The 72,089-nt window shown below is 42.2% G+C and overlaps 1 long non-coding RNA gene across 1 annotated transcript; it reads right to left on the bottom strand.

Annotated features, from left to right (window-relative positions):
- Positions 1 to 11,976: 11,976 nt before the first annotated feature.
- On the bottom strand, positions 11,977 to 46,932 carry LOC307175782. Its single transcript, XR_013824482.1, has 3 exons — positions 46,752 to 46,932; positions 25,484 to 25,557; positions 11,977 to 12,006 (listed from the first exon to the last, which is right to left on the bottom strand). It is a non-coding gene; the product is annotated as an uncharacterized lncRNA (long non-coding RNA).
- Between the last annotated feature and the right edge of the window lie 25,157 nt (positions 46,933 to 72,089).

The following is a 72,089-nucleotide window of genomic DNA, read 5'->3' as shown; positions in this document are numbered from 1 at the left end:
ACAGTTGCCTCCTCCTGTGGTAAGGTTGGTCCTCCTCTGCTCTTATCTCACTACCATCATAAATCAAGAAGAAATGTTTATCATCCATCTCAGAAACCCCTCGGGAGGCACTAGAAGGCATTCAGAACTGAGCTTCATCATTTCTTCCTAAAACTCTCAATAGCTTTCGGTGTCCTGTGAGATGAAATCCAAACGTGTTAGGCTGGTATGACATAGTCTGGGTTTTTTTCCCCAATATCCATCTTCTTACTTTTTTAATACAACCCTCACCCACAACACACACCTGAGTTTTAACTGGGCATAAGACTGCTCAGCTAAGGACAACATTTCCCAGCTTTCCATGTAGCTAGTTTCTAGTTAATGGGACATAAGAAAAAGTAATGCAGGCAATATCGGGATCATCTCCTTAAAAAAAAAAAGCTGACCTAAGTGTCCATCAACAGATGAATGGATAAAGATGTGTGTGTGTGCGCGTGTGTGTGTGCGTGTGTGTGTGCATGTGTGTGTAAAACGTGGATAGACATCCAACACGGATGGACTTAGAAGGCATTATGCTAAGTGAAATAAGTCAGACAGAGAAAAACAAATACTGTATGAGATCACTTACATGTGGAATCTTAAAAATACAACAAACTAGTAAATATAACAAAAAAGAAACAGACTCACAGATATAGAGAACAAACTAGTGGTTACCACTGGGGAGAGGGAAGGGGGGAGGGGCAATATGGGGTAGGGGATTAAGAGGTATAAATAATTATGTATAAAATAAGCGACAAGGATATATTGTACAACATAGGGAATGTAGCCTATATATATATATATATTTATATATATGTAATTTTTTAATATTTTTTATATTTTTAATTTTAATTATAATTTATTATAATTTGAATATTTTGATATTATTTTAATATAATTAAATTTAATATTTATTAATTTTAATTATAATTTATTGATTTTTATATTTTATTTATTAATTTACTTATTTTTGGCTGTGTTGGGTCTTCGTTTCTATGCAAGGGCTTTCTCTAGTTGCAGCAAGCAGGGGCCACTCTTCATTGCGGTGCGTGGGCCTCTCACTGTTGCGGCCTCTCTTGTTGCGGAGCACAGGCTCAGTAGTTATGGCTCACAGGCCCAGTTGCTCCGCGGCATGTGGGATCTTCCCAGACCAGGGCTCAAATCCGTGTCCCCTGCATTGGCAGGCAGATTCTCAACCACTGCGCCACCAGGGAAGCCCCTTGACTTGTATTTTAAAAGATCATGGTGGCCTTCCAGTATCTAGAAAAAGTAAGCTATGTTACACAGATCAAACGTCCAGCTTAAATCAAAGAAAAATGATGGATAAGACTGTAAAAAATAAAAACAACTGAAAAACATCGACTATCTGAAAAGACTTGAGGAACTTGCAGGCTAATTTTTGGATGAAACTCTGTAACCAGAAAGGTAAGCCAAAAATGAGACCTACAAAACTGCTTATGATCTGAGGGCATTTGCCAATGACACAAATGACTCCAGTTGCCAGCAGCAGACCTAGAGAGACAGGAGTTGGGCTCAAGCCCACCGAGAGTGAGGAGTCTGGGGAGACCCTTCCCACACTGGTCTGAGACCCAAAAGGACTATAATCTCAAGTCAAGTGCAACCAGATCTCATCCTGCCTCTGCCCCCTCAAACCTCTGGAAACTTCACAAAGGGTTGTTTTGGTGGTAAAAAGGGAGAGGGAAAAGGAAAAGAAAAAGAAAAACAGCTATTCTTGAGTATTTGTGGCCAGGGCCAGCCCTCTTACAAATTTGTACCGCATTCTATACGGCCTGGAGTATGAGCCACTGGGTCTCAAACCCTGAGGTGTTCTGATTGATAGCTCATCTCAGAAGAAAACATATCGAACCTAGGCTTCAGAGGACCCACACAAACAATTTTTCAACAGAAATGACCAGAAAGCAGTCAAAGATTAGCAGGCATACCAAAAAAACAGGCCAACCTGAACATAAACAAGAACCATCCAAAAAAATCACAGACCACAGGAACAGATCCACAAAGATTTCAGATGGTGGAATTATGAGACCCATATTTATTAAAAAAAAGAAAGAAAGAAAAAAACTTTGATGGCATGTTTAAAGAAATAAATGACAAACATGAATATATATGCATGGAATAGGAAACTCTACAAAGTGATACAGCATATCTGAAAAAGAAACGAATTTCCAAAATGGAAAAACACAAGAACCAAAAACGACAGTAATAATGGTTGTATTTGGCTTCAAGTTGAACACATCAGAAGATAAAAGTAGTGAACTGGAAGAAATTGTGGACATCCTCTGGGTCAAGTAGAATCTCATTTTCTAGGACTTTAGGGCAGAATTGTTCTCAATTCTTTCAGTTGCATTATGGTAAGTTTCCACAGGCTGAGCTGCTCTTTTGTAGAGCACATATGGATAATTATTATCTCTCCTTCCTCATAGGAGCTGCGATTCTCAAAATATTTAACGTGGTGGTTGATTGCACCCATATTTTTGGTCAGTAGCCCAAAGAAGCCACAATTAATTCTCCTGCTAAGTAGACCTCCAGTCTCAGCACTGAACCCAGAACTCTGAAAGAGTGGAAATTTGCCATCGCTGGCAGGTGGAATTATCAGTAGGTGCTTGATGAATGCCTAGTAGGTCAATTTGATAATATTTCCCCTTTTGATTAAAAACCAACATTCCCAGCTCCATATGGCACCTGAAGGGCTGGGGAAATTTATCTGAAGTTTCCATAAGCAAAATTACAGTAAGGACCTCTTTGCCCTTGGTTAATTGAAAATAAGCTACTCTCTTTTGGAGAGGGACTCGACCCTCTGAGGGCTGCCATGGAAACTCACTCACTAGAAGATTCAGCAACTGCTCACACATTTTCATTTCACCCACAGCAAGATGTAATCCAAGCAAAGAAACACTCAAAACATAAAAATATTTATTAGCGGGGGACTGCAATGTGTGTCTTGCTAGTTACAGGCCCCACCCTCTTTCTTTTGGAGGATGCCCAGCTGGAGTGTCCAGGGGGAAAGTTATCCTAGGACCATCATCATAAGCCAGCTCTGAAGACTGACCAAGAAGAGTATAGGACATGCCCTTCAGGAAGAGGAAGAGAAAGAGTAAATTGTTTGAGAAGTCACTGGCTTCTGCATCTCAAAGAAATGAGGAGGTTCAGGTCAGGACAGGGTGACCAGAAGCCTCCAGGGAAAAACTCATCTCTGATTAACCTTCTGCTCTGCTTGCAAAACCTTCCATCAATGGCTGAGATTTTGGAGCCATTTGCCTAAAACAAAAGAAACCATAATATCGCCAACTCAGAGGGAGAACAAAGCACTGGATTAATAAAAAGTAAAGGAGGTGGGGAAATATCTTTGGAGGAGAAGGCAGAGCTTGACCATCTTTTATATTCTCCCAGTTTCCAGATTCCAAACCTCTTGGCTGTATTATCATAGCATTCAGAGCTGGAAGGAAAATGAGTTTTAGTCCAATATTTTTACATTCCAGGGGAGGAACCAAGATCCAGCCATGTGGATGAATGATGCATCCAAAGTAGTTAGTGACAAAACCAGACGCAGGACCCAGGCTCCCTGAATTACCACCTGCACTGACCCTTCCTTGCCCCAACTTCCCAGAGCCCATCAATCAGCAAGTTCTACTGGGTCTAATTTTCCCATCCTCTCTCTTGCCAGTGCTACCACAGTGGCACAAGCCCTTACCACCCAAGACAGAAGAAGAAGGTCAGTTTTGTGCTAAGCCCTTGGCAAACATGCATTTAACCTTTACAACAAACTGCGAGATGAGTAATAATTCTTGTCATATATGAAGGAACAGAGGCTAGGAGACTGAGAGAAGTCACACAGCTGGCAAGTGACAGAATTAAGTCTCAAACCCTTCATTCACCTGATTCCAGGTCCACGCTCATCACCTCATCATCTACTGCCTCCCAAGACTATTTCAAGGGCATCCTATTTGGACCCCTGTGCTTATCCTCTTCCCATTTCAAACCATCCTGTACTCTGAAGCCAGACTAATCTTCCTAAAACTTGCTTTTAATCATGTCACTCCCAACCTCTTATCTTGTCCACCATCTGGTCCAACTAACATCCAGCCTGCCTCCCAAGGCTGGTACTTGCTGCTCTGTAGATGTGTTTCTTCGTTCCTCATTTCCCTCCCCTACACTGCCTTCCCCCTGACTTTTCTTCTCCTCAAAACACCAGCATTGGTTCCTTTATATCCTCAATACTAACTGAATGCCTACTAATTCCTCTACAAGATTTATTGCCAAGAGACAGTATAATTTAGTGGGTAAAACAGACTGGACAAGTTGCCTGATTTGAATCCTGACTCCACTAAATATTAGCTACATGACCTTGGGCAAGTTTCTCAACCTCTCTGTGCTTCAATTCCCAAATTGTAGAATGGAATCATTATGGCTCCTACTGAGAGGATTAAATTAGTTAATACACATAAAACACTTGGAACAGTCCATGGAACAGAGTAATAATAAACAGGAGCTAGTCCTAGCAGTAGTACTAGGTACTGTCACCGAGTCTAAGCTCGTACTGCTCACCGCACGACAGGCCAATAATTGAGAGACAAGCTGTTGGGGCAAGGAATAATGACTTTATTCAGAAAGCCAGCTAATGGAGAAGATGGTGGACTCATGCCCCAAAGAACCATCTTGCCTGAGTTAGAATTCAGGCTTCTTTTATACTAAAAAGGGAGGGAGTAAAGTCAAACACTTTCTGGTTCCCATCGGCCTCCAAGGGGTGTGTTAATTTCTTCCTGCCTGCAGTCATTCACAGGTGGACCTGGTCAGGATGTTTCCTGTGAGCTAAACAAAGGTATTTTAGCTTTATGGTCATTACCTGGGAAGCAGGGTTCCCAGAGATGTGCCATTACGTATAATTTAAGCTTATAGGCAACATCCCTTTAGTGATTAACTTGTGATAGAATACAAAGGCTCTTCCCTATTACAGTACCAAGCACCGGGCTAGTTACTGGGATACGGAAATGAATAAATCACAGTCAGCCCCTTTCCTCGCAGTCCAGTGAACAAGGTGGGCATGTCAACCAAGAATCACAGCCCAGTGCTCTATGTGCTGTAACAGAGGCAGGTACAGAGGGCTGGGGGGAAGATGTTAAGTATCTGAGGTAGGGTATGGTTTCAGGAAAGAAATTATGCTTTATCTCAAAATTAAAGAAGCATAGGAGTTCTTCTGAATACACAGAGTGATGGCATAGGAGTGACATCTGAATAAACATGGCACAATCATCCAGGGAGGATCCAGAGGCTGGAACAGGATGGGGCCTGATCCCATGAAGACCTTATGCCATTCTGAGAAGCTTATCCTCGAGACTGTAACCAGAGGAATGCCCACCCCAGACCATAATGGTCTCAGCCACTTCTGACCTGGTCAAGAACACTCATTGTATATTTTACTAATATGATACTTATTTGCTGTCCTATCCTATTTCTGAGTACTAAGCAGCCCACACAAGCATTTCTGAGAAGCTTTGCTATGCTGACCCACCAATGGCCCCTCTCTGATGCTTCTTATCCTAGGTTGATATGTTTTCCACCAGGGAACTCTGCTACCTTGGCCACAGCTGACTGGACCAAGGACTAGCACCTGACCTGCAGGCAACTACCTCTTGGTTGGCCAGTGCCCAGGGAGGGGGGCCCAGAACCAAAGCCAGGCTCAGTGGTATCTTTTCATCCTGTATGTGGACTGCCTAGAGTCCCTCTCTTAAGGAAATCTGAATGTGAAACACACACAGAGAGGAAAACAGACATAGAGGCAATGAAAGTGGGAAAACTCACTTTGAAAAAAGCAGTAAGCAGAAGCCACGAATCAACCAAACCTACAAGGTAGAGAGCAGTACCGGCAGACAGGCAAAGCTCAGAAATAGATGAGGCAGCATCACAAACACGGAGCACTAGGTAGGGAGCCGGTAATGAGAGAAGCCATACTATATCCTGAACCATATAGGATACGGTTGCCAAACACTCCTGGTTTTTGTGAGTGCAGCAGGGCAGTGGTTAAGACAATTTTCTGTTTTCCCTATTTCCCTAAGCATCTTCAAATTAAACCCCAAAACACTGTGGACAAGTCTCTTTTCCTTGGAACCTGAATGAGTCTAATGTAACAGGGACAAGTCCTTTCTGCCCAGCTAGATGGCATGGCCTGCGAGGGCTTTCTCGTGGAACAGCCTGTGCATTGGCAGAAAAGCAAGAAGGAGAACAACTTATTCAGAAAGATTCCCAGGGTTTTCATAAGAGGAAATGTAGGCAGCCTGTGGAGGGAAGGGTGACACAAGAGACAGGAGAAGCAGGGAGGGGCCAGATCCTAAGGGGGCAACCATAGCAAGGAATCTGGGTTTCATCCTGAGATTATGGGGCTCTGTTTAGAGCCCCATAGCTTAGGAAGGAAGAATGATATGGTCAGGTTTGAGATTGTTGGATAAAGTCACATTATACACTGTCATCTCCAATGGAGGTAGATATAAAACATTTACAACCCAGAGGAACCCTCTTCAGTAAAAATGACTTTCCCCTACGTGACCCGGAAGGAAATCCAACTTTCCAGGTGTATTCACCCAGCCAAAAATGGAAAACAAAGAAATTTAGGCAAATTACAAACTCCAGTGCCCAGACAAAGGAAGCCCCCGCAAAGAACAACTCCTCCAACCATTATTTCCTTGAGACAGAACATAACACACACGAAGGAGACCCAGAGCTGGTGAGAGCTTTTCTGAATGTTTTGTGAAATGTGACACTCATTTCTCTGGGGAAAACAATCTCTAAAGAGAGATTTCATGGAAAGTCACCCTGTATCTTATCTACTTTACCCTGGTCTAAGTCTCACAGTCACCTGTTTCTACCCCACACAGTCGGGCACTGGAAGCTTCCAGAAGGACTCTGGCTACAGAGCAGTATTAAGAACTCGGGATGAAGTGACCTCCCGGGCTCACTCTGGCTTCTGGAACTCAGCCTCCACCTGCCAGCGCGCTGTCTCCCCTGCTTCGTGCTTACCTTGTCTTTCCCTCTCACTGATGCCTTCAAATAGCCCTGTGTTCCCAGGAACAGTGGTTATGCTATCAATTCAAAGAACCACCACTTCAGAGGAAAGGGATCGCGAACCCACCCCGCTCCCGGGTCCCCGCTGGCTATTTGCAGAAGTTCTCCACAAGCCAAGAAAAGTCCTCCGCGTGCGATACCCGCTCCATCACAGTGGGTTAATCAAGGCTCTCTGCAGCTTCCTCCACGATCTGCTCGCACTGCCTTCTCTCTGAGACTTGGCAGGGAAACGCACGCTGGTTTTCATCCTAACTCAGGGACAGCGAGGTTTTTCATACCTGCGCAGCGGCCTGTGCCAGTTTGGATTCAAAGGGGCATCACGGGATGAAACAGAAAGAAAAGCAGCGGAGGCGCCAAGCTGCAAATCATAACCAGCTTCCCTGATGCTGTGCCACAGTCAACGTTAGACTGGAGAGCCCATTTCCTGTTTTCTTTACAGGTTAAACCCTGTCAAATTTGATCCAACTCCAACCCAAACTTGTCTCTAACAAAATGATTGTTTTCCAAGCTCCAGCTGCTGGCAGATTCATTTCGAGACATATTCAATACAAGTGAACCACTGTATAAGGTAAGATGCTTAAGCGGGGTGCCTTAGTCTGAATTTTCCTCTTGTTCTCTGTTCCCTTCTTTCCCTCCTCAGCTCTTTCTTTCCAGTTTTTGGCCTTTGTTAAGTTCACTCCTGGGGCCTCATTTCTGCTTCATTTTCTAGACGTCTTTTCATTTTTCCAGCTACCCTCCTCCTCACTTATTTACCCTTCACTCTATTTTCGTCTTGTTTCTTCCTTCTCCTCTCCTCTCTTTTCCCTTTCTTCTGGCTTCTTGCCTCTTCTCAGTCTTAATGTTGAGAGGATCTACAATCCTAAACTCACAGTGGTATTCCAAACGTTGGCAGCAGGTACCACAGGGGCGCTGACTCCTCAGGACAGACGCTAGCAGTGGAGCGGGGAGATCCAGAAGGTTCCCTACTTTGCTACTAACTAGTGGGTTGTGAGAGGTGAAAGAGGACAGTGGGGCAGGGACAGGAGAGCACCCTCAGAAGGCTTATGGAAGTGGCTAATTACATTAGCAATTCAGAACAATTTCGATCTTTTAATGATCAAAAGTGTACCAGACTGAGAACAAGAAAACAGCCACTGACATGTGGGAACGGTCCTGGTTCTGTCAGCCAGGCCTTGGTGTTGCTAGGAGCTGGCACTGACATGTACAGCCAGACCTTGTTGAATATGAGCGATTTCACAGAACACCAATGACTGTGATGGATCCAAGGAAAAACAAGACCACTCACACAAAAATATGAACATCATCCAGAGTGCAAAAATGGGGCTTCCCTGGTGGCACAGTGGTTGAGAGTCCGCCTGCCAATGCAGGGGACGCAGGTTCGTGCCCCGGTCCGGGAAGATCCTACATGCCGCGGAGCGGCTGGGCCCGGGAGCCATGGCCGCTGAGCCTGCGCGTCCGGAGCCTGTGCTCCGCAACGGGAGAGGCCACGGCAGGGAGAGGCCCGCGTACCGCATAAACAAACAAACAAAGTGCAAAAATGACCACACGTCCTCCTATCCTGCTAATGAGTGACCCCTCTTCTTTACCAATTACAGTTCCAGCCTTGATTCACTCATCCTGCCTTCTACGGTCGGGTTAAGATACCCAATGATAGAATTACCCCCACTCTTGGAACGCATCCTATTCTAATTTCTTCACCCCTCCCTCAAATCATCAAGCACAAGCCCAAATCCTATAGTAGGTTCTTTCCAACACCCTTTAACTGAGTCTCCCCAAGTTCCCCATGGTGTGTGTCTCCCCCGTTACAACAAGCAACAAACCCAACTTGTTCAACCACAGGTGTGTTCCTGGTGGGCTTTGGCTGAAGGTCACTGACGAGGTGCATTTTTGTCCTGCCAAAGCCTTGAGACCACTTTTTTTTTTTTAAAGAAGATGTTGGGGGTAGGAGTTTATTAATTTATTTTATTTATTTTTGCTGTGTTGGGTCTTCGTTTCTGTGCGAGGGCTTTCTCTAGTTGTGGCAAGTGGAGGCCACTCTTCATCGCAGCGCGCGGGCCTCTCACTGTCGCGGCCTCTCTTGTTGCGGAGCACAGGCTCCAGATGCGCAGGCTCAGTAGTTGTGGCTCACGAGCCCAGTTGCTCCGCGGCATGTGGGATCCTCCCAGGCCAGGGCTCGAAGCCGTGTCCCCTGCATTAGCAGGCAGATTCTCAACCACTGCGCCACCAGGGAAGACCCTTGAGACCACTTTGAGGAGAGGATTCTGACAAGGAGGACCTGAGCCCTCACCTCAGTGAAGGGCACCAGTTAAGTTCCCTGTGAGGCACAGACAGGGGACCTGCTCTTCACCCTGTCCCCCTTCCCACTGGTAATTCTGGAAAGCTCCCAAGAGAAGAGCATGACAGAGAGGGAAGTCTTCCAGATCTAGCAGGGGAGATCCTCACCTCTTGGCTGGGGAGTCCTGCTGTAAGGCGAGGGGGAGGAAAGGGCAGAGTTTGGGACAGATGAATCCTTTTGCCTCCTCGAGGGTGGAGGCAGCTCTCTACATTCTCAGAATAATTCCCGAGCATCTATAATACTGTTGTTTATTCCCCCACCACAAACCACTTCCGCTCCAGAGCCGACCCTACTTCCTCCCCATGACTAGGGTTTCTAGTTTGGTCCAGGAGCTCCAGCAGGCATTATTTTCCCTTTCATCATGGCTTTCAACTAACACACAGGAAGGAGCTTAGAGCCAACAGAAAACTTAACGCATCAATGCCGATGTCAGGAGATAGGACCAAGCCTGCCTCTTAGAACGCAACTTAAGCTGAAGGTAAGCACTAGATTCCAGGAACCTGAGTGGCCACACAGTTTGCCCAAGTTCATGTAAAAATGCGTCTTGTTATAAAGCAGTTCCTTCCTGCCTTCAGACACTTGAGTGAAATATGCTTCAGAAGGACTCATAATCGCTAGACACCAAATGAGCCACCAACCCAGGATTGCCCCTAAATTATTCAAGATGTTGGAAAAATACATACACAAAACAGATCAATCAAAGAAATCAAATACATGCCCTGCGGTTCTGAGACGATTAGGTGGGAACATTCTGCAATTACACACAAACAATTATTTCCCCCACTGAGTGGTATCAGAAAACTTGGAAAAATTAAATGCGGTATCATATCACCAGCCCACAGAATAGAAGGCGTCATCCTGAGCACTGGATATCAGTAAACAGAATTACAAAGCCTAATAGGATCACAGAACAAAACCTGAGGGAATCACCGCCTTTCAAACAAGACCATGATTATCTCCCTGTGTGAGCTTATGGGGGGCGGGGGAGGCAGGGGCGCTGTTCCTGATTCAAAGTTCTCAAGGTCACAGGAGGAGCACCTGGGGATGCCAGAGCTGATGGGCCGCTCTGCATCCCACCAGCACCCAGCACCCCAGCTGCCCACTTTGGGACAGTTTAATCTGACAGAACAAAGCAGCTGGAAGATGTTGGAGCAGAGAAAATCATGGCATGCCGAGGAGGCATTCTCCCTGAGCTCATTAAAAAGATATATTAATTGGGATAACTAAGCTGCTATAACAAATAAATCCCAAATTTCCAGGGACTTCACAGAATAAAAATTTCTTTCTCTCTTAAGTACCATTCCAATGTGGGCGTCCTGGCCAGCGGACAGCTTTCTTCCTTACGCCGATCAGGGCCCACCAGCCCTCCAGAGCAGCAGCTCTCTGCCTTGGTCATCTTCTAGAACATCTGGGGAGCTTAAAACTCTTGCTGCCCCCCAGAGTTGTGTGTGGGGTTTTGGTTTCCCCAAAACACAGTCTCAGTGATCAAATCACATTCTGTGAACGGGTATGCAATGGAAAGCACAAACCCTGGAGGCAGCCTCATCTCCCCAACTCATCTGAGGGCCCTGAAGAATCAAGGCCATAGTATATGACTATCTGTGACCATTTCCTCTCCCCACCCAGTAACCAGCATTGTCTGGGGGGTGGGAGTAGCAGGTACTTCGAGTCCACTAGCACAGCCCACACTGAGAGTGAAGGTATGAAAAGGTAACCAATCAAATGGAGAACTTTAGCAGCCAAGGAGAGTGCTTGGTGGAGCCCCATTGGCTGGGAACCAGAGTGGCCTCTGTATTTAAAGCAAAAGAGGAGCCCATTTTCTGCTTGGCTCCAATCTGGAAGTTACTCTTTTTACCAAATTAAGCCACAGGGGAAGCCCCTTCGCCGTGTCACAGTGTAGAGGCAGTGGGGCAAGCCCAGCTCCTCAGGGGCAAGTCCCAGTGCTTTGGGAAAAGACAGCCTGTGACACCTGGGGTCAGCAGGAAGTCAGTGTTTTTGCTGAGCTTGGTGAGGGACGTTAGCCTCCTTTAAACACCATCAATGGAGACTCAGGCTGAAAATACACTGGGAGCAATGGCAGAGCAAGACTGAGAATTCTCTCATAAGGGCCAGAAACAAGCAATCAATAGTCCCACAGACTGGTCTGGGACAAGAGCAGCGAGGCCACATGACAAAGGGTCAACAGGGTCAGGGTGTGTAAGAAAGAGGCCTGCATGAGACCAGGGCTGAGCTGGTCCCTTGGCCACACTTGGTTGAGGATCTTACCAGGAGGTTGGGAAATGGAAATGAATCCCTCAACACCACTGGATGGTATTCATGATTGTTGCAAATGGCCAGCTTGGGTCACCCCTAAAGTAATCTACACGTGCTCTGATTCCACAGTGAGAGTTCTGTCATTCCCAGCATATCCCATTTGTCATCTTTTATAGTACAGCATAATACCCCTCCCAGCGTTAACTGTAAATAGATTCCCAGCCTGGATGTGCCCCGCCAGACTCACACAGTCAAGATCCCAGTGTCCAGAGTGAGGTAACCAGGCAAGCAGTTTACTCCACAGGGAACACAGCTGTCAGCAGCATCTGAAAAGAAGAAAAAGAGAAAAGAAAAGAAATACAATGGAATACTACTCGGCCATGAAAAAGAATGAAATAATGCCATTTGCAGCAATGTGGTTGGACCTAGAGATTATCATACTAAGTGAAGTAAATCAGAGACAAATATCATATGATATCTCTTATATATGGAATCTAAGAAAATGATACAAGTGAACTTATTTACAAAACAGAAATAGACTCGCAGGCATAGAAAACAAACTTATGGTTACCAAAGGGGAAAGTGGCTGGGGAAAAGGATAAGTTCGGAATTTGGGATTAACTGATACATACCACTATGTATAAAAGAGGTAAACAACAAAGACCTACTGTATAGCACAGGAAGCTATATTCAATATCTTGTACTAACCTATAATTGAAAAGAACCTGAAAAAGTATATATTTGAATCACTTTGCTGTACATCTGGAACTAGCACAACATTGTAAATCAACTATACTTCAATTTAAAAAATTAAAATTAAAAAAAAAGGAAAAAAGGAAAGGAAGGAGAGGATGGGAGGAAAGGAAGGAAAAAAACTCTCAGTTCTGGGAGGGCATACAGCGTACCCTAAATAATAGAAACTCAGGCATGAAGAAAATATAGAATCTAGTACGGGCTCTGGCAAAAACTAATTTCTGTGACCTTGGACATGTCCCTTACCATCTCTGGGCTTCAGTGTCCTGTAAAGAGAGACAGTTGGACTAGAAGTTGTAAGGCCTCTTCCAGCGCTGTGATACTTCCATTCAATGGTGAAGATGATTATGGAAAATTGAATTTACCTAAAGTCAAGTCTTATACAAGAGAACTTTATGTACATCTCTAGTCATTTCTAAATGACATGTGAAAGAACTCAGTTTAGAAATGATGCAGGCCTCTGCTTTCTCTCCTCCCTTTCAGCTCCTGTTACCCTTGGTCATTACTGCTGCTCATGAAGGTTGCCATTAGATGAAAAGCAGGTGAAAAGAAAATGAACTACAATTCCATCATTTAGTTTTCCTTACTTAGTAAAGAGCAAATCGCAAGAAACAACATGCAGATAAGTACAGGTGGGAACTCTGTACATCAAAGAGGAAAAGCAGAAGGAGGAAGGAAATGTAAGTGTTGCTTTATACAGCCACGATGGGCTTCTCTGTCCCAGGCATGCAAGGAGAGCCAACACATAACGGCCATCTTTCCTCACCCTCTGCTGAGGAGACCCAAAAAGCATGTGTGAGCATTAAATTGGATGATTTGTCATGATAGCTCAGATCTGGAGTGTGTTTTCCCATTAAAGCCCTGGTCTTCTCCTTCTTACAAATGTGTGCTTTCATGCTATTTGGGCTGTTTCACATTGCATATAAAAAGGCAGCAGTAATTGTATGAATCTGCCCATCTCACATGTACCATGCTCAGTTGGTCAGCGTAGCCTTGGTGATGAGGTCATCTTCCAGGACTTTTATATTCAGGAGGTGTTGGGGCAGCCGTTCTTCCCTAGATATATTTATGCTCAGCACTGTAAACTGAAATATGGCCACAGCTACAAAAGAAGAGTATGAAACAGAGATCTATTGTGTCTCAAAAGTCAAGCCGCTACTTGGTCATTGGATAAATGAGGATAAGATAAGTTACCCTTACAAATAACTGCAAAGATTTAGGAGCCTGAAGATCAAGAAGTGAATTTCTTTCTCCTGTAAGAGTCCAGGTGCCCAGGCTGACAAATGCTCTGCCATCTTCAGAAGGCAGCTGCTGAGGTCTCCCTGGGAACTGCCCTCCCAGTTCACCAGGAGGGGAAAGGAGCATGAAGGACCCACAAGGGCTGGGCCTGACAGCTGTATCCACTACTTCCACTCACACCCCACTGGAGAGGACTTGGGCACATTGTCACACCTAAATGCACAGAAGGCAGGGAAATGTAGTCTCACTGTGTGGCCAGAAATGGGGTGATGAATTTGCATAAACAGCTAGTGGTCTCTTCCACTTTTTACTTGCAGGTTGCAATTCATTCGTGCATCATAAAAATCAATTTAGAAAGTGCAAATTAGCATTTTTTTTAAATGGGATGGAAGAGAGGAGAAGGGAAAGAAAGCATAGGGAAGGGAAGGGGAGGGGAGGAGGGGAGAGGAGAGGTCAGAGACTAGTGCATGTAGGAAGGTTAAGTAGTGTTTAATGAAATTTGTATCAGTTGTATGTGTGTTAATAAGATATGTCACATGAATTTCTTACTGTGGGTCACAGTCAGAAAGATTTGAAAGCCCCTGGCTTAGCCACACCTTCTTTTTTTTTTTTTCTGCGGTACGTGGGCCTCTCACTGTTGTGCTCCGGACGCACAGGCTCAGAGGCCATGGCTCATGGGCCCAGCCGTTCCACAGCATGTGGGATCTTCCCGGACCGGGGCATGAACCCGTGTCCCCTGCATCAGCAGGCAGACTCTCAACCACTGCGCCACCAGGGAAGCCCAAGTTTTTTTGTTTTTTTTTTTTAGCCACACCTTCTTAAGTTTGTTGTTTAAAAATCTAGGAAGATGAGTTTTTTTCAACCCACAGATATCTCTTATTGTAACATCACACTAACACCATTAGTTATTCACTGTAGAGTAGAAACTGGTCTTGGACACCACAGAATGGTGGGAATGTGTCCATTTATTCATAACAACACAGAACTAGATTTCCAGTTAGAAAGCCTGAATTCAGATCCCCACTGCTAGTCCCCATTGTTCATTCATTCATTCACACCACAAACATATACTGAGCACCCATTATGTGCCAGTCACAGCGCTAGTGCGGAAGATAAAGCATTAAGCAAATAATCACGGCCCCTGCCCACACTTTGAGTTAGAGACAAATAATAAACAAGAAAACAAAACTGATAGCTACAGAATGTGAGTGGCATGTTCTGTTAACCTCTTAGTGCTTCCATTTCCTGATTTATAAATAAGTATCATATATCAATACCTCAAAGGTACATGATGGTACTTTGTAAGTGTGTATACTTAGGTAAGGAATTACTTTATTCAGTGATGATTTGCTGAATGCTGATCCCATACTCAAGAGTGTAATAGGACCATGGAGTTTAGCTATTAGCAAATCAAACAACCTCTTTATAAAGTGGCCTCATCTAGTGTTACAGGTTGAATCATGTCTCCTAAAAAAAAGATATTTTGGAGTCTTAACCCCCAGGACCTCAAAATGTGACCTTATTTAGAAATAGAGTCTTTGCAGATGTAGTCAAGTTAAAATAAGGTCATTAGGGTAGGCCCCGGTCCCACATGACTTGTGTTCTTATAAAAAAGGAAAGACTGGACACACACACACAGGGAGAACGCCATGTGAAAATGAAGGCAGAGGTCAGGAGGATGCATCTACAAACCAAGGAACACCAAAGACTGGCAGCAAGTCGCCAGACACTGGGAGAGGCATAGAGCAGACTCTCCCTCACCGTCCTCAGAAGGAACCAACCCTGCCCACACCCTGCTCTAGGACTCCTGGCCTCCAGAACTGTCAGAGAACCAATGTCTGTTGGTTAAGGCACCCAGTTTGTGGTACTTTGTCAGAGCGGCCCTAGGAAACAAACACACCTGGAAACCGAGACCCAGGGCAGCAACTCCAAGAGTCCAGACAGTTCTGTACCTGGACTTCAGGTCACTTCCTGATGGACGATTCTAGGGCTCAAGGCTACCTGCTGAGTGGAAAAAGCAAAAATTAGGGCCATTTGCCTAATTTTCTTTTTCCCTTTAGCACTTTCTGGAATAGAGTTGTCATAAAATGGATATAATGCCATTATTAACATCATTAGCAACAATTCACGTATACAAATCTTAGTGAGAATTAGATTTTAATGTTTCCTTACACCAAATGCTAGAGCCACCTGCACCCAGCTAACTCGTGGGAACAAAACTGGTTAAGCCGATGCATGATTTATTTTTACTCCTCTAGAAAGTTGACACTTTATTCATTAAACTACCCCCTTTAACACATTTCTAAATCATTGCTTTCCACTCTGATTGTCTAGTTCTCATTTCTGAATTTCAGCTGGAGTGGCTTTGATGATGAATTCTGTTTTTTACCTGACAAGGGAAGTTAAAACCGCCCCCTCCTGAACATTTAAAAGGGAAATTCAGGCCCTTTTTTGTCAGGCTGTTTATCATACCTTGCAAATACTCAAATCCATTTCCTCTGGAAAAGGTTTGTCTTTCTATGACAGGCATATAAAAAGGTTTTATTACAGTACTCTATTCATTGGCGCTGCTCTGCCTGAAGATAAAAAGGAATTCATTTTCTGGATTTTCCTTGAATGTCAGCTCTACAGTTTCCTTCTATTATCAGAGTTCTTAACCCAAGAAGAATGGAGGGGGAGGAGAATTCAAGTTAACATACAATATCAAGCTCCATTATTGACTAACATGAATATCAAAAATCCCCAAATAAAATATGAATTTAAATGAAAGCAGTAAAGACCAAAAAAAAAAATCTCTATAGGGATTTAATGGCAAGCAATCATTGGATTTACTTGAAACACGCTACGCTGCATGCCTCCCCAAATCTGGAAAATCGCTTCAGCATCAGCTCTTAGGTACAGCCTGATCTGTCAGTTATGGTATAGAGCAGTGCCGCTCAGGCTTTAATGTGTTTGTAAACCACCACGGGGTCTGGTTAAAATGCAGATTTAGGGCTTCCCTGGTGGCGCAGTGGTTGAGAGTCCGCCTGCTGATGCAGGGCACACAGGTTCGTGCCCCAGTCCGGAAAGATGCCGCGGAGCGGCTGGGCCCGTGAGCCATGGCCGCTGAGCCTGCGCGTCCGGAGCCTGTGCTCCGCAACGGGAGGGGCCGCAGCAGTGAGAGGCCCGCGTACCGCAAAAAAAAAAAAAAAAAAAAAAATGCAGATTTATATTCAGTAGGTCTAGCCTGGGGCCTGAGACTCTACATTTCTAACCAGCTCTGGGGTGATGCAGGACGTTGGCTTCACTCATCCTTGAGCTGAACCTGTCAGAATAACATAATTATGTCTCAAAATTACATAACAGGCTGGGGTCCCAATCTCATACTAATCTGCACCCACTCCTAGGATGCAGTGCTGTCTGGGCATGTCCAATGGGCTGGTGGAGAGTCCATGTCTGGTGCTGACACCAGCCAGCCCCAAGGACTCATGTCTGATGGCGTTGGAGAAAGCTGCAGACGGAAGCTGTGTGCAGGAGAGACCCGCGAGGCTTGGAGACGCCGCAGGGGAGAAGGGAAACATGCCACGGCGTAGAGCATAGCTTCACCTCTGCGTGGGGCTGCACTGGCTTCTGGGCAGGAAGACTGCGGGGGGGTCGGGCACCACACGCATCCTTAGGGTTTGCAGATTGGGAGGCATCAAGAGACTGCACCGTCGTGGCAATCATAAGAGAGTCCAAAATGGAAACGCTGCTCAGGAGCAGGTAACTTGGTGGCCGTTTGAATGGGGCTGGAGCTCATTCATTACACAGTGGGGGGCAGGAACAGGGGCACTTGAGTCCCCGAAATCCATGTAAACACAGGAGGCTTGAGGAGATTCGGGTTACACTTGCTTCTAGTGGTTGGGGGCTCGGGGCAATGAAGTATGGATGAATCACTGTCAGTCTATCGCTGTGCCCAGGAAAGCAACTCAAGCACAAACTGTAAGTCTTCAAATGATGAGACGTGTTTATACCTTTCAGCCACAGACATCTCTCATTTCATAAGCCAAGGAGATGGCCAAACCCCATGTCATATAAATTAAGTACTGTGTAGGGATGAAAGAGATCGGGGAGAAGGGGAAGGAACCACCAGTTTAATTTCTATAACATCAAATCTGGGAGCACTGTAAGTTCAAGTGAAGTCCAATAAAGGATAAATGATCAAAATCAGCCTTCAGCCGACCTTGCTAAGCCCAGACACATTCAGTAACTTCTGTCCCTGAGCCTGGCCACGTGGACTGTGAGCATCTTTGTCATCTTGAAATTCTGTTTTCAGTGACTTTTACATGCCACTGGTGGCTGGTTCTCTCTTCTGGCCTAAAGAAATGGATAATAATTTTGGTAACAGGAACCAAGTGATATAGAAGAACCTGAAATTCCTTCTTTCCATTTCTTGTTTATTTATTACGACAGTCTGACGAACAAACCAAAGACACTGTCTGTCCTTCCGCCTTTCCCCACCAGCAGCACCAGAGGGCTTTCCACTCCACTCCGAGCAGTGAGATGCTCAGAGCAGTGAGAGGCAGGGTGGTGCTGGAATGCACTGCAGTGGGAAGAAGACCAGCAACCTCAGTGCCACCTCTGGGTAGCACCAGTCAGTGAGAGAAACCCCACAGTTTTGCACGGTCTGAGCATACTCATAACCAGTCATGTGAGGCTCCTAGGATAACCTTGATGCAAACTGGTATATGTCCCTTGCTAGTGCTCTTAGTCACTCTGATGGTCAGTTGCAGCAGCTCAAGCCCAGCTGATGCTCTATCCCCTCCCCCACCCCCCAGTTCCATTATACTAATTATGTGACCTATGCCTCAGTTTCCTTTTCTGTGAAATAGGAATCCAACAGGACAAACCTCGGAGTATTGTTAAGAAAATAAGTGAATAATGCATGGAGAGACTTAGTGCACTGTCTGGCAAACAGCAAGTGCTCCATAAATGCTGCTGCAGCTTTTGCCCCGCCTTCTACTGCCAGGAAACAGGGGAGCATAGTGGTTAGAAGCATAGGCTGAGGAGTAAGACTGCCTGGGTGTGCAATCCCATCTGCACTGCTAACCACTGGCAAGTCAACTATTCTCTGCCTCAGTTTCCTCTCTTAAAACATGAGGATGCTTATAACAGTGACTACCTCACAGCGCTGTGGGATAATCCGTGGAAAACACTTAGCACACAGAACCTGACATACAGTAAGTACTTCAGTACACTTATGTGCACTTCTATTGCTCCGTTATTACTCTGACCTGACACCGTTAAAGAGAAAGCAGCTTCCACTTGAGCTCTGTGCAGAATGTCACAAACCAACACCCTGGTACAGGTCACTCACATGCTGGCATCATTTCCCTATTCACACTGTTCTGAATGATGCTACTTATTCGTCCCAATCTCAGCAGAGAAAAAACGGAAAGTCGCTTTCTCCAGTTACACTTTAGCTCATGCTCTTCCCCAGACAGAGAGCTGAGTCAAGGGAGGAGAAGTAATTTTCTGAAGCCTTGACGAAATCTTTATTTAAACCTTATAAACACTGCAAAACATTGTTGAGGATTTGGATTTTCCCCACCTGCCAGCTCCTCACAGCTTGTCCAAGGAAGAAAGACATAAACTTAGGTAAATAAAGGAATTTTAATAAAAAGACTCTGCCTCTTTTGCTTTTTGGCATCAATAAAATTATTTTCCAGAATCCTCTAACAGATTGTAAATAAGTCTTTTTTGAGAATCCCTTTCATTTGGACCTGCCTTCTCCCTGAAGCCTAATGGAAGTTGGGTGGGGCCGGGGGAGGGGGTCCCTAAAGCTAGAAATCCTTCAAGAAAAGATTCATGGCTTCACAGGCCATTAACACAAAGCCTCAGATCTCATCCCAGAAGCCTGCTCCATGACAAGTTTCCAGCAATTACAAAAACCAGTAAATTTTAGAAATGGTAGAAAAAGACCAAATGTATAGCTGGCAGTCAAGGCGGGCTCTAGGCATGCTTGTCTCTGAGACCCTGAGTCATGTACCACAATGCTCATTGCAGCTCTATTTACAAAAGCCAGGACATGGAAGCAATCTAAGTGTCCATCGACAGATGAATGGATAAAGAAGATGTGGCACATATATGCAATGGGATGTTACTCATCCATAAAAAGGAATGAAGTTGAGTTATTTGTAGTGAAGTGGATGGACCCAGAGTCTGTCATACAGAGTGAAGTAAGTCAGAAAGAGAAAAACAAATACCGTATGCTAACGCACATATATGGAATCTAAAAAAAAACGGTATTGATGAACCTAATGGCAGGGCAGGAATAAAGACGCATCCATAGAGAATGGACCTGAGGACAGCGGAGGGAAGGGTAAGCTGGGACGAAGTGAGAGAGTAGCATTGACATATATACACTACCAAATGTGGCTAGTGGGAAGCTGCTGCATAGCACAGGGAGATCAGCTCGGTGCTCTGTGACCACCTAGAGGGGTGGGATAGGGAGGGTGGGAGGGAGGCTTAAGAGGGAGCGGATATGGGGATATACGTATACATATAGCTGATTCACTTTGTGGTACAGCAGAAACTAACACAACATTGTAAAGCAATTATACTCCAATAAAGAAAAAAAACACTGAATTGTACACATTCAAATAGTGAACTGTATATTTATACAAATTTTATCTCAATAAAAAAATTGCAAACAAAAAAACTTACACATGCCAAGTCCTACGTCATCAGGTCTCTTCTATGGAAAATGACTCAGAACCTATCTTACACCAAGGCAGTAGAGGCGTTTGCTTATGTGATATGATTTAAAGCACACTGCCCCCACTATAAAATTTTCCCCCATACATCTCCCACAGTACCTGAAATACTGTCATTGGGGATTTTGCTGCTTTGGATTCAATCTTTACGGATTCCATAAGTCCTCTGTTGAACTGCAATAGCACCTTGCTTAGAATAACATATAAAGTTGTAACCAGGAATAGCAGGCTCAAAAAGAACAGACTAACAGACAAGGGAGTTGTAACAGAAAACTAAGAAGGGGGAAAATGGGTCTAGGGAATAAGGGATTATTTTCTTCAAAAAGAGCAGAGATAGTCCTTGGGTCAACAAGGGACGACATAGCGGCCCTGGGTTACAGGGAAAGGGCCAAAAAAGAAAGGAACATGAGAAGGGATCAGGAAGAAATCTCCCTCATTTCACAGTCCTGTTCAGCACCAATTTGGTGATGGATCACAAGTGAAAAACTGTTGGATAAACTACTCCTCAGTTTAGTGTGGTACCTGGCTACTGTGTCACCTCCCACTGTCTTGCCCCCATCTGCTTCCCCTTCTCTTGCTCCACCCAGTGACCTTCTCCCTAAAACCAACTGAAACGTGCACCTTCCTTTAAAAATGACATCAATATGGGAATCAGGTACTGCAGCAAGGGAGCAAGGGATACATTCTGGTAGGGAGATGGGGCCCTTTCAACGGGCCTCTCAAATCACTACATTGTTGTGACAGCTTGTTTCATTCTACACAAGACCAGGTTGGTTGGTTTTACTCTATGTGTGTCCTAGAGAGCCAAAGTAGAGTCCCTTCATTCATTTATCAAGTATGTATTGAGTACCACCATATACCAGGCACTGGAAGTCTTAGGAGTTCCCAAAAGAAAGCCATACTGCTGACTTCAAGGACCTCATGTGCTGGTAAACCAACTCTCCAAAATGTCATAGCCTTGATTTGGTAGCAGTTGCCAAAAGTCATGATGTAAATATTCCCACTGTGGCCAATATCAAGGCACCCACAGTTTAGCAGCAGGCTCACAACACTCCTGAACGTGTAACAGTCAGTTCCCCGCCTCCCCTCCCCGACCAGTTGATAGCTCAGGTACAACCACGGGCCCTCAGAGTTGAGTGAGGGAGACAAGAATATCAGGATACAGGGACAGGCACAGAGTGCCGTGGAACCACACAGGTAAGAGACAAGTTCTACCTGCAGAGGGTCAAAGAAAACACAGAAAAATCATAGTCTCCAGTAATTGAAGGAGAGAGTTTAATATTTCAATGCCCCACTAGACTGTAAGCTCGCTGAGACCAGAGCCTGTGCTTTCTTTCCTACCGTATCTGTCTTTTAATGTCTTTCAGTAGACTTTTCCATATATGGCATAGATCCATGTTATAGCTATTAAACTGAGATTTTGAAGGAGATGGAATTAATGTAAGTAGCTTGCCCCTTTTTCCCCGATGGCTGTACAAGTGGTTTTCAGGTTTTACAAAAGGAAACCTTACCATTGCTAAGTGTACCCTGAAAACTCACTTTATTATTTTGACTTCAGTTTTAATTAACTGTGCATATGGCTGCCCACTCATTAGGGTCAGATGGCCCAGCTGGGGATGGATCTTCTTGGCATCTGGGCTGAGTTAGCATGTGCCTTTGAGATTTGAGTGTGTGACAAGAGGCCGTGAAGGAGAAATTCAGGAAAGGTTACAGACTCAGGTGCCAAAGCAACTGCACTGGCTCCTCCAAAGTGAGCCGAAAAGAAAAAGCAGCCATGGAGAAATGTCCCCAGAGCCACAAGTCAAATTCACCCTGCCGTAGAGGTTGACTGAGGACCAATCAAGGCCACGGAGGGCTGGACAGCGGCTAAAGGGTCTGAAGGTTTTAAGACTTGGCAACTTCCAAATAAGAATTCACTGACATGCCACTAAATCCAAAAGCAGAGAATGCCCAGGGGCCCAGAAAACACCACTCCACAGAGATGCACGTCACACAGACGATCCCTTCTGTTGGTGCTATTGCTACAGCTCATATTTTAATGCAAAGCCCCAAAAACACTTAGTGGAAAACAGGCTTATAACCCTGGCAGACCACATGGCTTTCTGCCTTCCAGAAAGAGGCTTCCTTTCCGGAAAGTGTATGTTTCCATGTACTTATTTAAAATCATATAGTGGAGTTGTATCTATCAATGTCAAAACAACTGCCCTGTTTATATTAGTTGGGGAAAAAAATCCATTAATCCATTATTGACATTGTGTAGACAAACTGTTGATTCACTAAATTTCCAGCTGGCTGCTAAAGTACCTGGAATGAAAACACCACTCCAGAACATACGTAAGAAATGCGAAACAAGAAAATACTTAAGTAACTAGCAAAAGCTTCTATCATCCTGAAACATCAATTATAAAAGGCCAATTACTCTCAAGTTTTCTTTGATTCCTTTATGGAAATGAATAGTCCTTCACTGGGACTTTCCGGGCAGTCCAGTGGTTAAGACCCCGCGCCACTGCATGGGGCATGGGTTCAATCCCTGGTTGGGAAGCTAAGATCCCCCATACCGTGCATCCTGCATGCCGCGCGGCTTGGCCAAAAACTAATAATAATTCTTCACCAGTAGCTACCAACTTCAGCCCTTCCCCTTTCAATAAAAATCTTTGTGTGAACTCTCTTTAATTCCAGTTTTCTACAGCACAAGTACATCATCAGATTGCTCCAGGAGCCCTGCAGACATTTGCTCACTAGATGAAGCACAGTGGTAACTAATATCTCATATACTACATGTTAGAGCATAAAAAGTTACTAGTCTGGAGATTCAGTAAAACACCAAATATTTTCCTGAAATCATTAGAATTTACAAAGCAACAATATTAATACAGAGTATGTACTGAATCATATATATTACTTGCATTCTAGCTACTTCAAAAAGTATTTGATGAGAAAACCATAATTCAAAAAGAGTCATGTACCACAACGTTCATTGCAGCTCTATTTACAGTAGCCAGGACATGGAAGCAACCTAAGTGTCCATCAATAGATGAATGGATAAAGAAGATGTGGCACATATATACAATGGAATATTACTCAGCCATAAAAAGAAACGAAACTGAGTTATTTGTAGTGAGATGGTTGGACCTGGAGTCTGTCATACAGAGTGAAGTAAGTCAGAAAGAGAAAAACAAATACCATATGCTAACACATATATATGGAATCTAGAAAAAATAAAAAATGGTTCTCAGGAACCTAATGGCAGGACAGGAATAAAGATGCGGATGTAGAGAATGGACTTGAGAACACAGGGAGAGGGAAGGATAAGCTGGGAAGAAGTGAGAGAGTGGCATGGACATATATACACTACCAAATGTCAAATAGATAGCTAGTGGGAAGCAGCCGCATAGCACAGGGAGATCAGCTCGGTGCTTTGTGACCACCTAGAGGGGTGGGATAGGGAGGGAGGGAGGGAGACACAAGTGGAAGGGGATATGGGGATATATGTATACATATAGCTGATTCACTTTGTTATACAGCAGAAACCAACACAACAATGTAAAGCAATTATACTCCAATAAAGATGTTTTTTAAAAAAAGTGTTTGAAGTGGTTTAGCCAACAGACATATATACTTTTCAATCATTAAAATAAGGATAAAATATAAACAGTATGTACTGTGAGGAGGAATATTATTATATGAAACCCAGACTAAGGAGAATTACTATAGCCGAGTCCTAAATTTTACTTTAGATTTTTCTAGAGGGAAATAGGAAATTCGGTGAATTATATAATCCTCACTCATTAAAATAGAAACAAAGTTTTTGTCCTTGGGACTAAAATCTAAGAGAATATTATTGCATGAATCCACATATAAAGAACATTACAGAACAGTAATACGCAACTTTTAAAGCAATTTTAAAGATGCAAACATGTTCGTCATGTGATCATTTCTTATATTAAACCCCAAGGGCATAATATTAAGTCTATTTCTATGATAGCATTTCTGCAGAGAAGTAAACTAATGACATCCAGGTTTGTGATTTTCTGATGCTAGAATCTGATGTGGAGAACCTGGAAACTCTAGAATATTAGATGATTAGAAATTCTGTTAGATTACCTTCCTCAAATACAAAATATCATGGCTGTGCTTTTGAGACTGAATTCTCTTAAGTGTATCTGTAGTTCTGTTGATGCCTGATGTGAGATCCATGTGCTTTCAATAACAGAAATGCAGGGAACAAGATGCCATTTGGTTACGAAAATCAAAGAGAAGCACAGAGGATCTCAGTCATGGTCCCTGCCTGTCCTGCCCACAGCCCTTGTGGACACATTTGCTGAAAGGGTCCTACCACGTGGACCTGGCCAAAGCTAGCTAGACCGGGGCAGTCACTTGACTTAAAGTCCGATAAACCACAGGCCACTTAAAACTTATGACGTGGCTCAGTCATTGAAAACATAAACTTGTCCACTCTGATACTCTCCCTTCATCATTTAAGCTAAAATATAATACTGAGATTAGGGCAGTTAACTGTGGAAAGAGCAGTTGAAAGATCATGATAAAATAGAAGCCAGGATTCCTGTTGCTCCATGTGCAAAACAAAGAGAAAAAGCTACAAGAAGCAGAAGATATGAAGCGGAGACGTGCATGGAGATAAAAATGAGAAAACTGAGCAGAGAGAGGATCAAGGCACAGGCCTGCAGTGGGGCCGAAAGCACATCGGTGTCAAAGCTCTAGAATTCAGACCCTTCCGCCTGTCTGGAGTCTATGTGCCCTGCCCTTTCCTGTCTGGCTCTGCGGTTTTCCCTCGTTTCCTGTGTGCAGGTCCCCTTAAAATAAATGGTTCATTACCTGAGATAGTATTCTAAGTCACTCTTTCCACACCCAAAGAGGATAAATTAAAATATATTGCTCTAATATTCTGGAAATTCCTTTATAAATAAAGAGGCATATGTTTGCATCCAAAAAATAATAAAATACATACGTGTATATATATATATATATATACACACATACATACATATATATATATATATATATATATATATATATATATATATATATAGCTTTATCTATGGAAAGAAACTTTCACCTCTCCAGCAGATTGGTTGCCGGGGTTCACTGAGCCAGAGACAAACTGTCCTCAAGCAGCATCTTCTTAGTGGTCTGGACGAATTGAAATACAAAACAAACTTTGACATGAGAGAAAGAAATATTTAAGAACAAATACTACCAGTAATCTGCCTCTGTGTGTGGGTGTGGGTGTGTGCGTGTTGGTGGGCAGGTGGTGGGGGAGGATGTTGGTACACTTCCCTTGAATATCTGATTTGAAGCGACACTGCTTCCTGACCAGGGCCAGCTGGCATGGTTAGGGGCAGGTAGGTTAGTCCTAATAATCCAAGACGCTTGTAATACAGTCCATCTGAATATTGAAAAATGTCAACCCAAAACATCAATTTTGATTTGGAAGAACTAATGGAAGAAAAAAGATAATGAGGGATTAGTAACCAAGATGGTGGAGTAGAAGGTCCTGCTCTCACTCCCTCTTGTGAGAACACCAGAATCACAACCAGCTGCTGGACAATCATCGACAGGAAGACACTGGAACTCACCAGAAAAGATATCCCACATCCAAAGATAAAGGAGAAGCCACAATGAGACGGTAGGAGGGGTGCAATCACAGTAAAATCATATCCCGTAACTACTGGGTGGGTGACTCACAGACTGGAGAACAATTATACCACAGAAGTCCACCCACTGGAGTGAAGGTTCTGAGCCCCACTTCAGGCTCCCAACCTGGGGGTCTGGCAACGAGAGGAGGAATTCCTAGAGAATTAGACTTTGAAGGCTAGTGGGATCTGATTGCAGGACTTCAACAGGACTGGAAGAAACAGAGCCTCCATTCTTGGAGGGCACACACAAAGTATTGTGCACATCGGGACCCAGGGGAAGAAACAGTGACCCCAGGGGAGACTGAACCAGACCTACATGCTAGTGTTGGAGGGTCTCCTGCAGAGGAGCGCAGTGGCTGTGGCTCACCGTGGGAAGAAGGACACTGGCAGCAGAAGTTCTGGGAATTACTCCTTGGCGTGAGCCCTCCCAGAGTCCTCCATTAGCCTCACCAAAGAGCCCAGGTAGGCTCCAGTGTTGGGCTGCCTCGGGCCAAACAACCAACAGGGAGGCAACCCAGCCCCACCCCTCAGCAGTCAAGTAGATTAAAGTTTTACTGAGCTCTGCCCACCAGAGCAACAGTCAGCTCTACCAACCACCAGTCCCTCCCATCAGGAAACTTAAACAAGCCTCTTAGATAGCCTCATCCATCAGAGGGCAGACAGCATAAGCAAGAAGAACTACAATCCTGCAGCCTGTGGGACGAAAACCACATTCACAAAAAGACAGACAAGATGAAAAGGCAGAGGGCTATGTACCAGATGAAGGAACAAGATAAAACCTCAGAAAAACAACTAAATGAAGTGGAGATAGGTAACCTTCCAGAAAAAGAATTCAGAATAATGATAGTGAAGATGATCCAGGACCTCGGAAAAACAATGGAGGCAAAGATCGAGAAGAGGCAAGAAATGTTTAACAAAGACCTAGAAGAATTAAAGAGCAAACAGAGATGAACAATACAATAACTGAAATGAAGACTACACTAGAAGGAATCAATAGCAGAATAACTGAAGCAGAAGAATGGATAAGTGATCTGGAAGACAGAATGGTGGAATTCACTGCTGTGAAACAGAAAAAAGAATGAAAAGAAATGAAGACCACCTAAGAGACCTCTGGGACAACATTAAACGCAACAACATTCACATCTCCAAGAAGGAGAAGAGAGAGAGAAAGGACCCAAGAAAATGTTTGAAGAGATTATAATCAAAAACTTCCTTAACATGGGAAAGGAAATAGCCACCCAAGCCCAGGAAGCACAGAGAGTCCCATACAGGATAAATCCAAGGAGAAACACACTGAGACACATAGTAATCAAACTGGCAAAAATTAAAGACAAAGAAAAATTATTGAAAGCAGCAAGGGAAAAATGACAAATAACATACAAGGGAACTCCCATAAGGTTCACAGCTGATTTCTCAGCAGAAACTCTACAAGCCAGAAGGAAGATATACTTAAAGTGATGAAAGTGAAGAACCTGCAACCAAGATTACTCTACCTGGCAAGGATCTCATTCAGATTTGATGGAGAAATCAAAAACTTTATAGACAAGCAAAAGCTAAGAAAATTCAGCACCACCAAACCAGCTCTACAACAAATGCTAAAGGAACTTCTCTAAGTGGGAAACACAAGAGAAGAAAAGGACCTACAAAAACAAACCCAACACAATTAAGAAAATAGGAACATACATATCGATAACTACCTTAAACATGAATGGATTAAATGCCCCAACCAAAAGACACAGGCTTGCTGAACGGATACAAAAACAAGACCCATCTATATGCTGTCTAGTGTGCCCTACGCCCCACTTCACAGCTAGGGACACATACAGACTGTAAGTGAGGGGATTGAAAAAGATATTCCATGCAAATGGAAATCAAAAGAAAGCTGGAATAGCAATACTCATATCAGATAAAATAGACTTTAAAATAAAAAATGTTACAAGAGACAAGGAAGGACACTACATAATGATCAAGGGATCAATCCAAGAGGAAGATATAACAATTATAAATATATATGTACCCAACATAGGAGCACCTCAATACATAAGGCAACTGCTAATAGCTATAAAAGAAGAAATTGACAGTAACACAATAATAGTGGGGGACTTTAACATCTCACTTACACCAATAGACAGATCATCCAAAATGAAAATAAATAAGGAAACAGAAGCTTTAAATGACACAATAGACCAGATCAATTTAACTCATATTTATAGGACATTCCATCCAAAAACAGCAGATTACACTTTCTTTTCAAGTGCACACAGAACATTCTCTAGGATAGATCACATTCTGGGTCACAAATCAAGACACAGTAAATTTAAGAAGATTGAAATCATATCAAGCATCTTTTCTGACCACAACACTATGAGATTAGAAATGAATTACAGGGAAAAAAACGTAAAAAACACAAACATATGGGGACTAAACAATACGTTACTAAATAACCAAGAGATCACTGAAGAAATCAAAGAGGAAATCAAAAAATACCTAGAAACAAATGACAATGAAAACACGACTACCCAAAACCTATGGGATGCAGCAAAAGCAGTCCTAAGAGGGAAGTTTATAGCAGTATAATCCTACCTCAAGAAACAAGAAAAATCTCAACTAAACAATCTAACTTTACACCTAAAGGAACTAGAGAAAGAAGAACAAACAAAACCCAAAGTTAGCAGAAGGAAAGAAATCAAAAAGATCAGAGCAGAAATAAATGAAATAGAAACTAAGAAAACAATAGCAAAGCTCAATAAAACTAAAAGCTGGTTCTTTGAGAAGATAAACAAAATTGATAAACCATTAGCCAGACTCATCAAGAAAAAGAGGGAGAGGACTCAAATCAATAAAGGTAGAAATGAAAAAGGAGAAGTTACAACAGACACTGCAGAAATACAGAACATCCTAAGAGACTACTACAAGCAAACCTATGCCAATAAAATGGACAACCTGGAAGAAATGGACAAATTCTTAGAAAGGTATAACCTTCCAAGACTGAACCAGGAAGAAATAGAAAATATGAACAGACCAAGCACAAGTAATGAAATTGAAACTGTGATTAAAAATCTTCCAACAAACAAAAGTCCAGGTCCAGATAGCTTCACAGGTGAATTCTATCAAACACTTAGAGAAGAGCTAACACCCGTGCATCTCAAACACTTCCAAAAAATTTCAGAGGAAGGAACACACCCAAACTCATTCTATCAGGCCACAATCACCCTGATACCAAAACCAGACAAAGATACTACAAAAAAAAGAAAATTACAGACCAATATCACTGATGAATATAGATGCAAAAATCCTCAACAAAATACTAGCAAACAGAATCCAAAAACACATTAAAATGATCATACATCATGAACAAGTGGGATTTACCCCAGGGATGCAAGGATTCTTCAATATACACAAATCAATCAATGTGATACACTATATTAACAAATTGAAGGAGAAGAACCATATGATCATCTCAGTAGATGCAGAAAAAGCTTTTGACAAAATTCAACACCCATTTAGGATAAAAACCCTCCAGAAAGTAGGCATAGAGGGAACTTTCCTCAACATAATAAAGGCCATATATGACAAACCCACAGCCAACATCGTCCTCAATGGTGAAAAACTGAAAACATTTCCACTAAGATCAGGAACAAGACAAGGTTGCCCACTCTCACAACTATTATTCAACATAGTTTTGGAAGCTTTAGCCATGGCAATCAGAGAAGATAAAGAAATAAAAGGAATACAAGTCGGAAAAGAAGAAGTAAATCTATCACTGTTTGCAGATGACATGATACTATCCATAGAGAATCCTAAAGATGCTACCAGAAAACTACTAGAGCTAATCAATGAATTTGGTAAAGTAGCAGGATACAAAATTAATGCACAGAAATCTCTTGCATTCCTATACACTAACAATGAAAGGTCAGAAAGAGAAATTAAGGAAACAATCCCATTCACCATTGCAACAAAAAGAATAAAATACCTAGGAATAAACCTACCTACCTAAGGAGCTAAAAGACCTATACTCAGAAAACTATAAGACACTGATGAAAGAAATTAAAGATGATATAAACAGATGGAGAGATATACCATGATCTTGGATCAGAAGAATCAATATTGTGAAAATGACTATACTACCCAAAGCAATATACAGATTCAATGCAATCTCTATCAAATTACCAATGGCATTTTTTACGAAACTGGAACAAAAAATCTTAAAATTTGTAAGGAGACACAAAAGACCCCGAATAGCCAAAGCAGTCTTGAGAGGAATAAATGGAGCTGGAGGAATCAGACTCCCTGACTTCAGACTATACTACAAAGCTACAGTAATCAAGACAATATGGTACTGGCACAAAAACAGAAACATAGATCAATGTAACAAGATAGAAAGCCCAGAGATAAACCCACGCACCTATGGTCAACTAATCTATGACAAAGGAGGCAAAGATATACAATGGAGAAAAGACAGCCTCCTCAATAAGTGGTGCTGGAAAAACTGGACAGCTATATGTAAAAGAATGAAATTAGAACACTCCCTAACACCATACATAAAAATACACTCAAAATGGATTACAGACCTAAATGTAAGGCCAGACACTATAAAACTCTTAGAGGAAAACATAGGAAGAACACTCTTTGACATAAATCACAGCAAGATCTTTTTTGATCCACCTCCTAGAGTAATGGAAAGAAAAACAAAAATAAACAAATGGGACCTAATGAAACTAAAAGCTTTTGCACAGCAAAGGAAACCATAAACAAGACAAAAAGACAATGCTCAGAATGGGAGAAAATATTTGCAAATGAAGCAACTGACAAAGGATTAATCTCCAAAACATACAAGCAACTCATGCAGCTCAATATTACAAAAACAAACAACCCAATCCAAAAATGGGCAGAAGACCTAAATAGACATTTCTCCAAAGAGGACATACAGATGGCTAAGAAGCACATGAAAAGCTGCTCAACATCACTAATTATTAGAGAATTGCAAATGAAAACTGCAATGAAGTATCACCTCACACCAGTTAGAATGGCCGTCATCAGAAAATCTACAAACAACAAATGCTGGAAAGGGTATCGAGAAAAAGGAACCCTCTTGCACTGTTGGTGGGAATGTAAATTCATACAGCCACTATGGAGAACAGTATGGAGGTTTCTTAAAAAACTAAAAATCAAATTACCATATGATCCAGCAATCCCACTACTGGGCATATACCCAGAGAAAACCATAATTTAAAAAGTCACATGCACCCCAATGTTCATTGCAGCACTGTTTACTATAGCCAGGTCATGGAAGCAACCTAGATGCCCATCAACAGACAAATGGATAAAGAAGATGAGGTACATATATACAATGGAATATTACTCCACCATAAAAAGGAATGAAATTGGGTCATTTGTTGAGATGTGGATGGATCTAGCGACTGTCATACAGAGTCAAGTAAGTCAGAAAGAGAAAAACAAATATCGTATATTAACGCATATATGTGGAACCTAGAAAAATGGTATGGATGAATGGGTTTTCAGGGCAGAAACAGAGACACAGATGTAGAGAACAAACGTATGGACACCAAGGGGAGAAAGCAGCAGGGGGGTGGCGATGGTGGAGTGATGAATTGGGCGATTGGGATTGACAAGTATACACTGATGTGTATAAAATTGATGCCTAATAAGGACCTGCTGTATAAACAAATAAATTGAATTAAATTAAAAAACTAAAAAAAAAAAAAAGAAAAGAAGTAGATTGGACTCGCCCTTAAAGCACATGGAAAGCGGCTGAACTTCGCCAAGGATACAGTTGCCCAAAAAGGGTGTATGTGTTTTTCCTGAATATATTCAGGCAAAATGCATACACCCTTTTAGGCCAACCAAACAAGCGGGCAATGCAAATCAACACTACAAAGAGGTATCACACACACACAAAAAAACAGATAACAAAGTTGATTAAAGACATATTTTCCAGGAACAGACAGCCTGGATTTGAATCCTGGCTCCCAAATCTGCTAGAGGTGAGACTTTTAACAAGTTACTGTGCCTTTGTTTTCTCATCTGTACAATGGCGTCATTATAACACCTTCCTTATGGAGTGTTTATGAGTTTTAGAGGAAAGGATCTATGGAGATCATGTAGCACAGTGCCTGGCACATAGCAGGCTCTGGATAAATGCACTTTTATCCCTCATCTGGGTACCCGTGTTTCGGTTATTTCAGTCACTTTATTCTCAGATGCTGTTCTCAGGAGTCATCTTTGGGAACGTTTCAAAGGAGCAGAATTAAAAGGCAGAGCATACTTAGGGAAGGTGGTTATATTGATGCGGTGACATGAGGGGATTTGGGGATTAAATGCCTGATTTTGAAGAACTAAAATTCCAAGACCCTGGCTGAGGATGAAGAGACTTTTTTATGATAGTGAAGATTCAAATGTCCATTGAAAGATCTGGTATCCTACGGGAAAATATCCATTTTAAAAATACTAACTAAAACAATTTTTGAAGTCACCTTCTGTCCTTTTATTGTTTTCACACTCACTATTTCTGGACCTCACTATAATTAGGTTCTTATAAGCTCGCTTCCATAGAATTTCTTTGACTTCCCAAAAGGAAGTTCCCAATCTGAACACCTGTAGCTGACACTATCGATACAGGTGTATCAGTGTCTCAACGTTATCCCTCAGCCACAGACCTCTGACTGCAGGTGTCTGCATCTGTGCCAGCAGGCATTTCATAGAACCAAAGAGCTGCTCTGTATCATGTGGCAGAACAGAGGTGCTAGGAAGAAATATGCTTGAGAGCAGACTTCAACCAAAGACCTTAGGAGTCAGTATATAAATATCCAGCTCCTCACTCTTCAGATAGGATAACTCAAAGGCAAGTGTTTATCCTATTTCTCAGAGTTTCCCTGACAAATTAAGCCCTAGTCACCCACTGGGGTGGCTGAGTTAATAAAACACCCTTATTAGCTATCTTTTCTTCTCAATATTACTTTTCCACCATCACCCCACCCCCACTAATGTTCTCAGATAAACTACTTGCCCTTGAATCCATGTCTCAGGCTCTGTATCTGGGGGAACACAAATAAAGGTAGCATCTCTGCAGAAATCTTTTCCTTAAAAAACAGTCTAAAGTGTCCAAGAGAGCAGTTAAGCCTCCCAACCTGCATTCCACATTGACTTCTCTTCCCTTCTTCCCCACAGATTTGCCAAACTGCCTAGAATATATCTGTCATGGTCCCCGAGCCTAAGAACCGAGAAGTCTCCAGTGGGTCTATGATGAAAACCACCACTGTGATGAAAACCACAAAACGAGAGGCAGCCTCGCTTTGTCATGGGAACAAGCCCAGGAGACAGAGACACAACTCAGTGTTTGCCCTTCATCTTCACTCTCCAGTACAAAGTGACTGGCTTGCCTTTGACTGAGGTACCAGAATTCCCATGGTGAGGACCGCCAGGCAATTAGGTTCTTGCCCTCTCCAAATTTCAGCAGGAACACAGAAGTTTTATTTTTAACTGTGTAGGAAGGCATTGCCATGGTAACGTAAGAACTCCAAGAACAATCTGATTGATTGATGATGTGGTGGTGAAGGAGGATTGATGTGAAAGACAGTGAATTAAAAAATCATAGAGCTTTATCACCCTGGGCTGAGTCTATAGATCTTGGTTATTAAACACTAACAGTATGTATTATCTGTTTATCCTTATGCAAAAGGAAACATGGCCATTTTCCTACTCTGGTCCCCCAGAGCAAAACAATAAAGAAAAAATAATCATCAGGGAAGTGAGCCGGTCTCATGAATTTAAGAGAAATGTGATCAATGTAGCTGAAAGAACATAATACTTGCTGGGCCGGCTAGCAGAGCGGAGCATTCAGAAGCCCTACCCACCAGGCAGTTGATGGAGAGCATTCTGCCGCTCCCTCCCCCAAGGACATTTTACTTTCGACCACCCTCTTTTCAATTAATCTTCCTGTTTGTAGTAGGGATAGTGTATTTGAAAAACCCTCTAAGTATTTTCCCTCTTGGAAAACGCAACTTCTTTCCTTACAGCCCAGACACTGTTCATGCCCCAGGGAAGGTAAGGGACTGCCATACACTGTTGGTGGGAATATGAAATGGTACAGCCACTCTGGAAGATAGATTGGTGGTTTCATAGACAACTAAACATACTCTTAGCATACGATCCAACAATCACACTCCTTGGTATTTACCCAAGGGACTTGAAAATTTATGTCCACACAAAACCAGGCACAAGGATGTTTATAGCAGCTTTATTCATAATCGCCAAAACTTGGAAGCAATCAAGATGCCCTTCACTGGGAGAATGGATAAATAATCTGTGGTACATTTTTTTTATATAGGTGCAGAAGAATTTATTGAAACACTGGACAAATATTTTGAAGCCATTGTATTTGCCTTTCATGTGTGTGAGAATAAAACAGTTGTATATTTCAATAACAGTTAAATCTTGGTTAACCGTGGATTATCCATTAACTTTTTTTTTAACGTTGGACCAGGTTTAACCTTGGTCTACCGCTTACAACTGTCCTGGTGACAAGTTCATTAGCTAAGTTAAATTTAATTTGAACTTTGGTCTAAACAAAAGCACACTAGGAAAATAAAGATGTGAAGGAACTTTATCAAGCATTCCAAAAGCAGCTAGAAATTACTTGTAGTTTTCTAATGAGTATTATCTATGTCAGTATCCTTGATTGGAAGCAGTCTAGATGTCCTTCACCGGGTGAATGGATAAATCAGCTGTGGTACATCAGGCAAGGGAATATTATTCAGCACTAAGAAGAAATGAGCTATCAAGTCATGAAAAGTCATGGAGCAAAGTTCAATGCATATGACTAAGTGAAAGAAGCCAATTTGGAAAGGCTACACACTGTAGGATTCCAATTACGTGACATCCTGGGAAAAGAAAAACTATGGAGACAGTAAAAGATCAGTGATTGTCAGGGGTTAGTGGGGAGGGATAAACAGGCAGAGCACGGAGGACTTCTAGGGCAGTGAAACTACTCTGTATGACACTACAGAATACATGTTATTACAAATGTGTCTAAAACTGTAGAATGCACAACATGAACCCTAATGTAAACTATGGACTTTGAGTGATTAGGATGTGTCAGTGTACGTTTACCAGTTGTAACGAATGTACCACCCTGGCGGGGGACGTTGGTAGTGGGGGGCGGCTGTGCGTGTGGGGGGGCAGGGAGTATATGTACCTTCCCCTCAATTTTGCTGTGAATCTAAAATTGCTCTTAAAAATCTATTAAAATCAATAATAAACAACATACAGGAATATATATAGGGAATATATATCTCTCACACATCTGTGTATATGGAATAACCAAATAAGGAAGACTCCTAAGTTACAGCTGGTTGTCCCCCTTCCCATAGATGTGATCTTGAGGAAGCCTGTATCTTATCTGCAAATTCTTAGATAATACAGAGTCCTCCAATCACTTCTAGTCACAAGTAACTTCATTTTGGTAGGTGCCTATTCCTGTGTAGTAGACAATGCTGCAGCCTTTCTTTGAAGTTCAGATTTCTCCCCTCTGCCAGCTCAGGCTGGAAGGGAGCAGTGGGGGAAAGACGTGGTCACTTATTCTATAGTGTTTACCTGCCCTGCCATGATCAAACAGTGCTTAGTTCTCTGCGTTGTATTTACCTGTCTAGCACATCCACCCCTCATCCTCCACGCACCAGGTGGACTCTCCCCCACAGAGTTGAAGAGTAGGAGGAGGGATAGTAAAGGGCAGGGACAGAGCTTACCTGAGAGGTACTACTGTGTTTTGGCCTTGGTGCCATTTGGACTCTTGTTTATGATGTATTGGTGGGTTCAGCAGAGACTTCCCTCATGATCTCTCACACAATCCCCTTAACACAGCTGATACTCCCTCCAGCCAGCCACTTAATTACCATCCCTCAGCACCCTAACACCTTAGGATCCTAACACCCTCCAAGCTACCCTCTCAAGCAGAGTTTCTGTAAACTTGCTCCAGGCTGTAATTCACACTGGATTTATCAGAAATACGCATCCTTTGTTCCTACAGACTGGGAGGGCAGGCCACTCCCTAGGCAGTCACTTTTCTTTGCTCTGTCATTAGTCAAGTCTGCTGGCTACCATAGTCTTCCGGCCTTTAGGTTCCTGTAGGTGTCTATGGCATCACAGTCTCCAGGGCTGTCATGCCCTCCTAATAACTCTTCTCTTCTACAAGTATAAAATCATTAGTTGCTTTAAAAATTCTTTATAAGATGTGCTTTCAACGCTGTATCAGTTAGCTATTGCTGTGTAACAAACCAACACTTGTGGTTTTAAAAACAACCATTTACTATAGCTCACGAGTCTACAGGTCAACTGATGGTTCTTATCTAGAACTCATATATGTATCTTCAGCCAACTGCCAGGTCAGCTGGGGACTGGCTGGTCTACAATAGTCCCTTCTCATGTGAAGCAGTTGGCTGACTCTTAACTGGGGTGATGGGTGTGACTAGGCCATGTGTTTCTCATCTTTGGGCAGGCTAGCCTGGACTTGTTCACTTGGTAGAGGCATGATTCCAAGAGAAAGCATGGAAATGTGCAAGGGCTCACAAAGTCTAGGCTCAGAACTGTTTCACCATCATTTCTGCCACTTTCTAAACAGTCCAAAGAACATTACAAGGCTTGATTCAAGAGGTGAAGAAATAGACTTCACCTCTTGATGGAAGAAATTGCATGTTCAAATTGAAAACTATATGGAAACTGGGAGGAGGTTGAAAGATTGGGGACATTTTTGCAATTAATCTAGTACACAGGCCATTCTCTATCTTGAAAAAAAAAAAATATCTTGGTCTTTGTAATAAGCTCTAGCTCATACGGATCCCTCTTAAAGCTATTTATGTTAGTCTAGGCTAAGATGGACATTAACTTGTATGGGGAACTGCAAAGAAAACTTCTGAATAACACTGATATTACTGTTGACTAGTTTTTTTTTCCTTGCCCCTGACGCAAGCTAAGCCACTGAATTCATGTAGCAAATTTTTTGGCTCCTTGTTCAGAACATTACATATGTAGAGAAGGAAAAAAACTTTTCCTCTACCCTCTTAGGTATCAGCTGGGGCATTTGAATTAAAATGACAAAAGGCAGATTAACAGGAAAAAAAGCATTTCTATTTTATTGATGTCAATTTTTTAATTTTACAAGCATGGGGTGGGGAAGAGGGTCACAGAAAGGAAGTGAAAAACCCGAAGAAGCATTTAGACTTTGAAGCTTATATACAATTTTAACAAAGGGTGGTAAATTGCAGAGAAGTGACTAGACAAAAAAAGGGCAGCCTAGGGGTGGTAAATTGTGTGAAGGAAAATATATGAGGAAACCAATGGTGGATAAGTGTTGTTTAGTAAGGTTTGTATGCAGCCTCAAGTTGGTGCCCTCTCTGTGGAGCCCTACATCAACGACAACCTACATCAAGGACACATGGCAACTCTTGCCATGGGCTCTCCTAATCTAAACCGGACAGCCCCCTGACTCCATCTTAGGCAAAATAATCACCATGTAGTAACCCTGTAGCATCCTGACCAATCACCTAATGCCATCCTGCCAGCTGGGATTTTCTTTGTCTTGAGGCTATAAAAGTGCTACTAGCCCACAAAGGGGGTCAGCTCTCCCTGGTCTATCAGGAAGTCAGCCCGCTGTACTTGCAGCGCCCTCATTAACTCTGCTCTGCTCTTTGCTCTCAGTAAACTCACTCTTTTCCAAAATACTTCACGTCTGGAAATTCTTCTTCCAACCCACGCTCGGACCACGACACTCTCCAGTGACAAGAGTTGTCTAGAGTGATTAAGAGTCATTCTCTTCCTGATACGGAAGAGGGAGACACCTTTACAAATGGAAATTTATGTTAACTTTATGAAAGGGAAATTTATGCCCTGCTTTTAGACAGAGAGGGGCAGAAAACTCCTCCTGCCTCTGCTGTTTCTTAATTGCCTTCATCTCATAGTAATCCTTATGCCAAAGTGGCATATTTTGGGATGCCATATTCCAATCCCCTTCATATACATACATCCCTGTTCAATTTCATCTTGTTAGTTTAGGTCCATTTCTTCACTTTGAGAAGCCTGAAAATGTAGTCCAGGCTGTTCCCCGTCAGTACAGACAGTACAGGAAAACCGGGACCAATCAAACGTGAAAGTTCTTGGTCAAAGCAACAGCTTATGCCACACTTATGATGCCTCTCTGACCCGATGCAGCTCAAAGAATTAGAATCAAGAGCTATGGTCTTATCAGTTTGTGGTGGGAGGTGTATGGTTATTGTGAGAAAGACCCTCTTTACCTGGAGCAAGCCCGTAAGATTCAATACAGATGTGAGGTGCAAGTCAATCCATCAGCCCTTTGTGGGTATAAGCCTAAGACAATTCAGAAAGCAATGCAAGGGACTTCCCTGGTGGCGCAGTGGTTAAGAATCCACCTGCCAATGCAGGGGACGCAGGTTCGAGCCCTGGTCCGGGAAGATCCCACATAATGCAGAGCAACTAAGCCCACGTGCCACATCTACTGAAGCCCACGCGCCTCATCTACTGAAGCCCACGCGCCTAGAGCCGGTGCTCCACAACAAGAGAAGCCACTGCAATGAGAAGCACGTGCACCACAATGAAGAATAGCCTCCGCTCGCTGCAACTAGAGAAAGCCCATGCGCAGCAACGAAGACACGATGCAGCCAAAAATAAATAAATTTTTAAAAAAGAAGAAAAGAGAGCAATGCAAGAGGAAAGAAAAGAAATCAGACTGGACAGCAACATGCAAAAGAATCAAACTGGATTACTCTCTCATCCCATGCACAAAAATAAACTCAAAATGAATTAAAGACTTAAATGTAAGACCTAAAACCATAAAACTTCTAGAAGAAAACATAGACAGGGGCTTCCCTGGTGGCGCAGTGGTTGAGAGTCTGCCTGCCGATGCAGGGGACACGGGTTCGTGCCCCAATCTGGGAAGATCCCACATGCCACGGACTGGCTGGGCCCGTGAGCCATGGCCGCTGAGTCTGCGCATCTGGAGCCTGTGCTCCGCAACGGGAGAGGCCACAACAGTGAGAGGCCCGCATACAGAAAAAGAAAAAAAAGAAAACATAGACAGTAAGCTCTTTGACATTAGTCTTAGTAATGTATTTTTAGATATGTTGCCATGGGCAAGAGAAACAAAAGCAAAAATAAGCAAACGGGATTATCAGACTACAAAGCTTTGCACAGTGAAGGAAACCATCGACAAAATGAAAAGGCCGCCTACTGAAAGAGAAAAGATATTTGCAAATGATATATCCAATATGGGGTTAATACCCAAAATATGCAAAGAATTCATACAATTCAACATCAAAAAATAAACAACCCAATTTTTGAAATGGGCAGAGATCCTGAATAGACATTTTTCCAAAATAGATGTACAGATAGCCAACAGGCACATGAAAAGGTGTTCAACATCACTAATCATCAGGGAAATGGAAATGGAAAGCACACCTGTCAGAATGGCTATCATCAAAAAGACCACAAATACCAAATGTTAGTGAGAATGTGGAGAAAAAGGAATCCTCATGCACTGTTGGTGGGACTGTAAATTGGTGCAGCTGCCATGGAAAACAGCATGGAGATTCCTCAAAAAAATTAAAAATAGAACTACTGTATGATCCAGCAATTCTGTTTCTGGGTATTTATCCAAAGAAAATAAAAACACTAATTAAAAAAGATATATCCACCTCTATGTCCATTACAGTATTATTTACAATACCAAGACATGGAAGCAACCTAAGTGCCCATCCATAGGTGAACAGATAAAGAAGATAGGGTGTATGTATACAATGGAATATTACTAGGCTATCAAAAAGAATGAAATCTTACCATTTGCAACAACATGGATGGGCCTAGAAGGTATTATGCTAAGTGAAATAAGTCAGACAGAGAAAGACAAATACTCTGTGTTATCACTTATATGTGGAATCTAAAAAACAAATGAATAAAGATAACAAAACAGAAACAGAGTTATAGATACAGAGAACAAATAGGTGGTTTCCAGAGGGGAGGGGGGGTGGGAAGGAAAGAAACAGGTGAGGGAGATTAAGAGGTACAAACTTCCAGTTGTAAAATAATGAGTCACTGGTATGAAATGTACAGTATGGGAAATATAGTCAATAACTATGTAATATCTTTGTATGGTGACATATTGTAACTAGACTTAGCATGGTGATCATTTTGAAATGTATAGAAATATTGAATCACCATGTTGTGTAACAAGAACTAACATAGTGTTGTAGGTCAATTATACTTTGAAAACAAACAAACAAACTCACAGAAAAAGAGATCAGATTTGTGGTTATCAGAGGAGGGGGTGGGGGGAAGGGAATTGGAGGAAGACAGTCAAAAGGTACAGACTCCCAGTTATAAGATAAACTAGGAATATAATGTACAACATGATCAATATAATGAACACTGCTGTATGTTATATATGAAATTTGTTGAGAGTAAATCCTAACAGTTCTCATCACAAGGAAAAATGTTTTTCTATTTATTTAATATTGTATCTATATGAGATGATGGATGTTCCCTAAACTTACTGTGATAATCATTTCATGATGTGTGTAAGTCAAATCATTATGCAGCACACCTTAACTTACACAGTGCTGTATGCCAATTATATCTCAATAAAACTAGAAGAAAAAAAAAAGAAGTCAAAGAGTGGGGACAGTAAAGGAATCAATCAAAAGGAAGAATCCAGAAAAAGAAAGAGAAATTAGTGGCAAAACTTACTTTTACAGGGGCAAAAAGCCTGTTGGGATATAAGACAGGGAAAAGAAAGTGGGACAAATCTCTGATTCATTTCCTGCCCATCCTTTGGAGTGCAAAAGCTATTGCCTGTTCGGCAGACTGCTTTAAAAGTCCTTCCTAGGAAAAAACCTACCTAAGGAGGCAAAAGACCTGTATGCAGAAAATTATAAGACACTGATGAAAGAAATTAAAGATGATACAAATAGATGGAGAGATATACCATGTTCTTGGATTGGAAAAATCAACATTGTGAAAATGACTCTACTACCCAAAGCAATCTACAGATTCAATGCAATCCCTGTCAAACTACCACTGGCATTTTTCACAGAACTAGAACAAAAAATTTAACAATCTGTTTGGAAACACAACAGACCCCGAATAGCCAAAGCAATCTTGAGAATGAAAAATGGAGCTGGAGGAATCAGGCTCCCTGACTTCAGACTATACTACAAAGCTACAGTAATCAAGACAGTATGGTACTGGCACAAAAACAGAAATATAGATCAATGGAACAGGACAGAAACCCCAGAGATAAACCCACGCACATATGGTCACCTTATCTTTGATAAAGGAGGCAAGAATATACAGTGGAGAAAAGACAGCCTCTTCAATAAGTGGTGCTAGGAAAACTGGACAGGTTCATGTAAAAGTATGAGATTAGAACACTCCCTAACACCATACACAAAAATAAGCTCAAAATGGACTGAAGACCTAAATGGATTAAAGACCTAAATTCCATCCTTGGAATTCCAGAAACTATCAAACTCTTAGAGGAAAACATAGGCAGACACTCTATGACATAAATCACAGCAAGATCCTTTTTGACCCACCTCCTAGAGAAATGGAAATAAAAACTAAAATAAAGATAAACATAAATCACAGCAAGATCCTTCTTGACCCACCTCCTAGAGAAATGGAAATAAAAACAAAAATAAACAAATGGGACCTAATGAAACTTCAAAGCTTTTGCACAGCAAAGGAAACCATAAACAAGACAAAAAGACTACCCTCAAAATGGGAGAAAATATTTGCAAATGAAGCAACTGACAAAGGATTAATCTCCAAAATTTATAAGCAGCTCATGCAGCTCAATAACAAAAAAACAAACAACCCAATCCAAAAATGGGCAGAAGACCTAAATAGACATTTCTCCAAAGAAGATATACAGATTGCCAACAAACACACGAAAGAATGCTCAACATCATTAATCATTAGAGAAATGCAGATCAAAACTACAATGAGATATCATCTCACACCGGTCAGAATGGCCATCACCAAAAAATCTAGAAACAATAAATGTTGGAGAGGGTGTGGAGAAAAGGGAACACTCTTGCACTGCTGGTGGGAATGTAGATTGATACAGCCACTATGGAGAACAGTATGGAGGTTCCTTAAGAAACTACAAATAGAGCTACCGTATGACCCAGCAATCCCACTACTGAGCATATACCCTGAGAAAACCATAATTCAAAAACAGTCATGTACCACAATGTTCACTGCAGCTCTATTTACAATAGCCCTGAGATGGAAACAACCTAAGTGTCCATCGACAGATGAGTGGATAAAGAAGATATGGCACATATATACAATGGAATATTACTCAGCCATATAAAGAAATGAAACTGAGTTATTTGTAGTGAGGTGGATGGACGTAGAATCTGTCATACAGAGTGAAGTAAGTCAGAAAGAGAAAAACAAATACCGTAAGCTAACACATATATATGGAGTGTAAAAGAAAAAGAAAGAAAGAAAATGGTCAGAAGAACCTAGGGGCAAGACGGGAATAAAGATGCAGACCTACTAGACAATGGACTTAAGGATATGGGGAGGGGGAAGGGTAAGCTGGGACAAAGTGAGAGAGTGGCATGGACATATATACACTACCAAAGGTAAAATAGATAGCTAGTGGGAAGCAGCCACATAGCACAAGGAGATCAGCTCGGTGCTTTGTGACCACCTAGATGGGTGGGATACGGAGGGTGGGAGGGAGGGAGACGTGAGAGGGAAGAGATATGGGGATATATGTATATGTATAACTGATTCACTTTGTTATAAAGCAGAAACTGACACACCATTTTAAAGCAATTATACTATAATAAAGATGTTAATTTTAAAAAAAAGAAGATTAACTGGGAAAATTCATAAAGTGCCTTCCATTATCATCAGCAAACCCCCCCTTCACTTAGTATGTTATTCAGCAATAAATATTTCAAACTAGAAAAAAAAAAAGATATGAAATAGCTCACTCAGGGAGCAGGAGTATAAATGAGCTAGGAAATGTAGTGAGACTGCCAGGCAGCAAAAGAGGCCCACTTGAGGTTAGTGGCCATAAATTGGAAAGGGCTCCAGTCAGCATAATCATGAGCTTTACCAGCCATGCTCAGTTGAACAGACACAGAATCAGTGGAGACTTGGATTTAAACAGGGTTTTGCCAAGAGAATATGATGAAGGGAGAAAAAGAAAGGAAATTAAGAGTAGATATGAGGGGGCTTCCCTGCTGGTGCAGTGGTTGAGAGTCCGCCTGCCGATGCAGGAGACGCGGGTTCGTGCCCCGGTCCGGGAAGATCCCACATGCCGCGGAGCGGCTGGGCCCGTGAGCCATGGCCGCTGAGCCTGCGCATCTGGAGCCTGTGCTCCGCAACGGGAGAGGCCACGGCGGTGAGAGACCCGAGCAAAAAAAAAAAAAAAAAAAAGAGTAGATATGAGGGAGTAATGTCATTTGGACCATGAAATCCAAGTACGGTAAGGGGGGAGGTGAGGACATGAAGAGGCTGTGAGAGACGGTGAAAACGGAGGATCGATGGACTGTTGGTGCCAGTGATGCTGAAGAAGTTGTGTCGCTGGGATACCGGAGGGAGTGAACTGCAGAGAGAACATCAGAGTGGTTTGCTTAAAACTGGCATGTAGGGCTTCCCTGGTGGCACAGTGGTTGAGAGTCCGCCTGCCGACGCAAGGACACGGGTTCGTGCCCCGGTCCGGGAAGATCCCACATGCCGCGGAGCGGCTGGGCCCGTGAGCCATGGCCGCTGAGCCTGCGCGCCCGGAGCCTGTGCTCCGCAGCGGGAGGGGCCACAACGGTGAGAGGCCCGCGTACCGCAAAAAAAAAAAAAACAAAAAACTGGCATGTAGACATGGCAGTCATTGGTAATGGTGAGGTCTAGGGTGTGGCCAGGATGTAGAGGCCGAGACAGGGTGGAGGACAAGATCATTGGAGGAGAGGAAGCCAACGAACTGAGAGGTGAGGGTCCTGGAATAGTTATTTATGCAGATGTTGAAAACCCCAAGACATAGTGAATGCTTCTAGTCCTCAGAGGAAGCATGACATTGAACATGCTTTAAGGAATGAGGAACAGAGGGAGGTAGGGTTGGAAGATGTCTGTCCCGGGAGAAACAGCGGTTACAAACTGATTGAAATGCAAAGCTAGGAATTTCAGGGAGAAGATAAGGAGAATGATCTGGACATGGCGAGAAGCATCAGGAGGAGATGGAACCCATCTCCAGGCTCTGTGGTGTGAAGAGTATACCAAAGAAAGCAGCCACCACATGAGAGGAAGGCAGGGGAGACAGAGTTCACTTGTGAGAGCAAGATGGCAAAGGGAAACTTCAGAGAAGAGGATGGAGAAAGAAGGTTGATGACTGACCTTGAGTTCCAGAGGGCACAGTAAAGCGGATTTGAAAATTTGGGGAGCGAGAGTAGGGAGCTGAGGTCAGAGAAGGGGGTGCACAGAGCCTTACAGGCATTAATATCCTGGGGAATGAGGGGTGAGCTGAGATAAGTAATCCCAGGAGTAGTCATCCTGCTGATCTCAAGGCAGGGAGAGGTGCTAACGCTGTGAGAGTTGCAGGGAAGGAAGTGGAAGGGGCGTTTACAGAGTTCTCGGGACCCTGCTTCCCTCTTGCCTATAGAGGTGGAGACCACCGGGAGAGGAAGTCTTCCCTGCCACGTGTGGATTTCATCACTCATTGGGCGGGGAGATTATGGATGATTTAAGTGTCCTTCTTTTTGCTCATTTGATTCTATCATAAAAGTGTATCCCATTTGTGATAAGAACATTTTTTCTAATTCCAGAAACCTCCAACTCTTTCACCTACCGTGTGACTTTGAAGTAGTCACTGTTTAAAGTGTAGAGATTGTCTCCACTTGTTCACAATTTTGTAAATCAACTGTACTTCAGTTTAAAAAATGAGAACAGAAGATTAAAGTATTTCCAATATATACAAATATAGGCGCATGTTCTATCACTCACATAGCAAAGGCTCTCCCACACATGTGTAAATCTACATTCCAGAATCATTACCAATTGGCCTAGAATCTAGTCTTTCCCTGCTGTTACTAAAATATTTAACCCCTAGGAATTACACTGCTCTAACTACTTTCTAAATGTTCTATTTCTTTGTATTAATTCATGAAAGTCAAGAAAATTAATCCTGAAGAAGATCAGAGAAAACAACCAGAGGGAACCACACCGTTTTAATTAAATCAACATTAGGAAGGAGAGTGTGCCAACTCTCCCACCTACCTATTTCCAGACGCTGGAAGGAATTCATTTGTGAGAAGTCAACAGAAGTCAATCCAAATTATTTTTAAAGCATTATGAGGTAGATTATTACAAATACCAGGAGAAGCTATTCACACAGACCCAGCCCCTGATAAAGCCAAAGACAGAGCACTTCCTTCTTGGCTAATGACAAGAAGGTACATTATGTCATCCTGTCCTCCTGTGAATTCCTTCCCACCAAGAGAGCCCTGTCAACACTCCCATAAAATCCATTTCTGTATAAACAACAGACTATTCGACTCTCCAGATTGCAAGAGAGACTTCTAAATGGGTCTTTTAGAATAAAATGTGTTTCCTGAAGAAGAAATTGGAATGGCCATTTGGAGCACTGAAAGTCTGTATTTATCCAAGGAACAGGAACTTCTCGTAGAATTACTTTCCCCCGAAATGTACAATCTTGCTGTTACATTTTTTTTAAAAAAAGAGAGAAAGAAAACCCTCTCAGCCCAGTATTTACTAGCCTGTCCGAGCATTTTTAGCAATGATAGCAATGAGGCCTCAGCCTGTATTGGCCGTCAGTGCTCCAACCATAGTCCCAGGCTGTATGCCAGCTTTTAAAAGGCCAACCTGACTTTAGTTCAATTCCTTTCTGACCCAAAGCGCATTAACCTGGACTCCTTGTCAGGTCTGTTTGTGCCTTACATCTAGTTTTAAAGGAGAGGTTGTTCTGGGTCAAGAGATGATTTCTAATATTTCCTCTTTTAAGTTGTCTAAAATTCACAGACTGATGTAATTAGACAGCAGGAAGATCACTGGGGACAGGATAGCTGCCCATCTGTGTAATGAGATTTGGATGCTCAGCTTTGCTGAACTGTGGATTCTAGCCCCCATCCAGTTGGCCAGAGGTTATTTCCACAATATTTTTCTTTCTTCTTCAGTTAAATTTAAAACTATGAAAGGAAGGGGGCCCCTAATCCTTCCTCAGGAGCAGAAGTGATGCAGATCTTATCGGGAAGACTTTTTCCGGGCCCAGCTTAAGTTTTTGTTGGCTCAGCACTAGTGCATTTTTTCCTAAGTCTTTCCTCTTGGAGCTCAGTAGACTGTTTAGCCCAGCCCTGCTATTTGTGTTTCAAATGCTTGCAGATGGTTTATATACTCCCTCCTCATCCCTGTTTAGCTGCACTGTAACATACCTAACTGTTTCATTTCTTAATCTCCCTGACCCCTACCCTGTCCATGCATGATCAATCAGTCCTCAAATAATTGTGGCTTCTGAATTTCCTATTATTTTTCAACGTTTTCCTAGCATTTGGTGAAGTGCAATTGTATTGGCTTGCTATTGCTGTGTAACAAATAACCACAATATCTTAGTGTTTACCATTAACCATTTGTTTAACTTACACATCTGTGGGTTGTCTGGGACCAGCAAGGCTGTCTGACTGGGATGGTTCATCTGAGTTGGCTCTGCTGCACATGTCTTCTGTCATCCTCCTAGGGCCAGAGGGCTAATTTAGACATGTTCTCCTCACAGCAATGGTAGAATACATAAAGGAGAGTGGAAATACACAAGGCCTCTTTAAAAAGAAGTGACACACCATCACTTCCACCTTTTTCTATTGATCAAATCAAATCACGCGGCCCAACGCAAAATCAAGTGACAGGGAAATATGCTCCATTCCTTTAGTAGGGGAACTTCAAAGTCACATGTCAAATGGCATGGATACAGGAAAAGGTGAAGAAGTAGGGCTAAAAAGTCACAATGGCCAGCTCATCTGAGCCATAACACAAGCTTCAATTTAAGATCTGATATCATTCATTGTTCCCTTTGAGTACCACCAAATACCTGCACAGCATTGCTGATGCACATCAGAGATCATGAAGCCTTCAAGGGCTTATAGAACTTGATTTACAAAGTGCCTGGCAGAATAGAGATGGAACTTGTTTAGGAGGGAATCATTAAGTCCCTCCAGAACCAGATCAGGATGATTATTGGAGACCTGAAGAACAATCAGTGTCATTCCAAACTCAGGTGATGAAATAACAATGATAGGCAGTTTTTGTTGAGCATCTACTATGTTCTAAGCCATCTGTATCTAGCCTTTTATTGATGGCATCACCACAAGGCTGCAAGGTATTATTGTCACCACTTTCAGAGAAGGAAACTGACTCTAAAAGATCAAGGAACTTGCCCAATATTACACTGAATTTTTAATCTGAATCAAAATTTTTTAAACTGAAAAGGTTAGTTTCAAACTCATATTGGTCCTAATCCCAATAATATATATTCTATTCAATAATTCCAATGAAATGAGGCTTAAGAATTCTGGGTTTCCCTGGTGGCGCAGTGGTTGAGAATCTGCCTGCCAACGTAGGGGACACAGGTTCCAGCTCTGGTCTGGGAAGATCCCACATGCCACGGAGCAACTGGGCCCGTGAGCCACAATTACTGAGCCTGTGCGTCTGGAGCCTGTGCTCCGCAACAAGAGAGGCCGCGATAGTGAGAGGCCCGCGCACTGCGATGAAGAGTGGCCCCCACTTGCCACAACTAGAGAAAGCCCTCACACAGAAACGAAGACCCAACACAGCCATAAATAAATAAATTTAAATCATATGGGCTTCTAAGAAGACCTCTGCTTAAAAAATAAAAAAAAAAAAAGGGCTTCCCTGGTGGCGCAGTGGTTGAGAGTCCGCCTGCCGATGCAGGGGACACGGGTTCATGCCCCGGTCTGGGAAGATCCCACATGCCACGGAGCGGTTGGGCCCGTGCGCCATGGCCGCTGAGCCTGCGCTCCGCAACGGGAGAGGCCACAACAGTGAGAGGCCCGTGTACCGCCCAAAAAAAAAAAAAAAGAAGAATTCTCTTACTGTCTGTAATATATACATACAGACAGACTGACAAACTCACCATATAATTATATGAGGGGAAAAATCTCCAAGAAATGTAGTTAAATGAAAAATGCAGAACAGGTTACGTAAGATACATATGCATATACATATCTTTGGTGTTTAAAAAAGGCAGTGGAGCAAAGGTAGGTAGGAAGAAAATAAAAGTCTGTGTATGTATTTGCTTATCTATTCATGAGGAAACTCTAGAACAATACACGAGAAACCAAGGACAGTGGTTACCTATGAGGAAGTGGACCAGGGACAAGAAGTGGGGGGGGCAGAATTTCATGGCAAATCCATTGATACTTTCTGATTTTTTGAATAATGTGAATGTTAAAGCTATTCATAAAATTAAATTTAAAGAGAAATAAATAAATATTTGGCCAAGGTAGGGTGGAAGATAGGGCAGAAAGATGAGATAAGGGTTTGAGAAGTTTTGACTACAAAGCTCCATTGAAAGGGCAGAAGATTAGAAGGGCACTTAGACATCCAAATGGCCCTCCATCCACTATCAGACTATTATTTGGACAAGAAAATGTATCACATAGACAACCCCATCTAGAACAGTGCTAAGGGGACAGTGACCTAGAGCTGTTAATGGGAGATTCGATGTCATCCCTCTGTACTAGATGTGACCAGTCCTGGCTGTATTTATCCCCAAACTGTAGAGCCATTTAATCTGCAGCCTTGAATATCTCTCCATCGTACTGTGGCAGATTCTCAGTTCTCTTTCTTCCTCCTATAGTATTTTTTTTGCTGATGTTCCTGTTTGAATTTTCTTTTTATTTTTTATCAGTTCCTTATAGCTCCTTGTTACCAATGCATTTGAATTATATCTCTTGAAGCAGTGAGTGTTTTTACCATTTACAGGTTATTGTTAAACGTCTATTTAGTGTGGACTTTGGCTATAAGGTGGACATTATTTTTTATTTTTTTTTTTTTTTTGCGGTATGCGGGCCTCTCACTGTTGTGGCCTCTCCCGTTGCGGAGCACAGGCTCCGGACGCGCAGGCTCAGCGGCCACGGCTCACGGGCCCAGCCGTTCCGCGGCATGTGGGATCTCTCCGGACCGGGGCATGAACCCGCGTCCCCTGCATTGACAGGCGGACTCTCAACCACTGCGCCACCAGGGAAGCCCAAAAGTGGACATTCTTAATGCAATATAACTTGTGTAAATAAATGTGTTTTTGTTTTAAAGCAGTCACTTCAGGAGGTTATACCCATAAAAATTTAGGTTATACTCATATAACTCCATTTGCTTTGCCATCAAGTTAGGAACATGATGATACTGGCTCTTGCCAAGTTCACCCTTTAAAACTTAGATCAGAAGTGATCTCCCTCTGACAGTTTTTCTGGAATCCTCAGGTGTTCATTCTTTATAATCCCATAGTTCTCAATCACAGCAGAGTATATTTTCCAAAACTGGTTGCAACAGTATCTCCCATCCACATGCTATTCTTCAATAACTTTGACATTTCTTCCATCAAGAAATGGTCCATATTCCTTCTCCCTGAATCTGAGAAGGCTTGTGACTAGAGTAGAAGAGATGTTATGTGACTCACGGAGCTAAATCTTTAAAATGTGACAGTTTCTTCTTGATTCTCTTTAGAATTTACTCTTGGAGCGTAGCCATGACGCCCAAGTAGTCACAGGGAAAGGCCATGTGTAGGTGGGCAGCTGACAAGCCCAGCTAAGATCCCAGACAACAGCCAGCATCAACTACTAGACATACGAGTGAATGAGCCTTCAGCCGATGCTACCCTCAGCCGTCAAGACGTGCCAAGTGACATTTACTGTCTCAGTTCCAAACTTTCATGAAACTGAGACAAGAGATCTATGCCTGCTCAGAATTCCTGACCCACCTAACAAAATGTTTGCTGTTTTATGCCACTCAGTTTAGGATGATTTGTAGTGTAGCAATAGTATCTGAAATAGATTTTGATACCTGGAAGGGGGGTGCTGCCAAAATAAAACCTAAAACGTATAGCATTGACTTTGGCACTGGTTGGTTGGTGAAAACCTATAAGGCTTTGAGGAGGTTATTGGTGAGGGATTAAAGGAACCGTTTTAAAAAATGTTACTGGAAACTGGAAGAAAGGGGACCCTTCTTATGCAGATAGAAAGTTTAGCAACATTGTCACATAGTAATGTGGAAACTGGGAAATATATCTAATGAACTCAATGATCAGGGTTAGGAGATTTCTAGGCAGAATTTTTAATTTTTATTTTATTTTGGAGTAGAGTTGATTAACAATGCTGTGTTAGTTTCAGGTATACAGAAAAGTGATTCAGTTATACATGTACATGTATCTATTCTTTTTCAAATTCTTTTCCCATTTAGGTTACTATAGAGTACTGAGCAGAGTTTCCTGTGCTGTGCAGTAGGTCCTTGTTGGTTATCTTTTTGTTTTTTCAAATGAGTGGTTTTGTTTATTACAACAAAGAGATAGAAATTTTCAGAGCAAGAAAAATGGTATAACTTTTCTCCTTCTAAGTATACACCAGAGATATTACTTAGCACAAGAACACCCATCCTGCCAGAACATGTCTTCAATATACTAAGGACTGACATAAAAACAGCAAGCACCTAGGTGCATCAACATGATAAGTATAAATGCATTCAAATATACACCATTAAGATTAATGTGAAAATATAATAGCAATATTAACAGTAAATAATATTTTCAATATTACTAATAATTACTAATTAAATATTTACTGGGGGCCAAATTTTTCTGAATACTTTTATACATATTTTACTAGCCTTTTCAACTCTACTAGTAGGCAGGGATAATTAGCTTCATATGACAATTGAGAAAACACCATCAGGTTTTTTTTTAATTTTTATTGGAGTATAGTTAAGTTACAACGTGGTATTAGTTTCAGGTGTACAGCAAAGTGAATCCATTATACATAAACATATATTCACTTTTTTTTTAGATTCTTTTCCCATATAGGCCATTACAGAGTACTGAGTAAGAGTTCCTTGTGCTATACAGTAGGTCCTATTAGTTACCTATTTTAAGTATAGCAGTGCATACATGTCAATACCAAATTCCCAACCTATCCCTCTCCCCCCCCACTTTTCCCCTGGTAACATAAGTTCATTCTCTAAGTCTGTGAGTCTGTTTCTGTTTTGTAGATAAGTTCATTTGTATCATTTTTTTTAGATTCCACATATAAGCAATATCATATGATATTTGTCTTTCTCTGCCTGACTTACTTCACTTAGTATGGTAATCTCCAGGTCCATCCATGTTGCTGCAAATGGCATTATTTCATTCTTTTTAATGGCTGAGTAATATTCCATTGCATATACGTACTACATGTTTTTTATCCATTCATCTGTCGATGGACATTTAGGTTGCTTCCATGTCTTGGCTATTGTAAACACTGCTGCAATAAATATTGAGGTACATGTATCCTTTTGATCCATGGTTTTCTCCAGATTTATGCCCAGTAGTGGGATTGCTGGATCATATGGTAGCTCTACTTTTAGTTTCTTAAGTAACCTCCATACTGTCCTCCATAGTGGCTGTACCAATTTACATTCCTACCAACAGTGTCAGAGGGTTCCATTTTCTCTACACCCTCTCCAACATTTATTGTTTGTAGACTTTTTGATGATGACTATTCTGACTGGTGTGAGCTGATATCTTATTGTAGTTTTGATTTGCATTTCTTTGATAATTAAAGATGTTGAGCATCTTTTTATGTATCTCTTGGCCATCTGTATGTCTTCTTTGGAGAAATGTCTATCTAGGTCTTCTCCCCATTTTTTGATTGGGTTATTTGTTTTTTTGATATTGAGCCACATGAGCTGTTTGTATATTTTGGAGATTAATCCCTTTTCAGTCGTATTATTTGCAACTCCCATTCTGTGAGTTATCTTTTCATTTGGTTTATGGCTTTCTTTGCTGTGCAAAAGCTTTTGAGTTTAATTAGGTCCCATTTGTTTATTTTTGTCTTTATTTCCATTACCCTAGGAGACGGATCAAAAAAGATATTGTTGTGGTTTATGTTATCTAGGCAGACTATTGAAAATGGCACTTGGATTCTTCTTGCTTCCAATGACAAAATGTGAGAAAATAAGAATGAAATGTTAAATATAAAGGAGCAAAGGTTCAAATATAAAATGTTTCTCATTCCCAGCCTCTCCAGCAGCAAACAACACTTAAATTAAGAAAGGACCTCAGGCCAAAGATCAAATCCAGGGTGAGACTCTAAAATCCTTTGTTCAGACCTCATAGAATATTTCAAACAGGCAACAGGACTTCTAAGGATCTTAAAGACATACTTCACAGATTCTCTCTGTTAAACAATATGGCTCCTAAGAACCATAAGGACTTGGTCCCACATTAGCCTCCAGGGGAGCCTGAGGGGGGCGTGGCTTATCTCAAAGAGTTTCATGGGTATGGCTTTTGTCTAATAGAGTAAATAGAGATACAGGAAACTTGCAAAATCTTTTAAAGAAGTATATCAGATTTGACTTCAGAGGACAGAGACAGGAGGCCTTTGATTTTTGACCTGCTATTGGTGGCAAATCAGCTAGAAGAACTACTCAGTGACAAACACCAGCAGTTTCTTATAGAAAAGGAAGGATAACTCAGATGGTCAAGGAACTGACAACAAGTGCCAGGTAAATTTCACAATTGCTAAGGACCAGTAACTGCTCTGTGCTGCATATTTTCCCTTTTTCAAATGGGAGTGCTGTAACAGCTAGCTAATTCTTGTCCCACAAATGTGTATTGGATGGGAAGCAGGAGGGTCGATAACTTCTCTCTGGCCTTCAGAGAAACGCCACCAGAGGCACTGAACAAAAGAGCTTCATCCACACTGGATCTGATTTAAATAATGAGATCCTGGACTTCAAGCTGATGCCACATTGGGATGAGACCTGGAATTCTTGGAGAAGGGGATGAGTGTATTTTGCATGTGGGAGGAATGTGAACTATTGTGGTCAGAGGGTGGATTGTGGCAGACTATATTTTCTAATCCCACATGTTCTTACAATATGACTTTGATACCCCTCCCATTGAGAATGGTGGTATGCTCCCTCCCCTTAAATATAGGGTGGGAGTGGAGCTTATAAATGACACTGTGTGACTTCCAAAGCTAGGTTATAAAAAGCTGTGCAGCTGCAGCCTGATTCTCTTTGGGATGGTTGCTCTTGAAACCGAGACACAATGCTCTGAGGAAATTCAAGCAGTCACTTGGAGAGGCCACATGTGGGTGTTTTGGCTAAGAGCCCCAGCTGAGGTCCCAGCAGACAGCCAACATCAACCACGGGACATGTAAGTTAGTCTTCCAGCCCCCAGCTATTGAGTTTTCCCAGCCTTTCAGTCTGTCCACTTGAGGCCCAGACACCATGGAGCAAAGGTGAGCTATTGCTGCTGTACCCTTTTACAGACTCCTGATTCACAAAAATCCATGAGCATAATAAAATCATTGTTGTTTTATGTCACTAAGATTGAAATGGTAAGTTACACAGTAATAAAACCAGAACACCTATGAGGTCACTGCCAAGTGCAGTAATCAAGCCTTAGATTCAAGAGATACACTTAGATTTCAGTACCAGGATCATCCTTTGCCAGCTGTGTAACTGTGGGCAAGTCCCCTAGATAATTATTACTGCTTCATGGGTTGATTACAAGGATTTAATGCGATAACACACATAAAGTACAAGGTAAAGTATGTGACACCTACTAACACTCACTAAATGTCTGTCAGCTGTGATTACTCTTCATCCATGTCTTCATCACTGCACTTACTGTTGAAATTATCCATTTATTTGTCTTTCTCTCCTACGAGGCCATAAGCTCCATGACACTAGAAACTTTATCTTGTTTATCATGTAGGTTAATGCCTAGCTCAGCTGGCTTAGACTATTTTAAATCTCAAATAACAGAAGGTGTCCAAAAGTATTTGTAAGTGGTGTTACAAAAGTGTGCAGTATAATTATATCTGATTAACTTCAGTTTCAATTCATATCCTCAGAGCACTTAATATGTGGTCAAGCATTTTCATATGTATTGTCAAAAGGCATCTTCTTAGCAATTTTATTTTCGTTTTATAAGTGAAGAAACTGAGACTCAAGTGAGTTAAGGACTAGCTCAACATCAACAACGGGAGTTCAAGTTCATCCATGCTGACCCTGCACCCCCAGCACTTCCTCAGGCACCACAGTTGACACTGCTGAACTCTCTCATCCTCCTCTACCAGGATCCTGCCCTTCAAATTTCCCCATCATGGACAAATTTCCATCCTTGGAAATGGTCAAAAATCAGATAAAGATCACACAAGTAAATAAAGAGGATATCTATTTTTTTCTTCCAAAACCAGACATTACAATATAGTAATAAGACCAGTCTTCTTGAAAGTTCTAGAAACTCTTCCAAAATAAAAGAACAATGTTTTTAACAAATTCAGGATTAAATACCTGAAGGTGAAGAGACACACTTATTTCAATTACTGCTTTATGGCTGAACCTCCTATTTTCAGTCTTCTAAATGCTCCCTGTAACTTTTACACGTGGTCTAAAGGGAATATGAAGCTTTGGGAAGATACTTTATAATCTTTCACAGCAGCTTAGGAGGAAGGAAAAAGGCATTGAGGAAAAGGCAAGGAAAATAATTTCAACTTGTTGACTCATTTCATATTCAGTGAATGGCCTTGTTACTCCCTTAAGTGTTGAATCCTTCAAGAAAAGGATATTCAAAATATATTCTAAATGGCATTTTATGGAGGAGGGAGACTTCAAACAATTTAAGCAAGTGCTTTTTCACACTGTTTCCATGTTAAAAACTATTTATATAAAAGAAAGCCTAAATGCAAATCAAAACTACAATGAGGTATCACCTCACACCAGTCAGAATGGCCATCATCAAAAAATCTACAAACAGTAAACGCTGGAGAGGGTGTAGAGAAAAGAGGACCCTCTTGCACTGTTGGTGAGAATGTAAATTGATACAGCCACTATGGAGAACAGTATGGAAGTTCCTCAAAAAACTAAAAATAGATCTACCATATGACCCAGCAATCCCACTACTGGGCATATACCCTGAGGAAACCATAATTCAAAAAGAGTCATGCACCCCAATGTTCATTGCAGCTGTATTTACAATAGCCAGGACGTGGAAGCAACCTAAGTGCCCATTGACAGATAAATGGGTAAAGAAGATGTGACACATATATACAGTGGAATATTAGCCATAAAAAGGAATGAAATTGGGTCATTTGTTGAGACGTGGATGGATCCAGAGACTGTCATACAGACTGAAGTAAGTCAGAAAGAGAAAAGCAAGTATCGTATATTAATGCATATATGTGGAACCTAGAAAAATGGTACAGATGAACCGGTTTGCAGCGCAGAAATGGAGACACAAATATAGAGAACAAACGTATGGACACCAAGGGGGGAAAGCAGTGGTGGCGGGTGGTGGGGGGGTATTGTGGTGGTGTGCTGAATTGGGTGATTGGAATTGACATGTATACACTGATGTGTATAAAATGGATGACTAATAAGAACCTGCTGTATAAAAAATTAAATAAAAAAAACAAAAAGAGTCATGTACCACAATGTTCATTGCAGTTCTATTTACAATAGCAAGAACATGGAAGCAACCTAAGTGTCCATTGACAGATGAATGGATAAAGAAGATGTGGAAAATATTTACAATGGAATATTACTCAGCCATAAAAAGAAACGAAATTGAGTTGTTTGTAGTGAGGTAGATGGACCTAGAGTCTGTCATACAGAGTGAAGTAAGTCAGAAAAACAAATACCGTATGCTAACATATATATATATGGAATCTTAAAAAAAATGGTTATGACAAACTTAGGGGCAGGACAGGAAAAAAGATGCAGACGTAGAGAATGGACTTGAGGACGTGGGGAGGGGGAAGGGTAAGCTGGGACAAAATGAGAGAGTAGCATTGACATATATACACTACCAAATGTAAAATAGATAGCTAGTGGGAAGCAGCTGCATAGCACAGGGAGATCAGCTCGGTGCTTTGTGACCACCTAGAGGGGTGGGATAGGGAGGGTGGGAGGGAGCCGCAAGAGGAAGGGGATATGGGGATATATGTACACATATAGCTGATTCACTTTGTTGTACAGCAGAAACTAACATAACATTGTAAAGCGATTATACTCCGATAAAGATGTTTATATATATATATATATATATATATATGCAAAAAAAAGAAGAAAGCCTAAATATATTTTCAGTACTTTGAAGAAAAATATTATAAGTATGAAAAGGCTGGGTTTCAAACTTCCAAAAAAGCAATCCCTTCTCTCAGATAAAATGAATTTAACGAGAAAATTTCTGTTTTTAAAGTGTTAGCATCCTGATAATTTTGAAAAGCTAGAAATGGAATTTTTCACTAGAATTTACTCACTATTCTTTGGTTTGTTAAACAAATATTTCGAGCATGCATGCTAATGGTAGGTACAAGCCTAGTTGCTGGAAATGCAATGATGAGTCCCAGAAACATCACCTCTGCCCTCAGAGCACTTACAGTGTAAGAGAAGAGATAAACCTTGCAGTAATTGCCAAATGTGATAAGTGCTAAGAAGGAAAACTAGAGGTAGCAATGGACCATAAAGCAGCAGAATGCATTCTAAGCCATGGAAGGATCTGGAAGGCTTCTCCAAAGGTGACATTTGAACCCAGATCAAGATGGGGTATTAGTTTCCTACGGCTGTCGTAACCAAACTCCACAAACCAGGTGGCTTAAAACAATAGAAGTTTATTCTTTCACAGTTCTGGAGGCTAGAAGCCTAAAATTAAGGTGTCGGCACGGCCCTGTTCCCTCCGAGATTCTTCCTAGCTTCTGGTGGTGGCCAGATGGATGAATCCTTGGTGTACCTGGGCTTGCAGCTGCCTCACTCCAGTATCTGCCTCTATTGGCACATGGTATTTCTCCCTGTGTGTCTCTCAAGACCTTCTTTTATGGACACCAGTCATATTGGACCAAGGGCCCACCCTACTGCAGTATGACCTCATCTTAAATAGTTACATCTGCAATGACCCTATTTCCAAATAAGATCACATTCAGAGGTACTGGAGATCAGAACTTCAACATACCTATTTGGGGGACACAATTCAACCCTTAACAGTTGGTTAGGAGCTAACTAGGAGACAACAAGAGAGGCACAGGTGAGAGCCTGTCAAAAGTCCTACAGCAGGAAGGAGGGTGATATTGGGGGACCAGAAAGAAGGAAGGTGACATTACCCCACGGTCACACTTCTCAGCTTATCTGTGTGTGATGATCTTTTCTCCTGACAGCTCATCAAAACTGTGGTAATGGTTACCTTGCTCAGAATCCAGAGAGTAAGATATAAACCTGACATTTCTCTGACTATGTTTCTGAGATCCTCATGAGAAAAAAACTCCCTAAGGATGAAACACAGAGGTTTTCTGAATAATATTTCTCTCACTAGCATTGACTGAAACATGATTTTAAATAGTTTTCCCTTCATACCTTCAGGTCCTGGGGGATCTCACATGTAGCTTGAAGTCTCCGAATAAATTACTAAACCAAGTCTCATTAAAAACAAAATAAAACCAAACAAAAAAACACCTTGATGTTCTCTTTCATGATACAAAATAAGCTAGTTCCCAGAAGGCTGTAACTGAATGAACATCCACCCTAATTTTTAAGACCAACCCACATCCTGATTCTGTGGTCACTCACTTCTTTGAATCCAGATCAACTCCAAAACCAATTGTAAGACCACAAATCAAGATGCAATGCCTGGTTAGGCGATTCCCGTAAACCCATTGTCTACTTACAACATTTAAAGTTGCAACAGATCCCCTAGGGAAATTAGATAGTTTATGCTGGACTAATAAACAGGGCTGGAGTATCAGAAAAGTAGTGGGCCACAGAGTACCTAAGAGCTGGATCCAATTCTGGGATATTGTCCCTGGGGGAAGTGGGTGGGTACATATGTGTGTAAGCATTTTGCTGTTCTCCAGACCACAGTTGACTTTGGAACAGGTTCTTCTAAGAAGTTACATGGGACACTGAGAGCACCATGTATACTCAGGTCAACTTTTCCTGGAATATTCAACACAAGTCGTTTGAAACCCATCCTGCAATGTATTTGTCTCCCATTCACAAACTTTATTCAACTTCCGGGAGTTTGGGCCCAAAAGTAGCACTAAGGTTTGTTATTGACACGAAGTCCAAAACTGAAATCCTCCTGACTGTGTCAAGCACTGTTTGACTGAAATTACAGGGCCTAATTGTTTGTAACTCAATTCCCCTTTCTTTAATTGGGCATAACGTGTGCCCTGTGTACTTCACGGGGTTACTGAAAGGACTGAACGGCTTAATTATGGGGAAACACTTTGAAAATGGTAAAGGGCCATGCACACTTAAGATCCGGCGACTGGTTCCATTGCCTCCAAGCATCTCTCTGCTCCCTCGCAGTCACCAGTCGCCCTGCAGACACACACACACACACACACACACACACACACACACACACACACACACACACACACACACACACACACACACACACACGCCAGATCAGAGGAGGCCGAGCATCTCTGTGGGTCCCCCATAGGCTCCTTCCTGCTCCCAAATCCGCTCTCTTCCACCATCAGGTGTTCTCACTCACAGCTGTATATTTCAGCCCAGTGGTTGTCAACATTAGAATTACTGAGGTGATTTTTTGAATTAGCAATGCCTGGGCCCCAGCCCAAAAGCTTCGATTGAATTGGTCTGGGCTATCAGTAATTTACAGTTTTTAACGCACTCCTAGTGATTCTAACGGGCAGCCGTGGTATTTTTTTTCATTACTGTTTTAGAGGCTCACAAACAAAAATCACAATAATAATAAATACTTATTGGGCACTTCCAATATGCCAGGCACTGTGATAGGCATTTAATGCATCATCTCATTGTCCTTACAACCGCCCTCTGAAATAAGTTTTTACTCTCCCCCTCCACAAGGAGAAACTGAAGCTCCTACAGCTTACTCCCCGACACCAAGCTCCTAAGCGAGGGGCAGGATGCAGACTCCACTCTGTCTGCACCAGAACCCAGGCTAGGCTGTCCACCAGGAGCCTCCACTGTTCTCCACTGAAGCCATGTAGTTAGTAAATGAGCTTGGAGGAACCCTGGAAAATCTGACTTTAATTGGGGAAAGAGGAAAGGGGAAGAAATTTGTCATGCCAAATGAATCTTAAAACTAGACGCAGACAACACAGAGAATGGACTTGAGGACATGGGGAGGGGGAAGGGTAAGCTGGGACGAAGAGAGAGAGTGGCATGGACATATATACACTACCAAATGTCAATTAGATAGCTAGTGGGAAGCAGCCGCGTAGCACAGGGAGATCAGCTCGGTGCTTTGTGTCCACCTAGAGGGGTGGGATAGGGAGGGTGGGAGGGAGCCGCAAGAGGGAGGGGATATGGGGATATATGTACACATATAGCGGATTCACTTTGTTATACAGAAACTAACACACCACTGCAAAGCAGTTATACTCCAATAAAGATGTTTAAAAAATTAAAAAATTAAAACTAAAAAAAAAACTCAAAGGCTTTCTGATGCAACATTGTTAGAGCATTTTTCTTTCTCGTGTTTCAAATGTACGGTTGACCCTGGAATATACGAAAATTTGGGGGTTCATTTAATTTTACATTGCTTTCCATAAAGCAGTATTATCTCACTCTCAGATTTCAGAGTCCAAAGAAAAGCATAAATGATGAGGTTTAGGGGAGGGAAAGGGTCCGGGGACTGCTAAACCTTTCCCAGTTAAGAGAGATACCCCTTTCTTTCTCTTTCCCCTACCTCCCCACAAGCCACGGTAATGTGTAATAAGCTTAGACCATCCATAGCTGTAGGATCTCTTTCTTCTGTGTATGGTTAGAACAAAGCCCATTCTCATGAAAATACTGAGGTTCTGTGGTTTTCTAATTGTGCTCACAGAGCACTGGGGGTTCTGCGGGCCCTCCTGGGTGAAGAGGGGGAGATAACTTGTAGGAAAAGAAGTATGGCTGAGCTGGGGATCCTGGGGGCTCTTCATCACCACTTTACCAGAGCAACTCAACTTTTATTAAACTTCATATAACCTTGGATTTGAAGAATGTACTGTTGCTCTGTTGAAAAGAAAGTTTGGAAACCACTATTCTAGTTAATAGTCGTGACTCAGACGCTACCTAAATTACCAATGTTGAAAGAATTGGATTACAACAAAATGTACTTCACCCTAAACCTGTACTGAGCCAATGTAGATGATTCAGGAAGTACCGCAAGGTCTTATCATGGAAGTGGTGGTTAATAGAAGGATGGTGGGCTTCCCTGGTGGCGCAGTGGTTAAGAATCCGCCTGCCAATGCAGGGGACACGGGTTCGAGTCCTGCTCTGGGAAGATCCCACATGCCGTGGAGCAACTAAGCCCATGCACCACAACTACTGAGCCTGAGCTGTAGAGTCTGCGAGCCACAATTACTGTGCCCACGTGCCACAACTACTGAAGCCCACACGCCTAGAGCCCATGCTCCGCAACAAGAGAAGCCACCGCAATGAGAAGCCCGCGCACCACAACAAAGAGTAGCCCCCGCTCACCGCAACTAGAGAAAGCCAGCGCGCGGCAACAAAAGACCCAACTCAGCCAAAAATAAATAAATAGATAGATAAATAAATAAAAGTTAAAAGTTAAAAAAAAAATAGAAGGATGATAACAGCATTTATCACTCTTGGCTCTCCCAATACGTTATATGTACACATAATAAATGCTCCAAGTCTATCTTTTTTATTTATTTTTTTTATTGAAGTATAGTTAATTTACAATATTGGGTTAGTTTCAGGTGTAGAGCAAAGTGATTTGGTTATACATATACATGTATATATCTATATTTCTCTTTTTCAATTCTTTTCCATTATAGTTTATTACAAGATCAAAGTCACTCTTAATAGAAGTTGAGGTGCTGTTTAGCAACCACTGTGAAAGAATGAGGACGCCTCATCCTTCCCCCAGGGTTCAGAGGCCTCGTGCAGCCTTCCTGTCCTCGGCAGACGTAGCAGCAGCAGCTGCCCCAGGCCAGCCGGGGTCAGCAGCCCAGGTGGCTACTTTGGAGCAGGCTGTATGCACCATTTTGCCAAATGGCATTGCATAATTTTTTCCCCTGATGTTTAAAGTGGGACTGTTTGTTAGTAGTATTTTTAAATAACATTTATGCCATTTTCTGATTATAAAAGTAATATTTTGAAAGGTAATTGACTTCAGACTATTTCTGCTTGCTGCTCAGATCTCTGAGGCCAAGAATGACAAAATCTGCCTTCTAATTCAAAGTGGGGAGAAGGAAAAATTATAGGGAGAAAAACAAACTATTTCAATGAACTGACCTGCAGCAAAAAAAAAAAAATTCTTTGTTTGTTTACATGGGTGAGATTAAGCTGTGTGGATGCCACAAATATTTTCACTTCAGTAAAAACTTCCAAAGAACATTTTTTTATGGCTGTATGCTACAGTGTATCTTATAGGCATGCTGGCCTTTCTTTAATCATTCTCTTATTGTTGACTTTTTTTTTTTTTTTTTTTTTGCGGTACGCGGGCCTCTCACTGTTGTGGCCTCTCCCGTTGCGGAGCACAGGCTCCAGACGTGCAGGCTCAGCGGCCATGGCTCACGGGCCCAGCCTCTCTGCGGCATGTGGGGTCTTCCCGGACCGGGGCACGAACCCGTGTCCCCTGCATCGGCAGGCGGACTCTCAACCACTGCGCCACCAGGGAAGCCCCTTATTGTTGACTTTTAAGATGATTTCCACTTTTGAGTTATGATAAATAACATTGTGTGAACATCTTTGAGCATAAATTGTGGCCTGCACAGAAGATTATTTCCTCTGTATAAGTCACAGTAAGCAGAAATAGCAGAGTTTTTCACACTATATTTTTTTTAATAAATTTATTTATTTATTTATTTTGGTTGCGTTGGGTCTTCATTGCTGCACGCGGGCTTTCTCTAGTTGCAGGGAGCAGGGGCTACTCTTCATTGCGGTACGCAGGCTTATTGCAGTGGCTTCTCTTGTTGCAGAGCACAGGCTCTAGACACGTGGGCTCAGTAGTCGTAGCTTGCGAGCTCTAGAGCACAGGCTCCGTAGTTGTGGCGCACGGGCTTAGTTGCTCCGCGGCATGTGGGATCTTCCCGGACCAGGGCTCGAACCTGTGTCCCCTGCATTGGCAGGCAGATTCTTAACCACTGCACCACCAGGGAAGTCCCTTTCACATTAAATTTTAATGAGATGCTCCTTTCTGGTCTTCCCCTTCCTTTCACTATTCCATGTTCTTTTTTTTTTTAATTAATTTATTTATTTGTTTTTATCTTTGGCTGTGTTGGGTCTTCGTTGCTGTGTGCAGGCTTTCTCTAGTTGCAGTGAGCGGGGGCTACTCTTCATTACAGTGCGCAGGCTTCTCATTGCAGTGGCTTCTCTTGTTGCGGAGCACGGGCTCTAGGCACACAGGCTTCAGTATCCCCTGCATTGGCAAGCTGATTCTTAACTACTATGCCACCAGGGAAGCCCTAGTCCATGTTCATTTATTCTTTGTGACCTTTCTTTACATGGTGCCTTTAGCAATTTCTGTATATGCCTCTGGGTTTCTGTCCTATTTTTTTTTCAAAGATTCTTCTGGGGATTCTATTTTCATTCAGCTGTTTCAGTTGTCCCGGCTGTCAGATTTGAGCTCTTAATCAGGGACAGTGCTCTCAGAGCTGACGCAATCTCTTACCATCTTACATCCTATTATACCTTAGAAGCTATTCCCCAGGATCTTTCAGTACATAACTTGGATCTTACATTCTCCTCTGCTTCTAATACTCCTGCGTTTTCAAAGCGTATATTGAAATGGGTAGAAAACAGGCTTTATAACACAAACCTGCACTTTCTGAACTCTACCTCTTTCCCTGGGAAATCCCTTATGCTTAGAAAGTATGGCTTTGTATAATTCTTTTAAATCAGAGTTTCACTGGGGAATGTGGCTGAGTTGCTGAAATTTGCACTCATTAGCATCCAAGTTGTAGTTAAACACCTTTCTATATTCAGTGCTTGAGTAAAATAGGCCGAGAGATTTTACCAGCCATCTCCCTATGGCTAAATTAAATGAAGGCAGATTTTAAAGTCTTTGGAAACACAAAGAGATTTCAAATATATCCAAGTGTCTTCATTTCTTAATGATTTCACACTTTACTTTGTCACTTTCAGGCTCTGAAAAAAATCAGCTCAGGCGTTGTTTGTCTGTTTTCAAAACTCTGATTTAAAGGTCGGCATCTTCTGGAAAGCTCCCGAGGGCATAGCAGGCCCCAATACTGCATGGCTGCCAACATTCCCACCACGGCTTCCCCACCCCATTCCGCCTTCTGTCAAAGCACGGGGCTTACTAACTCCACCATTAGTTTCTCTGCTCTGCCATGGAAACTGAATAAAGAGTCCTCCCCATGCATGAACATATCTGATAAGATTACACAGAGCATCCCACCAGGGGAAACTGGGGTGATTTAAAATGCAGCCTTTCTCTCCCTGCTACAAACTCTACAGCATCCATTTTAATGAGAAAATGAATCTGACCAGGGCTGAAATGTGACCCAAATGCACCTGGATGACCATGACAGTGATTAAAATATTAAAATACTTCAGTATCAATGGGCAAATAAACATCTTTCCATCATGCCCCTTCCCCCACTCCGACATCAGGCTCTTTCCTTGGGTCTCCTCACCTCCCCAGGATCCAGCAACTAAAAGTTTAACATCTGGCACAGCTGGGGCTCCAGCACCTTAATCCAGCCCCACTGGGCCAGGGTCTATTCCAACTGATGATCTAGTTCAGTAGTAATCAATATTTTGAATATAATTCTTGAACCAGAATAATATGTCAGCTGACCTCAAAAATCATGGAACATATGTTTACTATCGTTTTAGGGAAATGTTATTTTATTCTCCCCTTCAATTATTCAACAAATATTTATTAGCACCTGCTGTGCGGTAAGCAGAGCACAATCCTGCCTCCAGAAGCTCACAATCTAGTGACAAAGACATATAACTGAATAAGTAACTTCAATACTGTGTAATAAATGCTACAATGGGGCAGGTACCGTGGGCTCTCGTGGCCACAAAGGAAAAGATTTGGGCAGGTTTACAGAAGGTGATGACGAAGATGAAACTTCGTTGGAGTAGGGGCAGCTGTTGTAGTGGGAAGGATGATTCAAGCAAACCTAAATAGACCACAAAAGGGCCTAGAAGCCAAAGAGAAGCAGACAAGTTCAGGGAGCTACACATAGTTCACTGGGGGTAGACAGAGGGAAGCGACGAGGACAGGAGCTGTGGAGTTAACCCGAAGAATGATTTGCTTTTCATTTCTCACAACTGCATGTAAGCTGAGGATGAACTGTAGTTGGCGATGTTCTTTCCTTGGTATCTCACAGTACTTGTGGTCCCAAGCTATAGTCAAACTTGCCAAGGTTTGCCTGCTCACTATTTCATTCCCAAGACTGCTAGGGAAGCCCACCAAGATCCTCCTGCACAGTAAACCCATCAGTTATGAACACGAAGATGCACAGGCAGGAGTTGCTAGTCAGCTCCTGGTGGAGACAGGGCTGTCGCCAGGGCTCCTCCAGTCTGATGGCCCCCACACGGTGCCTGGCACTCAGTGAATGTCTGCTGAGTGAATAAATGAATGGATGAGTGGGGAATAAGTTACAAGGACAGGTGTGGAGACTGAGCTCTCATTAAGCACCTCGTAAGTGCTTGACTAAGTGATCATGGCAATTCAACAGTCATTGCTTCCAGGTAACAGTGATACTTTTTTTTTTTTTTTTTTTTTTGTGGTACGCGGGCCTCTCACTGCTGTGGCCTCTCCCGTTGTGGAGCACAGGCTCCGGACGCGCAGGCCCAGCGGTCTGGCTCACGGGCCCAGCCACTCCTCGGCATGTGGGATCTTCCCGGACCGGGCCACGAACCCGTGTCCCCTGCATGGGCAGGCGGACTCTCAACCACTGCACCACCAGGGAAGCCCTGATACTTCTAATACACACGTTTTAATGGGAAAAGACCAACACCTTGGGGGGCTTCCGGGAAGATGGCGGAAGAGTAAGACACGGAGATCACCTTCCTCCCCACAGATACACCAGAAATACATCTACATGTGGAAAAACTCCTACAGAACACCTACTGAACCCTGGCAGAAGACCTCAGACCTCCCAAAAGGCAAGAAACCCCCCACGTACCTGGGTAGGGCAAAAGAAAAAAGAATAAACAGAGACAAAAGGATAGGGACGGGACCTGCACCAGTGGGAGGGAGCTGTGAAGGAGGAAATGTTTCCACACACTAGGAAGCCCCTTCGCGGGCGGAGACTGCGGGTGGCGGAGGGGGAAAGCTTCGGGGCCACGGAGGAGAGTGCAGCAACAGGGGTGCGGAGGGCAAAGCAGAGAGATTCCCACACAGAGGATTGGTGCCGAGGTACTCACCAGGCCGAGAGGCTTGTCTGCTCACCCGCCGGGGCGGGCGGGGCTGGGAGCTGAGGCTCGGGCTTCGGTCGGAGCGCCGGGAGAGGACTGGGGTTGGCGGCGTGAACACAGCCTGAAGGGGTTAGTGCGCCACGGCTAGCCAGGAGGAAGTCCGGGAAAAGGTCTGGAGCTGCCGAAGAGGCAAGAGACTTTTTCTTCCCTCTTTGTTTCCCGGTGCGCGAGGAGAGGGGATTAAGAGCGCTGCTTAAAGGAGCCCCAGAGATGGGCGCGAGCCGCGGCTAAAAGCGCAGACCCCAGAGACAGGCATGCGACGCTAAGGCTGCTGCTGCCGCCGTCAAGAAGCCTGTGTGCGAGCACAGGTCACTATCCACACCCCATTTCCGGGGAGCCTGTGCAGCCCGCCACTGCCAGGGTCCCGGGATCCAGGGACAACTTCCCCCGGAAGAACGCAGGGCGCGCCTCAGGCTGGTGCAACGTCACGCCGGCCTCTGCCCTTTAACCCTGTCCTGTCTGAGTGAAGAACAGACGCCCTCCAGCGACCTACACTCAGAGGCGGGGCCAAATCGAAAGCTGAGCACCTGGGAGCTGTGAGAACAAAGAAGGGAAAGGGAAATCTCCCCCAGCAGCCTCAGAAGCAGTGGATTAAAGCTCCACAATCAACTTAATTTACCCTGCATCTGTGGAATACCTGAATAGACAACGAATCATCCCAAATTAAGGAGGTGGATTTTGAGAGGAAGATTTATGATTGTTTGCCCTTTTCCTCTTTTTGTGAGTGTGTATGTGTATGCTTCTGTGTGAGATTTTCTCTGTATAGCTTTGCTTCCACTATTTGTCCTAGGGTTCTATCCGTCCATTTTTTTTTCCTTTTTTCTCTTAATGATTTTTTTAATAACTTTATTATATTTTATCTTACTTTATTTTATTTTACTTATCTTCTTTCTTTCTTTTTTCCTTCCTTCCCTCCTTCCTTCCTTCCTCCCTCCCGCCCTCCCTCCTTTCTTTCTACTTCTACTAATTCTTTCTTTCTACTTTTTCTCCCTTTTATTCTGAGCCGTGTGGATGAAAGACTCTTGGTGCTGCAGCCAGGAGTCAGTGCTGTGCCTCTGAGGTGGGAGAGCCAACTTAAGGACACTGGTCCACAAGAGACCTCCCAGCTCCATATAATATCAAACGGCGAAAATCTCCCAGAGATCTCCATCTCAACACCAGCACCCAGCTTCATTCAATGACTAGCAAGCTACAGTGCTGGACATCCTATGCCAAACAACTAGCAAGACAGGAACACAGCCCCACCCATTAGCAGAGAGGCTACCTAAAATCATAATAAGTCCACAGAAACCCCAAAACACACCACCAGAGGTGGACCTGCCCACCAGAAAGACAAGATCCAGCCTCATCCACCAGAACACAGGCACTAGTCCCCTCCACCAGGAAGCCTACACAGCCCACTGAACCAACCTTAGCCACCGGGGACAGGCACCAAAAACAACAGGAACTATGAACCTGCAGCCTGCAAAAAGGAGACCTCAAACACAGTAAGATAAGCAAAATGAGAAGACAGAAAAACACACAGCACATGAAGGAGCAAGATAAAAACCCACCAGACCTAACAAATGAAGAGGAAATAGGCAGTCTACCTGAAAAAGAATTCGAAATAATGATAGTAAAGATGATCCAAAATCTTGGAAATAAAATAGACAAAATGCAAAAAACGTTTAACAAGGACCTAGAAGAACTAAAGATGATACAAACAACGATGAACAACACAATAAATGAAATTAAAAATACTCTAGATGGGGGCTTCCCTGGTGGCGCAGTGGTTGATAGTCCGCCTGCCGATGCAGGGGACACGGGTTCATGCCCCGGTCCGGGAAGATCCCACATGCCGCGGAGCGGCTGGGCCCGTGAGCCATGGCCGCTGAGCCTGCGCGTCCGGAGCCTGTGCTCCACAACGGGAGAGGCCACAATACTGAGAGGCCCGTGTACCGAAAAAAAAAAAAAAAATACTCTAGATGGGGATCAATAGCAGAAAAACTGAGGCAGAAGAATGGATAAGTGACCTGGAAGATAAAATAGTGGAAATAAATACTGCAGAGCAGAATACAGAAAAAAGAATGAAGAGAATAGAGGACAGTCTCAGAGACACCTGGGACAACATTAAATGCACCAACATTCAAATTATAGGAGTCTCAGAAGAAGAAAAGAAAAAGAAGGGGACTGAGAAAATATTTGAAGAGACTAAAGTTGAAAACTTCCCTAATATGGGAAAGGAAATAGTTAATCAAGTCCAGGAAGCACAGAGAGTCCCATACAGGATAAATCCAAGGAGAAACATGCCAAGACACATAATAATCAAACTGTCAAAAATTAAATACAAAGAAAACATATTAAAAGCAGCAAGGGAAAAACAACAAATAACACACAAGGGAATCCCCATAAGGTTAACAGCTGATCTTTCAGCAGAAACTCTGCAAGCCAGAAGGGACTGGCAGGACATATTTAAAGTGATGAAGGAGAAAAACCTACAACCAAGATTACTCTACCCAGCAAGGATCTCATTCAGGTTTGATGGAGAAATTAAAACCTTTACAGACAAGCAAAAGCTGAGAGAGTTCAGCACCACCAAACCAGCTTTACAACAACTGCTAAAGGCACTTCTCTAGACAAGAAACACAAGAGAAGGAAAAGACCTACAATAATGAACCCAAAACAGTTAAGACAATGGGAATAGGAACATACATATCAATAATTACCTTAAATGTAAATGGACTAAATGCTCCCACCAAAAGATACAGATTGGCTGAATGGATACAAAAACAAGACCCATATATTTGCTGTCTACCAGCGACCCACTTCAGACCTAGAGACACATACAGACTGAAAGGGGATGGAAAAAGATATTTCATGCAAATGGAAACCAAAAGAAAGCTGGAGTAGCAATTCTCATATCAGACAAAATAGACGTTAAAATAAAAACTATTACAAGAGACAAAGAAGGACACTACATAATGATCAAGGGATCAATCCAAGAAGAAGATATAACATTTGTAAATATTTATGCACCCAACATAGGAGCACCTCAATACATAAGGCAAATACTAACAGCCACAGAAGGGGAAATTGACAGTAACACATTCATAGTAGGGGACTTTAACACCCAACTTTCACCCATGGACAGATCATCCAAAATGAAAATAAATAAGGAAACACAAGCTTTAAATGATGCGTTAAACACGATGGACTTAATTGATATTTATAGGAATTCCATCCAAAAACAACAGAATACACATTTTTCTCAAGTGCTCATGGAACATTCTCCAGGATAGATCACATCTTGGATCACAAATCAAGCCTTGGTAAATTTAAGAAAATTGAAATTGTATCAAGTATCTTTTCCAACCACAACGCTATGAGACTAGATATCAATTACAGGAAAAGATCTGTAAAAAATAGAAACACATGGAGGCGAAACAATACACTACTTAATAACGAAGTGATCACTGAAGAAATCAAAGAGGAAATAAACAAATACATAGAAACAAATGACAATGGAGACAAAACGACCCAAAATCTATGGGATGCAGCAAAAGCAGTTCTAAGAGGGAAGTTTATAGCAATACATTCCTACCTTAAGAAACAGGAAGCATCTCGAATAAACAACCTAACCTTGCACCTAAGGCAATTAGAGAAAGAAGAACAAAAAAACCCCAAAGTTAGCAGAAGGAAAGAAATCATAAAAATCAGATCAGAAATAAATTAAAAAGAAATGAAAGAAACAATAGCAAAGATCAATAAAACGAAAAGCTGGTTCTTTGAGAAGATAAACAAAATTGATAAACCATTAGCCAGACTCATCAAGAAAAAAAGGGAGAAGACTCAGATCAATAGAATTAGAAATGAAAAAGGAGAAGTAACAACTGACACTGCAGAAATACAAAAGATCATGAGAGATTACTACAAGCAACACTATGCCAATAAAATGGACAACCTGGAAAAATGGACAAATTCTTAGAAATGCACAACCTTCCAAGACTGAATTAGGAAGAAAGAGAAAATATGAACAGACCAATCACAAGCACTGATATTGAGACTGAGATTAAAAATCTTCCAACAAACAAAAGCCCAGGATCAGATGGCTTCACAGGCGAATTCTATCAAACATTTAGAGAAGAGCTAACACCTATCCTTCTCAAACTCTTCCAAAATATAGCAGAGGGAGAAACACTCCCAAACTCATTCTATGAGGCCACCATCACCCTGATACCAAAACCAGACAAGGATGTCACAAAGAAAGAAAACTACAGGCCAATATCACTGATGAACATAGATGCAAAAATCCTCAACAAAATACTAGCAAACAGAATCCAACAGCACATTAAACGGATCATACATCATGATCAAGTGGGGTTTATTCCAGGAATGCAAGGATTCTTCAATATACGCAAATCAATCAACGTGATACACCGTATTAACAAATTGAAGGAGAAAAACCATATGATCATCTCAATAGATGCAGAGAAAGCTTCCGACAAAATTCAACACCCATTTATGATAAAAACCCTGCAGAAAGAAGGCATAGAGGGAACTTTCCTCAACATAATAAAGGCCATATATGACAAACCCACAGCCAACATCATCCTCAATGGTGAAAATCTGAAAGCATTTCCACTATTATCAGAAACAAGACAAGGTTGCCCACTCTCACCACTATTATTCAACATAGTTTTGGAAGTTTTAGCCACAGCAATCATAGAAGAAAAGGAAATAAAAGGAATCCAAATCGGAAAAGAAGAAGTAAAGCTGTCACTGTTTGCAGATGACATGATACTATACATAGAGAATCCTAAAGATGCTACCAGAAAACTACTAGAGCTAATCAATGAATTTGGTAAAGTAGCAGGATACAAAATTAATAAACAGAAATCTGTGGCATTCCTATTCACTAATGATGAATAATCTGAAAGTGAAATCAAGAAAACACTCCCATTTACCATTGCAACAAAAGAATAAAATATCTAGGAATAAACCTACCTAAGGAGGCAAAAGACCTGTAAGCAGAAAATTATAAGACACTGATGAAAGAAATTACAGATGATACAAATAGATGGAGAGATATACCATGTTCTTGGATTGGAAGAATCAACATTGTGACAATGACTCTACTACCCAAAGCAATCTACAGATTCAATGCAATCCCTATCAAACTACCACTGGCATTTTTTACAGAACTAGAACAAAAAATTTCACAATGTGTATGGAAACACAAAAGACCCCGAATAGCCAAAGCAATCTTGAGAACTAAAAATGGAGCTGGAGGAATCAGGCTCCCTGAATTCAAACTATACTACAAAGCTACAGTAATGAAGACAGTATGGTACTGGCACAAAAACAGAAATATAGATTATTGGAAAAGGATAGAAAGCCCAGAGATAAACCCACACACATATGGTCACCTTATCTTTGATAAAGGAGTCAGGAATGTACAGTGGAGAAAGGACAGGCTCTTCAATAAGTGGTGCTGGGAAAACTGGACAGGTACATGTAAAAGTATGAGATTAGAACACTCCCTAACACCATACACAAAAATAAGCTCAAAATGGATTAGAGACCTAAATGTAAGGCCAGACACTATCAAACTCTTAGAGGAAAACATAGGCAGAACACTCTATGACATAAATTACAGCAAGATCCTTTTTGACCCACCTCCTAGGGAAATGGAAATAAAAACAAAAACAAACAAATGGGACCTAATGAAACTTCAAAGCTTTTGCACAGCAAAGGAAACCATAAACAAGACCAAAAGACAACGCTCAGAATGGGAGAAAATATTTGCAAATGAAGCAACTGACACAGGATTAATCTCCAAAATTTATAAGCAACTCACGCAGCTCAATAACAAAAGAACAAACAACCCAATCCAAAAATGGGCAGAAGACCTAAATAGACATTTCTCCAAAGAAGATATACAGACTGCCAACAAACACATGAAAGAATGCTCAACATCATTAATCATTAGAGAAATGCAAATCAAAACTACAATGAGATATCATCTCACACCAGTCTGAATGGCCATCATCAAAAAATCTAGAAACAATAAATTCTGGAGAGGGTGTGGAGAAAAGGGAACCCTCTTGCACTGTTGGTGGGAATGTAAATTGATACAGCCACTGTGGAGAACAGTATGGAGGTTCCTTAAGAAACTACAAATAGAACTACCATATGACCCAGCAATCCCACTACTGGGTATATACCCTGAGAAAACCATAATTCAAAAAGAGTTATGTACCAAAATGTTCATTGCAGCTCTATTTACAATAGCCCGGAGATGGAAACAACCTAAGTGTCCATCATCGGATGAATGGATAA

Source organism: Stenella coeruleoalba (genome assembly GCF_951394435.1).
Source record: "Stenella coeruleoalba genome assembly, chromosome: 17".
Taxonomy (NCBI): domain Eukaryota; kingdom Metazoa; phylum Chordata; class Mammalia; order Artiodactyla; family Delphinidae; genus Stenella; species Stenella coeruleoalba.
The sequence above is the reverse complement of the archived record's forward strand: the minus strand, read 5'-3'. Positions and strand labels throughout refer to the sequence as shown.